The sequence below is a fragment of the Moschus berezovskii genome, chromosome 14, assembly GCF_049115385.1.
Source record: "Moschus berezovskii isolate FMDL1 chromosome 14, NW_MosBer_1.0, whole genome shotgun sequence".
Lineage (NCBI taxonomy): Eukaryota > Metazoa > Chordata > Mammalia > Artiodactyla > Moschidae > Moschus > Moschus berezovskii.
In genome coordinates this window covers 4,267,470-4,339,558 of record NC_142473.1, presented here as the reverse complement: position 1 = coordinate 4,339,558, position 72,089 = coordinate 4,267,470, and the positions used below count along the sequence as shown (strand labels likewise).

The 72,089-nt window shown below is 40.3% G+C and overlaps 1 protein-coding gene and 3 pseudogenes across 1 annotated transcript; 3 read left to right on the top strand and 1 right to left on the bottom strand.

Moving 5' to 3' along the window:
- The first annotated feature begins 25,312 nt into the window (after positions 1-25,312).
- On the top strand, positions 25,313-26,296 carry LOC129554911 (olfactory receptor 4C15-like; annotated as a pseudogene).
- Positions 26,297-35,820: 9,524 nt separating this feature from the next.
- LOC129553531 (olfactory receptor 4C11-like) lies at positions 35,821-36,735 on the top strand. The gene has a single exon (XM_055422360.2). It carries the CDS (start codon positions 35,821-35,823, stop codon positions 36,733-36,735), a length of 915 nt encoding a protein of 304 aa, XP_055278335.2.
- An 11,335-nt stretch (positions 36,736-48,070) lies between these two features.
- On the top strand, positions 48,071-50,108 carry LOC129554910 (olfactory receptor 4C11-like; annotated as a pseudogene).
- A 5,142-nt stretch (positions 50,109-55,250) lies between these two features.
- LOC129553530 (olfactory receptor 4C6-like) lies at positions 55,251-58,948 on the bottom strand (annotated as a pseudogene).
- Between the last annotated feature and the right edge of the window lie 13,141 nt (positions 58,949-72,089).

Here is a 72,089-nt window from a genome sequence, read left to right as displayed (position 1 = left end):
AAATCAACACACAGAAATCCCTTGCATTCCTATACACTAATAATGAGAAAATAGAAAGAGAAATTAAGGAAACTATTCCATTCACTGTTGCAATGAAAAGAATTAAATACTTAGGAATATATCTACCTAAGGAAACAAAAGACTTTTACATAGAAACGGATAAAACCCTAGTGAAAGTAATCAAAGAGGACACTAATAGATGGAGAAATATACTGTGTTCATGGATTGGAAGAATAAATATTGTGAAAATGAGTATACTACCCAAAGTAATTTATACATTCAATGCAATCCCTATCAAGCTACCAACAATATTTTTCACAGAGCTAGAACAAATAATCTCACAATTTGTATGAAAATACAAAAAACCTCAAATAGCCAAAGCAATCTTGAAGAAGAAGTATGGAACTTGAGGAATTAACCTGCCAGACTTCAGGCTCTACTACAAAGCCACAGTCATCAAGACAGTATGGTACTAGCATAAAGACAGAAATATAGATCAATGGAACAGAATAGAAAGCCCAGATATAAATCCATGCACCTATGGACACCTTATCTTCGACAAAGGAGGCAAGAATATAAAATGGAGAAAAGACAGTCTCTTTAACAAGTGGTGGTTGGAAAACTGGTCAGCCACTTGTAAAAGAATGAAACTAGAACACTTCCTAACACCATACACCAAAATAAACTCAAAATGGATTAGAGAGAGCTCAACGTAAGACCAGATTCTATAAAACTCCTAGAGGAGAAGATAGGCAAAACACCCTCTGACATAAATCAGAGCAGGATCCTCCATGACCCACCTCCCAGAATATTGGAAATAAAAGCAAAAATAAACAAATGGGACCTAATTAAAATCAAACGCTTCTGCACAGCAAAAGAAACTATAAACAAGGTGAAAAGACAGCCTTCAGAATGGGAGAAAATAATAGCAAATGAAACAACTGATAAAGGATTAATCTCCAAAATATATAAGCAGCTCCTGCAGCTCAATTCCAGAAAAATAAGTGACCCAATGAAAAAATGGGCCAAAGAACTAAACAGACGTTTCTCCAAAGAAGACATAAAGATGACTAACAAACACATGAAAAAATGCTCAACATCCCTCATAATCAGAGAAATACAAATCAAAACCAAAACGAGATACCATTTCACACCAGTCAGAATGGCGGCTATCCAAAAGTCTACATGCAATAAATGCTGGAGAGGGTGTGGAGAGAAGGGAACCCTCTTCCACTGTTGGTGGGAATGCAAACTAGTACAGCCACTATGGAGAACAGTGTGGAGATTCCTCAAAAAACTGGAAATAGAACTGCCATATGATCCAGCAATCGCACTCCTGGGCATACACACCGAGGAAACCAGAACTTAAAGAGACACATGTACTCCAATGTTCATTGCAGCACTGTTTATAATAGCCAGGACATGGAAGCAACCTAGATATCCATCTGCAGATGAATGGATAAGAAAGCTTCGGTACATATACACAATGGAGTATTTTTCAGCCATCAAAAAGAATGCATTTGAATCAGTTTTAATGAGGTCGATGAAATTGGAGCCAATTATACAGTGAAGTAAGCCAGAAAGAAAAAGATCAATACAGTATATTAACGCATATATATGGAATTTAGAAAGATGGTAACCTTAACCCTGTATCAGTTCAGTTCAGTTCAGTCTCTCAGTCGTGTCCGACTCTCCACGACCCCATGAATCACAGCACGCCAGGCCTCCCTGTCCATCACCAACTCCCGGAGTTCACTCAAACTCATGTCCAGAGTCGGTGATGCCATCCAGCCATCTCATTCTCTGTCGTCCCCTTCTCCTCCCGCCCCCAACATTTCCTAGCATCAGAGTCTTTTCCAGTGAGTCATCTCGTCGCATGAGGTGGCCAAAGTATTGGAGTTTCAGCTTTAGCATCAGTCCTTCCAATGAACACCCAGGATTGATCTCCTTTAGAATGGACTGGTTGGCTCTCCTTGCAGTCCAAGGGACTTCAAGAGTCTTCTCCAGCACCACAGTTCAAAAGCATCAATTCTTTGGCGATCAGCTTTCTTCACAGTCCAACTCTCACATCCATACATGACCACTGGAAAAACCATAGCCTTGACTAGACGGACCTTTGTTGGCAAAGTAATATCTCTGCTTTTTAATATACTATCAAGGTTGTTCACAACTTTCCTTCCAAGGAGTAAGCGTCTTTTAATTGCATGGCTGCAATCAGAATCCGCAGTGATTTTGGAGCCCCAAAAAATAAAGTCTGACACTGTTTCCACTCTTTTTCCATCTATTTGCCATGAAGTGATGCGACCAGATGCCATGATCGTTGTTTTCTGAATGTTGAGCTTCAAGCCAGCTATCGGGGACCAGCCTCGATATGGCCCAGGGTATCCTCGGGATGAACGGCGTCGGCGTCAGAGAGAGAGAGAAAGAGAGAGATAGGGGCTGATGATTCCTTGGTTTACGCTGGAAACCGATAAAACCCCAGCACGGGGTTTGCTGTTTACGTAGGCCACAGGCGCCCTCTCGAATCACTGGAGGCACCCCACCAGGGCACCCCCTCAAGTGGATCTTAGAAGCCCAGGCAGATAAGTAAACTCAGAGGGCCCAGCGCTCCAAGGATCTCAACCAGAAAAAGGAGAATAGAGCAAAGGATGGAAAAAGAGAAAGAACGACATGGGGAGATCAAGCTTCAGTGAGCAAGGCCCAAAACTTTATTTTCCAGTGCTGCTTTTATACCCTAAGTTGTGCACATAAAAAATAGAGGAAGAGAGGTATAGACTCACGTCAAAATCACGCAGGGTCAGCAGTCTTGACCCTTATCAGGATAAGGGCTCATTTTTGTATGTCTCGTGATATACAAAAATTTTGGGTGGTTTACATCATCTTCTGGCCAGGGGGCCTGCTAACAGTTTATGGTCTCTCCTATCAAAGGTTAGTTAGCTAGAAAAAGTCTTATATTCTTTTAAGATGATTTTCCTAAAGTCAGGTGCTAGACACATGACAAAGTTACATTCCTATAAGGCACAGGTGTAGTGAGCTGCAAGAAAGGAATTTATTAACTTAAGATCTGATGTGGTTAAATCAAAGGCTACTACTTATATTCTCTATATGTGATTAATATATTTCCAAGGATACAATAGATAGAGGAAACTTTGCAGCAAGCATTGATTCAACAATGAAAACTTTTTTAGTACTATTCTAATGATTTTAACTTCTTCAACAAATTCCTGTACTTTAGAATATGAGGCTTTCTGTCCTTGCATGGCTGGGAGGCTGTAAACAGTCACATTCGTAGTTGTAAGAGCCCGGACAAACTTGTCATGCAAGTTAGAAAGCTATCAGAGGGGCTTGGATTGGAACACTCCTATTAAGCCGAGGAGAACTTTTTAACTACAGCTGTGAATTAATGTTTTCAGAGAAAGGTGGTTGGGGGGGAGCCCCCATAAGTATTAGAGGACTTGGTAAGAGGCTTAAGATAGTAAGGCAGTCATACTCCGGTTTTCTTTGGGGTAGACGCTCAGGTAAGTCCAGGGGGTTCCTCGAGTCCTGATTAGCCTTTGTCCATCAGGCCTCTTCCCCAATTGACGTTTGCCACGGGTAGGATTTCCCTCACTGGCTCCCGGCAGCCAACCTTTTCACTCTCCTCTTTCACTTTCATCAAGAGGCTTTTGAGTTCCTCTTCACTTTCTGCCATAAGGATAGTGTCATCTGCATATCTGAGGTTATTGATATTTCTCAAGGCAATCTTGATTCCAGCTTGTGTTTCTTCCAGCCCAGCGATCCTCATGATGTATTCTGCATATAAGTTAAATAAGCAAGGTGACAATATACAGCCTTGACGTACTCTTTCCTATTTGGAAACAGTCTGTTGTTCCATGTATAGTTCTGACTGTTGCTTCCTGACCTGCATACAGGTTTCTCAAGAGGCAGGTCAGGTGGTCTGGTATTCCCATCTATTTCAGAATGTTCCACAGTTTATTGTGGTCCACACAGTCAAAGGCTTTGGCATAGTCAATGAAGCAGAAATAGATGTTTTTCTGGAACTCTCTTGCTTTCTCCATGATCCAGCGGATGTTGGAAATTTGATCTCTGGTGCCTCTGCCTTTTGTAAAACCTGCTTGAATTTCTGGGAGTTCACGGTTCACATATTGCTGAAACCTGGCTTGGAGAATTTTGAGCATGACTTTACTAGCGTATGAGATGAGTGCAATTGTGCGGTAGTTTGAGCATTCTTTGGCATTGCCTTTCTTTGGGATTGGAATGAAGACTGACCTCTTCCAGTCCTGTGGCCACTGCTGAGTTTTCCAAATCTGCTGGCATATTGAGTGCAGCACTTTCACAGCATCATCTTTCAAGATTTGAAATAACTCAACTGGAATTCCATCACCTCCACTAGCTTTGTTCGTACTGATGCTCTCTAAGGCCCACTTGACTTCACATTCCAAGATGTCTGGCTCTAGGTCAGTGATCACGTTATCGTGACTATCTTGGTCGTGAAGATCTTTCTTGTACAGTCTTCTGTGTATTCTTGCCACCTCTTCTTAATATCTTCTGCTTCTGTTAGGTCCATACCATTTCTGTCCTTTATCGAGCCCATCTTTGCATGAAATGTTCCCTTGGAATCTCTAATTTTCTTGAAGAGGTCTCTTGTTTTTCCTATTCTGTTGTTTTCCTCTATTTCTTTGCATTGCTCATTGAGGAAGGCTTTCTTATCTCTCCTTGCCCTGTATATGAGACTGCAAAAGAGACATAGGTATATAGAACAGTCTTTGGCACTCTGTGGGATTGGGTGAAGGTGGGATGATTGGGGAGAACGGCATTGTAGCATGTATATTATCATAAGTGACCAGTCCAGGTTCGACGCATGATACAGGATGCTTGGGGCTGGTGCACGGGGATGACTTGGAGGGAGGATATGGGGAAGAGGAAGGTAGGAGAGGGGTTTAAGAAAGGGAACACATGTACACCCAGGGCGGATTCATGTCAATGTATGGCAAAACCAACCAATATATTAATGTATGGTAATTTGCCTCCAATAAAATAAATTAAATAAAACAAAAAAACAAAGCTGTGTAATTCATTCCTGGGGCACAATGAACTATCCTTGAATGTTGACTTCTATATCTGTTTTTACCCTGATCATCTAAAACTATACTGTCAGAGGACTTCCAGCAAGAAATGGCAAGCAGTGTGTTTCAGAAAACACACAAATACTTGACGAAACTTCCAGTTATAGAGAAGGGAAAAATGCACCAGTGTGTTTTCCCATCAGGTTTGAGGCTGCAAGTATTCCAGATTCGTTTGGAGAAAATGGTGCTTTCGTTTCAGACCCCGAGTTCTAGGTTCAGAAAAACATTTCTCCACAGGTTCAGAGCAGTTCAAAGGCACAACTGGATCATACTGCACCATTCCCTTAAAAAAAGAATTGAGGGAAGAATGTTGTGTTAGTGCTTCTGCAACACCTGTTGTTACCCCGAATGGGCAAAATTGCACTCTCAGAGGACTTTATAGCATTAATAATCAAGTGCCTGTGCTTTCAGACACCGCAGATACTTAAGCAAACCCATGGGCCTAAGGAAGAGAGAAATGAACATGCGTGCGTTTCAGGCGTCAGACTGCAAGCATCTGGCAGTCACATGAAGAAATGCTACTTCTGTGTTTAGGCTCCAAATCAGTTCAGTTCAGTTCAGTTCAGTTCAGTCGCTCAGTCGTGTCCGACTCTCCGCGACCCCATGAATCACAGCACGCCAGGCCTCCCTATCCATCACCAACTCCCGGAGTTCACTCAAACTCATGTCCACAGAGTCGGTGATGCCATCCAGCCATCTCATTCTCCGTCGTCCCCTTCTCCTCCCGCCCCCAACCTTTCCCAGCATCAGAGTCTTTTCCAGTGAGTCAACTCGTCGCATGAGGTGGCCAAAGTATTGCAGTTTCAGCTTTAGCATCAGTCTTTCCAATGAACACCCATGATCGATCTCCCTTAGAATGGACTGGTTGGATCTCCTTGCAGTCCAAGGGACTCTCAAGAGTCTTCTCCAACACCACAGTTCAAAAGCATCAATTCTTCGGTGATCAGCTTTCTTCACAGTCCAATTCTCACATCCATACATGACAACGGGAAAAACCATAGCCTTGACTAGATGGACCTTGGTTGGCAAAGTAATGTCTCTGCTTTTTAATATATTATCAAGGTTGGTCATAACTTTCCTTCCAAGGAGTAAGCGTCTTTTAATTTCATGGCTGCAATCTGCATCTGCAGTGATTTTTGAGCCCAAAAAAATAAAGTCTGACACTGTTTCCACTGTTTTTCCATCTATTTCCCATGAAGTGGTGGGACCAGATGCCATGATCTTCGTTTTCTGAATGTTGAGCTTCAAGCCAACATTTTCACTCTCCTCTTTCACTTTCAGCAAGGGGCTTTTGAGTTCCTCTTTACTTTCTGCCATAAGGGTAGTGTCATCTGCATATCTGAGATTATTGATATTTCTCCCGGCAATCTTGATTCCAGCTTGTGCTTCTTCCAGCCCAACGTTCCTCATACCATGCTTAAAAAAAAAAGCACCCTGTATTTAGAAATCTGTCTAAGACAATCAAGGGCAGACTGCACCATTCCAACAGTAAAGATTTAAGTGGGGAGTGCTCTGAGAGTTCAGTGGGAGTTCTGTGAGTGTTGGCTGTCATACTTGTTATTAGCCTTATTCGGTGAAACTGGACTTGGTGTTGCTTTCCCAGTTAAGAAGTGGCCAACAGCATGTTCCTTTCAGGAAACTAAAATAATGGACCAAAGAAGTTGTTATAATGCCCAGAAAAATGACCGAGTGTGTTTTCCTGACTGGTTTGAGGCTTCAACTCTTCTGCTTTCACAGGAGGAATATAATGATTTTGCCATATGGCCTGGAATTCCAGCTTTGAGATAACACGTTTCCCAGCACATTTAGAGTTGCAAAAAGACACTCCTAGTGCACAGACATTGTCCCGTTTTAGTAGCCAAGATATCTGTGGAGAGTGCTCTGTGAATGTGGATGGTCAAGCCTGGTTTTACTCTGATCAGTTGAAACGTACTGTCAGATGACCTTGCAGAAAGAAGTGCCAAGGCACGGGAGACGCCCGGCTCCGGCGGCGCAAGCGCGGGAGACGCCCGGCTCCGGCGCAACCGACCACGTGCAGAATCGTGGCTGAGATGAGCTACCCCGTGCCCAGGGTTAGGGCGGTGGCCGAGGGGAGCTGTACCACGTTCAGGAGGCGGTGACTGCTTGGGCACCGGAGGGCCGAGAGGAGCTGATCTACATTCAAAGCAGGAGGCGCGGCCTTGAGGAGATACCCCTCGTCCAAGGTAAGGTACAGCGGCTGCGCCTTGCTGGAGCAGCTGGGAAGAGATACTCCACGACCAAGTGGAATATAAGAATCCAGTGTTCTGGGGAGGAAGAAACAAGATGGCAGAGGGATAAGATGGCAAGACCACTTTCTCCCCCACAAATTCATCAAAAGAACATTTGAACGCGGAGTAAAGTCCACAAAACAACTTCTGAATACTGGCAGAGGACATCAGGCTCCCAGAAAAGCAGCCCATTGTCTTCTAAAGGAGAGAGAAGAAATCCAGCTCCACCCACCAGAACACCGACACATGCTTCCCTAACCAGGGAACCCAGACAAGTCACCCGTCCAACCCCACACACAGCGAAGAAACTACATAATAAAGAGAACTCCACAAACTGCAAGAAGAGGGAAAGGCTACCCCAAGCAAAGCAATATAAGCAAGATGAAGAGGCAGAGAAATACCCAGCAAATGAAGGAACAAGATAATTGCCCACCAACACAAACAAAAGAAGAAGATATAGGGAATTTACCTGATAAAGAATTTCAAATTTTGATGGTGAAAATGATTCAAAATCTTGAAAGCAAAATGGAGTTACAGATAAATAACCTGGAGAAAAGGATTGAGAAATGGAAGAAAGATTTAATAAGGACTTAGAAGAAATAAAAAAGAGTCAATATACAATGAATAATGCAATAGATGAGATCAGAAACACTCTGGAGGGAACAAACAGTAGAATAACAGAGGCAGAAGACAGGATAAGCGAACTAGAAGATAGAATTGTAGAAATAAATGAAACAGAGAGGAGAAAAAGAAAAACGAATTAAAAGAAATGAGGACAATATTAGAGACCTCTGGGACAATGTTAAACGCTCCAACATTCGAATCATAGGAGTCCCAGAAGAAGAAGACAAAAAGAAAGACCATGAGAGAATACTTGAGGAGATAATAGTTGAAAACTTCCCTAAAATAGGGAAAGAAATAATCACCCAAGTCCAAGAAACCCAGAGAGTCCCCAACAGGATAAACCCAAGGCGAAATACTCCAAGACACATATTAATCAAATTAACGAAGATCAAACACAAAGAACAAATATTAAAAGCAGCAAGGGAAAAGCAGCAAATAACACATAAGGGGATTCCCATAAGGATAACAGCTGATCTTTCAACAGAAACTCTTCAGGCCAGAAGGGAGTGGCAAGACATACTTAAAGTGATGAAAGAAAATACCCTACAGCCCAGATTACTATACCCAGCAAGGATCTCATTCAAATATGAAGGAGAAATCAAAAGCTTTACAGACAAGCAAAAGCTGAGGGAATTCAGCATTACCAAATCAGCTCTCCAACAAATGCTAAAGGATCTTCTATAGACAGGATACACAGAAAGAGTGTATAAACTTGAACCCAAAGCAATAAAGAAAATGGCTACGGGATCGTACTTATCAATAATTACCTTAAACGTAAATGGGTTGAAATTTTCAAAAAGGCTAGGAAACAATTCTCAAAGCCATCAATAGTTCAGTGTTGAGTTCATGAATAGTTTTTAAAGTTTGGGACAAACTGTAGTATTTGCTATTTGAAGTACTATTTGTAATTGACATATTACGATGTAACATTGGTCTTCATTTCCATCTTAAAACGCCTAAAAATGCCTAACAGGTTTTTAGATTTGTGAATTTTAGTTGAAATGTATTTTATGATGTTACTAAACCTGCAGAAATATTGAAATATTTCAGAGAACTTATTCACTGTACATTTAATTTATTTTATTTATAAAAGTTATGAACTGTAAAAAAAATATATATATATATTTTTCCATAAACACATAAAAAAAAAAAAAAAAAGAAAGAAGTGCCAGGCAGCCTGATTCAGGAGAAGTGAAGTTGCTCAGTTCCCTCTTTGCAGTTCCTTTGATGGTAGCCAACCAGGCTCCTCTGTCTGCATTTTGCAGGCAAGAGTACTGGAATGGGCTGCCATTTCCTTCTCCAGGGGAACTTCCTGACATGGGGATCAAACCCAGGTCCCCTGAATTGCAGACAGAAGCTTTATCCTCTAAGCCACCAGGGAGGCCCATCTGATTCCTTGAAAAGTCAGCTACTTAAAGAAGCAGTTCTAGGATTGAAGAGTAGAATGAGCTTATGACTGTTTCCAACAAGTTGCATGCTGTAACTCTACAGATTTCACAGGGCAAATGACTGATTTTTGACATCATACCCCAATTCCATGTTCACAAAACACATCTCCCTGTAGTTTCAAAGCTCTGTAAATTCATTCCTAGGACTAAAGCTATGATCTGTGTATGCTGACTTCGAGATCTGTTTTTACCCTGTTCAGCTAAAAGTGTACTGTCAGAGGACTTCCCAGAAAGAAAGAGAAAGGGCCATTTTTCTCTCAGAAAAGAGAAATTATCGGGGACCTGCCTCGATATGGACCCAGGGTATCCTCGGGATGAACAGCATTGGCGTCAGAAAGAGAGAGAGAGAGACAGGGGCTGATAATTCTTTGGTTTACGCAGGAAACCAATAAAACCCCAGCACGGGGTTTGCTCTGTTTACGTAGGCCGCAGGCGCCCTCTCGAATCACTGGAGGCACCCCACCAGGGCACCCCCTCGAGTGGGTCTTAGAAGCCCAGGCAGATAAGTAAACGCAGAGGGCCCAGCGCTCCAAGGATCTCAACCAGAAAAAGGTGAATAGAGCAAAGGATGGAAAAAGAGAAAGAACGACACGGGGAGACCAAGCTTCAGTGAGCAAGGCCCAAAACTTTATTTTCCAGTGTTGCTTTTATACCCTAAGTTGTGCACATGAAAAATAGAGAAAGGGAGGTATAGAGTCACGCCAGAATCACGCGGGGTCAGAAATCTTGACCCTTATCAGGATCAGGGCTTATTTTGGTATGTCTCATGATATACAAAAGTTTTAGGTGGTTTACAAAATCTTCTGGCCAGGGGGCCTGCTAACAGTTTATGGCCCTCTCTCCTAACAAAGGTTAGCTAGCTAGAAAAAGGCTTATATTCTTTCAAGGTGATTTTCCTAAAGTCAGGCGCTATTCTCCAAAGACACATGACAAGGTTACATTCCTATAAGGCAAGGGTGTAGTGAGCTACAAGAAAGGAATTTATTAACTTAAGATCTGATATGGTTAAATCAAAGGCTACTACTTATTTTCTCTATATGTGATTAATATATTTCCAAGGATACAATAGAAAATATGGAAACTTTGCAGCAAGCATTGACTCAACAATGAAATCTTTTTTAGTACTATTCTAATGATTTTAACTTCTTCAACAAATTCCTGTATTTTAGAATATGAGGCTTTCTGTCCTTGAATGGCTGGGAGGCTGTAGTCACATTCGTAGTTGTAAGAGCCTGGACAAACTTGTCATGCAAGTTAGAAAGCTATCAGAGGGGCTTGGATTGGAACACTCCTATTAAGCCGAGGAGAACTTTTTAACTACAACTCTGAATTAATATTTTCAGAGAAAGGTGGTTGGGGGGGAGCCCCCATAAGTATTAGAGGACTTGTTAAGAGGCATAAGATGGTAAGGCAGTCAGACTCCGGTTTTCTTTGGGGTAGATGCTCAGGTAAGTTCAGGGGGTTCCTCGAGTCCTGATTAGCCTTTGTCCATCAGGCCTCTTCCCCAATTGATGTTTGCCACGGGTAGGATTTCCCTCGCTGGCTCCCAGCAAGAAATACTTGAAACTTGTCATAGAGAAGGGAAAAATGCATCAGTGTATTTCCCGTCAGGTTGGAGACTGCAAGTATTCTGGATTCGTTAGGCGAAAATGCTGCTTTCTCTTCAGGCACCGAGTTCTATGTTCAGAAAAATGTTTCCCCACAGGTTCTGAGCTGTGCAAAGGCACACCTAGCTCACACTGCACCATTCCCTTAAAAAAGAATTCAGAGAAGAATGTTCCGTGAGGGCTTCTCTTGTACTTGTTGTTACCCCAATGGGTGAAATTACACTGTCAGATGACTTTGTAGTATTAATAAGCAAGGACCTGTGCTTTCAGAAAATGCAGATGCTTAAGTGAAGCTGTGGGCTTAAGGGAAAGAGAAATGAACTCATGTGCATTTATTTCAGGTGTAGAGTGCAACCATCAGCAGTCACATGAAGACATGCTGCTTCTGCCTTTAGCCTCCAAATTCCATGCGAACAAAAACATATGTCCCTGTAGTCAGAAAGCTGTCTAAGAAGCCCCAAAGGCAAATAGCACCATTCCGTGGGTAGAGTTCAGTGGGGAGTGCTCTGAGAATTCAGTGGGGAGTGTTCTGTGAGTGTTGGCTGCTATACTTGTTGTTAGCCTAATTTGGTAAAAGTGGACTGAGTCTTGCCTCCCCAGTAAGAAGTGGCCAACAGCACTTTCAGAAAACTCAAAGAGTGCACCAAAGCTGTTGTCATAATGCACAGAAAAATGACCCAGTGTATTTTCCTGGCTGGTTTGAGTATGCAAGTCTACCGATTTGACAGGAGGAATATACTGATTTTTACATATTGACTCGAATGCCAGCTTCAAGATAACACATTTCCCTGCACATTTAGAACTGCATAAAGACACTTCTAGTGTCTCACAGACATAGTCTCACTTGAGAAGCCAAGATATCTGTGGAGAGTGCTGTGTGAATCTGGACGGGCAAGCCTGATTAGGTGAAACGTACTGTACTGACCTCGCAGAAAGAAGTGCCAAGCAGCCTGATTCAGGAGAAGTCATGTATGACTCTTTGTGATTCCTCTCACTGTGGCCATCCAGGTGCCTTTGTCCATGGCATTTTGCAGGCAAGAGTACTGGAGTGGGCTGCCTTTTCCTTCTCCACGGGAACTTCCCAACATGGGATCGAACCCAGATCTCCTGCACAGCAGGCAGAAGCTTTACCCTCTGAGCCACCAGGGAGGACCACATGATTTTTTGAAAATTCAACTACTTAAAGAAGTGGCTCTAAGATTGAAGAGTAGAATGAGCCTGTGTGTGTTTCCGACAGGTTGCATGGTGCAGCTCTATAGGTTTCACAGGGTAAATGACTGATTTTGGACATCATACTTCAATTCCAGGTTCACAAAACACGTCTCCCTGTAGTTTCAAAGCTCTGTAAATTCATTCCTAGGACTTAAGTTATGATCCATGTATGATGACATCTACATCTGTTTTTACCCTGTTTGGCTAAAGGTGTACTGTTAGAGGACTTCCCAGCAAGAAATGGCAAGCAGCGTGTTTCTCTCAGAAAACACAAATACTTGATGAAACTTGTTGTCATAAAGAAGGGGAAATGCACCAGTGTGTTTGCCATCAGGTTGGAGACTGCAAGTATTCCAGATTCGTTACGCGAAAATGATACTTTCTCTTCAGATACCGAGTTCTAGGTTTAGAAAAACGTTTTTCCACAGGTTCAGAGCTGTGCAAAGGCACTCCTAGATCACACTACACCATTCCCTTAGAAAAGAATTCAGGAAAGAATGTTTCATGAGGGCTTCTGCCGGACCTGTTTTTACCCCAAGTGGGCGAAATTACACTGTCAGGTGACTTTGTAGCATTAATAAGCAAGGGCCTGTGCTTTAGAAAATGCAGATATTTAAGCTTCGTTGTGGGCATAGGAAAGAGAGAAATGAGCTCATGTGCATTTATTTCAGGCATCAGAGTGCAAACCCCTGGCAGTCAAAAGGAAGAAATGCCTTTAGCACTCTCTTTTCTTGCCTTTCATTCATTGAAGGAATGTATGTTTCCCAGCATTCTGTTTGCTAAGAGCAACCCAATATTTGCAAATTTTTGCCTGGAGGTAATTTTTAAGTAAAAATTTCCCCTCATGGTTGTCATAGTAAGGAAGAATAGTGTAATTACAGGGAAAATAAACGAAAAAAAAAAAAAAACCCATTTCATCAACGTTTCTCTGTAGGAAGGACTGAGTGATCCTAGGTCTGTCTGGAAAATTCTTGGATACTACAGGGAAACATACTGAGTGTGAAACTGGATATTGGACCTTGTTGGCAAAATTAGCATTGTCTCTCTGTTGGCCCTAAAAAGGTTTGGACTGGCAGCTGCCTGATAATCCATCCAATTGATGTTTTCCTACTTATGACATCAATAGGTTTGGTCAAACCTTTCCGATTTCTGATGCGAGTAGGCAGCTTGAAACTCCTTGGGGCAGGATCATTTCCATTAGAATGTCAACTAATCTAGGTAACAACAGTATGGCACTCAGTACTCTTAGACAATTTCCCAAGCCTATTTCCTCATGGGCAGACCCAATATGGGAGAAGGAAATGGCAAACCACTCCAGTGTTCTTGCCTGGAGAATCCCAGGGACGGGGGAGCCTGGTGGGCTGCCATCTATGGGGTCACACAGAGTCGGACACGACTGAAGTGACTTAGCAGCAGACCCAATATGAGTTAGGAATGTGTTCACAAGGTTCGGAAAGTGCAAGGAAACATACTGGCTATGACTCTGGAAATTAGGGCATCTGTACAAACCTGGAGTTTTCATATCTTAGAATCTAGACTTCCTGATAAATAGATGCCTGAAAAACACTCTTTTTTTTGTGCCTTTCATTCACTGAAGGAGCATAACTTTGCCATCATTCTGTGTGCTGAGAGTAATACACTGTTTGAAAATGCTTGCTTGGAGGTAATTGTTTCAGCAACAATTTCCCCTGACTGTGTTACCATGGGAAGGCACCCACAGTCACAGGGAAAAGCAAACAAACATCCAAACTTCTGTTCCATCAAGTTTTCTCTGTAGGAGAAATATAGTGATCCTAGGTCTGTTTGGAAAATTCTTGGGTACTGCAGGGACACAAACTGAGTGTGAACCTGGATCTTGGACTTTGTTGGCAAAATTAGCATTTTCTCTCAGTTGGTCCTAGAAAAGTGTGGCCTAGCAACTTCCTGAAAATCTCACCAATTGCTCTTTTCTTACTTGTGACAATATCTTTGGTCAAACCTTTGGGATTTCTGAAGCAAGCGGGCGGCTTGTAATTCCTTGCTGCTGGATCATTTCTAGTGGCATGTCAACTCATTTGGTAACAACACTAGATGACACTCAGCACTCTCAGACACACTCCTATAGCCTGTTTCCTCATGGGCAGTCACAGTGTGACCTAGGAGTGGGTTCATAAGGCTCGGAAAATGCAGGGAAACATCCTGGCTGTGACTCTGGAAATTAGAGCCTCTGTGGAAACACGGCATTCTCACATCTCAGAATCTAGACAGTTGCTGAAAGATATACACTTGAAAAACACTCTGCTTACTGCCATTCATTCAACAAAGGAACATAGGTTTTTCAGCATTGTGTTTGCTGAGAGTAACCCATTACTTGAAAATTTTCATCCAAAGTGAGTATGAGAGTCAGGCCAAAGTGAGAACAAGAATCAAGCCTTAGTGAGGATCACAGTCAATATGTAGTGAGGACCAGAATCAGTGCCCAGTGAGGTCCAGAGTCAGCCTCTAGTGAGGACGAGTGTCAGGATGCAGAGTGCTTTGCCTTACACTTTGTGCAGGACTCCTCTGCTTCTCACAGGGCCCGTGTTGGTTCCTCACGGGGACCTGCCCCACTCTGATCCTCAGTTTGGCCTGACTCTGGTCCTCACTGCATGTTGACACTGTTCTTTACTGGGCCCTGATATGGTATTAACTATGATTTGACTCTGGTCCACACTATGGATGCTTCTCTTCCTCAATAGGGCCTGACCTTCATGCTCCCTTAGGCCCTGTGAGGATGAGACTGAAACCCTAGTGAGGACCAGAATCAGGACATAGTGAGGACCATATTCAGGCTAGGCGATGTTCAACGTCAGGACCCAGTAAGGCGAGTCAGGTTGTAGTGAGCCAAAGAGTCAGGGCACAGGGAGGACCAGAGTCAAGCCCAGTGAAACAAAATGTCATGCCGAGTTGAGGCAGAGTGTCAGGCTATAGAGAGGACCAGAGTCAGGGCCTACAGAGGACCAGGTTCAGGATGTAGAAAGGACCAGAGTCAAGCCGTAGAGCTGACCAGGAGCAGAGCCCAGTGAGAAGAGAATCAGTGCCTGGTGAGACCCAGACTCAGGGTGTACTGAGGTGAGACTCATGTCCTAGTGAGCATGAGAGTCAGGCCCTACTGAGAATGAGCGTTCATGCCATAGTGAGGACAAGAGTCAGACTGTAATGAAGACCAAAATCAGAGCCCAGTGCAGAGCAGTGTCAGCCTCCAGTGAGGACAAGATTCGTGACCCAATGAGGCAGTCAGGAGGTAGTGACCCAAAGTATCAGGCCATAGAGTACAGATTCAGTGAGGAAGAGTCAGGCAAAAGTGAGGATGAGAGTCTAGTGCTACTGAAGATGAGAGTCAGGCTCTATTAGAAACGAGGATCAAGCCCTAGTGATGATGAGGATCATGCTGCAGTGAGGACAGAATCAGTCAGTGTGAGGACTGGAATCGGGCCCTAATGAGGACCACAGTCAAAGTGAGGCAATGTGCCAGGCCTTAGAGATGACCAAGTCAGGCCATAGAGAAGACCAGAGTGAGGGGCCACTTTGGACCAGGGTCAGGTAGTGAGGACCAGATTCAGCGCTGAGTGAGCAGCAGTGTCAGTGTCCTGTGAGGATAAGATTTATGAGAGAGTGAGGCAAAGAGTCATCTCGTGGTGACTCAAAGTCTCAGGCCTTAGAGGACACAGTCAGGCCGTGGTGAGGATGAGAGTCAGGCCAAACTGACAACGAGAGTCAGGCCCTAGTGAGGATCAGAGTCAAGATGCAGCGAGGATCAGAATCAGGGCCCAGTGAGGATGAGACTCAGGACACATTGAGGTCCAGGGTCAGATATAGTTACGACAAGTGTCAGGATGTAGGCAAGACAACAGTTATGTCCTAGTAGGATGAGACTCAGACAGTAATGAGGACCTGAATCAGGACATAATGAGGGCCATATTAAGGCTGCAGTGATGTCCAGCATCACTGCCCACTGAGCACCAGTGTCAATACCCAATGAGGCAAAGAGTCAGGGTGCTGTGAAAACCAAAGTTAGACCCAGTGACTTTGGTCTGACTTAGCCCTGAATCAGGGCTAAGGAACAAGAATCAGAGTGTAGTGAAGAAAAGTGTCAGGCAGTACAGGGGACAGAATTAAGCCCTAAAGAGGGTCAGAGTCAGTCAGGCAATGGTGAGGCAAAGAGTTGGGCTGTCAGAAGACCAGAGTCAGACTGTATAGAGGACCAGTTTCAGGATGTAGAAAGGACCAGATTCAAGTCATAGAGTGGACCAGGATCAGGTCCAGTGAGGAACAGAATCGGTGCCTAGAGAGGAAGAGTTAGGGTATAGAGGATGAGAATCAGGTCCTACTGAAACAAGAATCTTGATGTGGTCAGGACCAGAGTTAGGCTGCAGTGAGGACCCAAGTCAAAGCCCAGTGAGGAACAGTGTCAGTATCCAGGGAGGACAGGTTTCAAGGCCCAGTGAAGCAATGAGTTAGGAAGTGGTGACACAAAGTGTCAGGCCATAGAGGACAGAGTCAGGCCCTGTTGAGGAAGAGAGTCAGGACAAAGTGAGGAAGAGTGTCAGGCCCTAGTGAGGACTAAGGTCAGGCAGTACTGAGGACCAGAGCCAAGCTGTAGTGAAGACTAGCGTCAGAGCCCAGTGAGGAACAGAATCAGGTCCCAGCGAGGCAAAGTATCAAGCTATAGACAGGACTAGATTGAGACCATAATGAGGACGAGAATCAGACCACAGTGAGGACCAAAGTCACGTAGTAGCGAAGAAGAGAGTGAGGCTGTAGAGAGGACCAATGTGAGGACTTGGTGAGGACCAGAGTGAGGCCAGAGAGAACCCGTGTGAAGCCAGAGTGAGGATGAAGTAAGTCCCTAGTGAGGGTGAGAGTCAGGCTAGTAGACACGACCTTTGGCCTTAGTGATGATGAGAATGATGCTGTATATGAGGCAGGGTCAGTCTGTATGAAGACCAGAATCAGGGCCTAATGAGGACCAGAGTAAGGCCCTGTGAGGCAACATATCAGGTCGCAGACAGGTACAGGGTCAGACCATAGAGGGTACCAGAGTCAGGTCTCAGTGAGTACCAGAGTCAGGGCCCAGGGAAGAAAAGTGTCAGTCTCCAGTGAGTACGAGATTCATGAACCAGTGAGTCAAAGAGTTAGGTCATAGAGGACAGAGTAAGGCCATGGTGAGGATAAAAGTCAGGCCCTTCTGAAGACAAGAGTCAGGCCCAAATGAGGATGAGAGTCAGGCCTTAGTGAGGACCATAGTGAAGCCAGAGTGAGGATGTAGTGAGGACATGTCTGAGGCCATAGTGAAGACGAAAGTCAAGCCCTTGTAGACACAAATGACAGGCCCTAGTGATGATGAGGATCATGCTTTAGTGAGGACAGAGTCAGTCTGTAGTGAGGACCTGATCAGGGCCTAGAGAAGACCAGAGTTAGGACCTGTGAGGCAAAGTATCAGGTCATCAAAAGACCAGAATCAGTCTGTAGACAGGGCCAGAGTCAGGTCAAAGCGAGAAGCAGAGTAAAGCCATAGTGGGGACCACAGTCTTGGCCCAGTGAAATATAGACTAGGACACAGTGAGGACCAGAGTCAGGTTGCAGTGAAAATGATAGTCAGGTCCTGGAGAGGATGAGAGTCATGCTGCAGTGCGGAGCAAAGTCAGGTCAAAGTGAAGACCCGATTCTGGACCATTCAGGACCACACTCACGGCCTGTTGATAACCAGAGGTAGGCACCATTAAGACAAAAATCAGCGTGTAGTGAAGAAAAGTGTCAGGCAGTAGAAGGGACAGAGTTAAGCCCTAAAGAGGGTCAGAGTCAGTCCGTAGTGAGGGCACAACAGCTGTAGAGAGGACTTTAGTCAGGGCCCAGTGAGGACCAGACTAGGGGCCCAATGAGAACCTGATTCACAGCCCAGTGAGGACCAGAGTCAGGGTCCAGTGAGGACCTGATTCAGGGCCCAGTGAAGACCAGAGTCAAGGCCCAGTGAGGACCAGACTCAGGGCCCAGTGAGGACCAGGCTCAGGATCCAGTAAGAACCTGATTCAGGGCCCAGTGAAGACCAGAGTCAGGGCCCAGTGAGAACCAGACTCAAGGCCCAGTGAGAACCTGATTCACGGCCCAGTGAGGATCAATTTTGGGGTCCAGTGAGAAGCTGATTCATGACCCAGTGAGGACCAGAGTCAGGCCCAGTGAGAACCTGATTCAGGGTCCAGTGAAGACCAGGCTCAGGGCCCAGTGAGAACCTGATTCAGGACCCAGTGTGGGCCAGAGTCAGGCCCAGTGAGAACCTGATTCAGGGCCCAGTGAAGACCAGAGTCAGGCCCAGTGAGGCAGTGTCAGGTCACTGGAGGCAGGCCACATTAACGATGAGAGTCATGCCACAGTTAGGACAAGAGTGAGGTCTCAGTGAGGACCAGAATCAGGGCATTGTGAGTACAAGAATCAGGCCCAGGTGAGCATCAAAGTCAGGACTTAGTGAACAAGAGAGTATCACCAGAGTCAGGACAAGAGACAGGTTGTAGTGAGGACCAGATCAAGCAGCAGAAAGGACCAGAATCAGGGCAAAGTGAGGACCACTGTTAGGTGCCAGTGAGGACTAGAATCAGGCCGTGGTGAGGCAAACAGCCAAACAGTTGCGAGGCAAAGAGTCAGTCTGTAGAGTGAACCAGATTGAGGCCCTAGTGAAGACAAGAGCTTGGCCCTAGTTATGACCAGACTCAGGACGTAGTTTGAACATTCTTTGGCATTGCCCTTTTGGGGATTAGGAGAAGGCAATGGCAGTCCACTCCAGTACTCTTGCCTGGAAAATCCCATGGATGGAGGAGCCTGGTAGGGTGCAATCCATGGGGTCACTAGAATGAAAAGTGACCTTTTCCAGTCCTGTGGCTACTGTTGAGTTTTCCAAATTTGCTGTCATATGCAGTGCAGCACTTTAATAGCATCATCTTTTAGGATTTGGAATACCTCAACTGGAATTCCATCACTTTCACTAGCTTTGCTTGTAGATGAAGGGTTGTTGCTGAATGAAAAGACTCCGGCATTCTTGGCCTCTGGAGGAAAAGAATTCAGTCCCGGGCCAGAGACGAGGCTTGATCACTCAGAGCTTTTGTGTAATAAAGTTTTATTAAAGTATAAAGGAGGTAGAGAAAGCTTCTGTCATAGACATCAGAAGCGGGCAGAAAGAGTATCCCCCTGCTAGTCTTCAGCTGGATGTTATTTAGTCACTAGCAGTCTGTTAATGAAATAAAGGAATGTCTTAAAACTCAGAATGGCACCAGGCCCCTCACCCATCAGATGAATTTTGGGATTATCTTGACACCAGATGATTTATCCCTGGCCGTAAAACAGTTGACTTGAATCTTGTAGAAGGGCAGATTGCCATACAAATAGTTTCATTTACATAGATTAGGGGAACAATATCTGAGTATAACATACTGGTTTGTCAAGTAGATTTTGAGCCATTAGGCAAACCCACTTGAATACAGAGTCTGGGGTAAATGCATAGTACATTAACATAGCTTAAGGCAAACATTTCCATAAGAAAAATGCATTGGTTAACTCAAGATTTGAGAATAGTTAACTTCAGGTGAAACCAGGTATCATTATGGCAACATGGTAATTTAAGAGAAACTTCCTTTTAAATTTGTATAGAGAAAAAAAATATTGCTAGTTTGTTTCCTCCTGCCGCCTACTGGTCATCCACTTGTAAAAGAATGAAACTAGATCACTTCCTAACACCATACACCAAAATAAACTCAAAATGGATTAAAGATCTAAATGTAAGACCAGAAACTATAAAACTCCTAGAGGAGAACATAGGCAAAACACCCTCTGACATAAATCAGAGCAGGATCCTCCATGACCCACCTCCCAGAATATTGGAAATAAAAGCAAAAATAAACAAATGGGACCTAGTTAAAATCAAAAGCTTCTGCACAGCAAAGGAAACTATAAGCAAGGTGAAAAGACAGCCTTCAGAATGGGAGAAATTAATAGCAAATGAAACAACTGACAAAGAATTAATCTCCAAAATACACAAGCAGCTTCTGCAGCTCAATTCCAGAAAAGTAAACGACCCAATCAAACAATGGGCCAAAGAACTAAACAGACATTTCTCCAAAGAAGACATAAAGATGGCTAACAAACACATGAAAAAATGCTCAACATCCCTCATAATCAGAGAGATGCAAATCAAAACCACAACGAGATACCATTTCACACCAGTCAGAATGGCTGCTATCCAAAAGTCTACATGCAATAAATGCTGGAGAGGGTGTGGAGAGAAGGGAACCCTCTTCCACTGTTGGTGGGAATGCAAACTAGTACAGCCACTATGGAGAACAGTGTGGAGAATCCTCAAAAAACTGAAAATAGAACTGCCATATGATCCAGCAATCGCACTCCTGGGCATACACACCGAGGAAACCAGAACTTAAAGAGACACATGTACTCCAATGTTCACTGCAGCACTGTTTATAACAGCCAGGACATGGAAGCAACCTAGATGTCCATCTGCAGATGAATGGATAAGAAAGCTTTGGTACATATACACAATGGAGTATTTTTCAGCCATCAAAAAGAATGCATTTGAGTCAGTTCTAATGAGGTGGGTGAAATTGGAGCCTATTATACAGAGTAAAGTCAGCCTGAAAGAAAAACATCAATACAGCATACTAATACATATATATGGAATTTAGAAGGATGGTAAGCTTAACCCTGTATACGAGACAGCAAAAGAGACATAGGTGTATAGAACAGTCTTTGGGACTCTGTGGGAGAGGGTGAAGGTGGGATGATTTGAGAGAATGGCATTGTAGCATGTATATTATCATATGTGAAATGAATCACCAGTCCAAGTTCGACGCATGATACAGGATGCTTGGGGCTGGTGCACGAGGATGACCTGGACGGAGGATATGGGGAAGAGGGAGGTGGGAGGGGGGTTCAAGAAGGGAAACACATGTATACCCGGGGCAGATTCGTGTTAATGCATGGCAAAACCAACCAATATATTAATGTAAAGTAATTTGCCTCCAAAAAAAAAAAATAGTCTGACGCTTGCAGGCTATTTCCTCCATTTGGAGACCCCTGGCCTTCCTGCCTGTTACCCTCTCAAGAATTACTTATTAGATTAATACAGAGCCTTGCTCTTTCTCTCCACTGTTTGTATTATTTGATTTTCTTTGTACAATGACACTACCTGAAAAAGATTTGTACTCCTGAGGATCTGGGCTTCCTAGATGACGCTAATAGTAAAGAACCTTCCTGCCAGTCCAGGAGACAGAAGAGATGTAGGTTTGATCCCTGGGTCGGGAAGATCCCCTGCAGAAGGGCATGGCAATCCATTCCAATATTCTTGCCTGGAGAATCCCATGGACAGAGGGGCCTGGCAGGCTACAGTCCATAAGGCCACAAAGAATCGGACACAACTGAAGCAATTTAGCATAAACACACGCACACATGAGGGTCTGAAGACTATAAAATTGTATTCAGTTCAGTTCAGTTCAGTTCAGTCGCTAAGTCATGTCCGACTCTTTGCGACCCAATGAATCACAGCACGCCAGGCCTCCCTGTCCATCACCAACTCCCGGAGTTCACTCAAACTCATGTCCACAGAGTCGGTGATGCCATCCAGCCATCTCATTCTCTGTCATCCCCTTCTCCTCCCTCCCCCAATCCCTCCCAGCATCAAAGTCTTTTCCAGTGAGTCAACTCTTCGCATGAGGTGGCCAAAGTATTGGAGTTTCAGCTTTAGCATCAGTCCTTCCAATGAACACCCAGGATTGATCTCCTTTAGAATGGACTGGTTGGATCTCCTTGCAGTCCAAGGGACTCTCAAGAGTCTTCTCCAACACCACAGTTCAAAAGCATCAATTCTTCGGCGATCAGCTTTCTTCACAGTCCAATTCTCACATCCATACATGACCACGGGAAAAACCATAGCCTTGACTAGACAGACCTTTGTTGGTAAAGTAATGTCTCTGCTTTTTAATATGCTATCTAGGTTGGTCATAACTTTCCTTCCAAGGAGCAAGCGTCTTTTAATTTCATGGCTGCAATTAGCATCCGCAGTGATTTTGGAGCCCAAAAAAATAAAGTCTGACACTGTTTCCACTGTTTCCCCATCTATTTCCCATGAAGTGATGGGACCAGATGCCATGATCTTTGTTTTCTGAATGTTGAGCTTCAAGCCAACCTTTTCACTCTCCTCTTTCGCTTTCATCAAGAGGCTTTTGAGTTCCTCTTCACTTTCTGCCATAAGGGTGGTGTTATCTGCACATATGTGGTTATTGATATTTCTCCCAGCAATCTTGATTCTAGCTTGTGCTTCTTCCAGCCCAGCGTTCCTCATGATGTACTCTGCACATAAGTTGAATAAGCAGGGTGACAACATACAACCTTGATGTAATCCTTTTCCTATTTGGAACCAGTCTGTTGTTCCATGTCCAGTTGCTTCCTGACCTGTATATAGGATTCTCAAAATTGTATTCAGGGATTATTAAAGACTTAAACTGTTGCAAATTTAAATGATACCGTATCTTTGTTATGGTACCCAAAAAACTATTTTATATTTGTGAATATGTAAAAGGATGAGTAAAGATATTTGTAAGCCTAGATCATGGTAAAGCATAAATTAGGAGTAAAAGGATTGTCATTTCTGCTGTGTGAAAGGCTCTGGGAGCTTGTTCGCACTTATGGCACTTTTCTCCAGTGTATCTAACTGCATTAATGGTTTTATCAATATCAATATTGCCTTATCTGACTCTTCCAAGAACCTGATCAGTAGGTATTGTTATTATACACAATTACAGAATAGAATCTGAGCTCTTGAGAATTTTCAGTAACTTTTCTCATCACATAATGTAACTTAATACAAGAGCTTTGATTTGAACTAAGCCTCTACGAATCTAGACCTGACATCTTTATTTCATTTCATTGTCTCTGCATATATTGATAGTTTTTACTCTTTAATATATAGTCATTAAATTATCCAATGATCTTATAAGGTTTGTTTCATGTTCTTGTTTGCTTGATGACATAGTCGAATATGGAGTTCAGAGTCCAGGCTCTGTTTAGGAATGTCTAGTACCCTGGAAACAACTTGTTTTAAAGTAAGTAAAAAGACGTGGTGTATATACATCTGTTTACTTGCTAGTCTTATTCATATTTTCAATCATCTTTGTTAGCAGTTAGTGTCATTCATAAAAATCAACTCATTTTTAATTCTTTCAGAAAGCCCAATTATTCTATTACTTCCCTATTTAACAAGCATAGATAGTGCATACATGTAAACACACACACACACACACACACACACTCACTTGCCACTTGACTAATGAATTTCTCATATGTACAAGGAAGGACACAATCATGTTTCCTTGGTTGTTTAGCAGTAAAGAATCCACCTGCCAATGCAGGTTCACTCCCTGCATTGGGAAGATCCCCTGAAGAAGAAAATGACAACCCACTCCAGGGTTCTTACTGGGAAATCCTATGAACAGAGAAGCTTGACAGGCTACAGTCCATGGGGCCACAAAGAGTCAGACACAACTGAGCGACTACACAACAAAGGACAGTCATTCTTCAAAGCTGTGTCTTGCTCTAAGAAATGAAGTCAAAAATTTAATGGAAAAGCTTCCTGTGGGTAAGCTGTTTGGCTTTTTAAGTTAGAGAAGAGTCACTAAAATCAGTAAGGGCATTTTATCATAAGTAACAATTTCACATTTTCCAATTTGACCCTCATTATAATTGTATGAAATGGGTAGGGACATTATATGTAAATCTCCCTACATTATAGTAAGTCATATACATTTGAAACAGACACACACTCGTGAGCACTGCTTGATCTGATTGGGCCACTTTGAATAAATACTTAGCGATGAATAAAGCCTCAGGCTCTGGCTATAGTCAGCATTCTGTTTCTAGCCCTTACCCATGTGGTTACTGTCAGTTTGTATCTGTAAATAATCCAGCCATTACCTTCTACATCATTGGCTCTGTGTCCTTCATCAAGAAGCATCAGTCAAACATGAACACATGAATCAGGTTATAACCTCTACAGTGAATGGAGACTCTAGAGAAGCCCCTCCTGCTCTGAAGCTCTTGCTAGAAAAATTTTTGCTTCTTTCCCTGTAGAGTCAGTCACTTCCATGCTGGAGTCAGAAGTTCTGGGTTAAAATTCCAGAGCCAGCATCTGTCATTTCTTTAATTTTATCTCTTTAAGCATGGGCTTCCTACCAGTAAAACTGGGTAACAAGATCTAACGTGGACTATTTCCTAGCCACTTAACTCTGAACAACCGCTTCCTTGCATTATTTAACTTAGTCATCATAACAGTACATATTAGTAGGTATTACTTATTTTTGACAGCTTCTTTTATTTTTAAATAATGAGTGAAAAGAAAGCCAACTTAACACATGGATATTTATTAGGAATTAGTCTACAGCAAGGTATGTTCCCAATGATCTTTCTTTATTTTTTTAAGAATGAATTAGTTGATTTTAAAGCCTCAGTTTTTTCCAGATTTTAAAGAAATGACTAGGAGTATAGCCATGACCCAAGCACTTCTTCACGTTTATCTTATTTCTCTTTCTATCTGTAGATAAGGAAGTCACCTGATCACGGATGGCATGCAACCCCCGATTCTCCCACCCATGCACATGGCAGGCATGGCCAATAAACTGCTCTTTTCCTTTGCTCAGAACATGGATGTGACTTCAGAATTCTTCTCACAATTCACTCCAAGAAACCATTACTATTGACATATGACCAGAGTTGTCAGTTGAGATAACAACTATTTCTTATCCCCACCCCGGGTAGATCCCTACCCTTCTCTTAAGTTGCAGCGCTATCTTAAAACATTTAACAATTTATCTAAACTTCAATTCTTCCTGGTATCAACAAATTTCTAGCTTTGTGTTCTCAATGAAAAGGCAAGCACAAGAACATAAGTCAGTTTTTCACATGGATGCATCAATTTGTTGATGATTATGATGACTCCCAAAGGCGGTTTGAGACACATTCGTCTTTCTTCTAATTGTAGATTCTACATGCTCATTGAGGTACCTTTCACCTTTTCCCTGGAAATTATGCAAAAACCAAAGCTTTGTAACTGAGTTTGTCCTTCTGGGGCTTTCACAGAATCCAACCATGCAGAAAGTAATATTTGTTGTGCTTTTGTTCATTTACATTGCAACTGTTGGGGGAAACTTGCTAATTATGGTAACCATCAGTAGCAGCCCAGCACTCTGGGCTCCCCCATGTACTTCTTCCTGGCTTTTCTGTCCTTTCTGGATGTGTACTTCTCTTCCATCATTGTACCAAAGATGATTATGGACTGTCTCCTTTGGAGGAAAACCATTTCCTTCAAAGGCTGCATGACCCAGCTCTTTGATGAACATTTCTTTGCTGGGGTGAAGGTGATTGTCCTCAGTGCCATGGCCTATGACTGCTATGTGGCCATCTGCAAGCCCTTGCACAATTCTTCTATCATGAACTGCAGACTCTGTGTCCTTCTGATGGTGGTAGCCTGGACAGGGAGCTTCCTTAATTCCATGATACAGATTCTCTTTACTTTCCAGCTGCCTTTCTGTGGCCCCAACGTCATCGATCACTTCATGTATGGCTTGTACCCACTGCTGGAGCATGCCTGCACTGACACTCACATCTGTGGGCTTTTGGCACTCACCAACAGTGGGTTTATCTGCATCCTAATCTTCTCCTTTTTGCTTGTCTCCTATGGAGTCATCCTGCTGTCTCTGAGAACCCATAAACCTGAAGGGCAGCAGAAAGCCCTCTCTACCTGTGGATCTCACATTGCTGTTGTGGTTTTGTTCTTTATCCCATGCATATTTATGTATGTACGGCCTCCATATTCTTTCTCCTTTGTCAAAATGATAGTCATATTTTACACCATCGTAACTTCCTTTTTCAATCCTTTGATTTATACTTTCAGGAACAAAGAACTGAAAAGTGCCATGAGGAAAGTGTGGAATAGGATAATGGTGGTTTCTAACGAAAAATAAAACATTTAAAGTTGAATACAAAATTCAAATTTTCTAATCAGACAAAAATTTTATATGAATGAGCATTGTTTGACAGGGTTTGACTGTGTGGATCACAATAAACTATGGAAAATTCTGAAAGACATGGTAATACCAGACCACCTGACTTGTCTCTTGAGAAACCTGTATGCAGGTCAGGAAACAACAGTTAGAACTGGACATGGAACAACAGACTGGTTCCAAATAGGAAAAGGATTACGTCAAGGCTGTATATTGTCACCCTGATTATTTACTTATATGCAGAGTACATCATGAAAAATGCTGGGCTGGAGGAAGCACAAGTTAGAATCAAGATTGCTGGGAGAAATATCAATAACCACAGACATGCAGATGACACCACTTTTATGGCAGAAAGTGAAAAAGAACTAAAGGGCCTCTTGATGAAAGTGAAAGAGGAGAGTGGAAAAAGTTGGCTTAAAGCTCACCATTCAGAAAACCAAGACCATGGCATCTGGTCCCGTCACTTCATGGCAAATAGATGGGGAAACAGTAGAAAGAGTGGCTGACTTTATTTTTCCGGGTTCCAAAATCACTGCAGATGGTGATTGCAGCCATGAAATTAGAAAACGCTTACTCCTTGGAAGGAAGGTTATGGCCAACCTAGATAGCATATTAAAAAGCAGAGACATTACTTTGCCAACAAAGTCCGTCTACTCAAGGCTATGGTTTTTCCAGTAGTCACCTATGGATGTGAGAGTTGGACTATAAAGAAAGCTGAGCACTGAAGAATTGATGCTTTTGAACTGTGATATTGGAGAAGACTCCTGAGAGTCCCTTGGACTGCAAGGAGATCCAACCAGTCCATCCTAAAGGAGATTGGTCCTGGGTGTTCATTGGAAGGACTGATGTTGAAGCTGAAACTCCAATACTTTGGCCACCTGATGCAAAGAGCTGACTCATTTGAAAAGACCCTGATGCTGGGAAAGATTGAGGGAAGGAGAAGGGGACGACCTAGGATGAGATGGTTGGATGGCATCACCGACTCGAGGGACATGGGTTTGGGTGGACTCTGGGAGTTGGTGATGGACAGGGAGGCCTGGCGTGCTGTGATTCAAAGGGTCACAAACAGTCGGACATGACTGAATGACTGAACTGAATTGAACTGTAAGTAATGCAATATTATAAAAAATAGCATAAGTTCTAGAAAATAATTTAGTTTTCATTCTTAGGTCACTTATGAACTCTGATTTGGCAATTCAGTATCCTGAAATGAAAATTAAGAAAACTTGAATTTTATGCTTACTTAGAATCTAAAAGTAAAAAAGAATGAAAAAAATTACTCTCACTTTTTTCTACTCATTTGATATTTGGGAAATATTTCTGGAGGGAAGACAAAATTGTCTTAGAGATTAGGTTTTACATATATATATATATATATATATATATATATATATATCTCAATGAACTTTTTGCCCAACCTAATGTATCTGTTGTACAACTGAAAATAACAAAACACTGTAAATCAACTCTATTTAAAAAATAAACAAACAATAGAAAGAAAAATATTAACATATTAATGTTTCAGATTTGCCATGAACTGTAATTATTGCTGACATTAGCCCTTTGATATTGATAATAACTATAATTCACACTTTGAAAGTGAAAGTGATGTTGCTCAGTCATGTCCAACTCTTTTGTGACCCCATGGACTGTTGCCTACCAGGCACCTCTGTCCATTGTCTTTTCCATGCAAATGTACTGAGGTGGCTTGCCATTTCCTTCTCCAGGGGATCTTCCCGACCCAGCGATTGTACCCTTCTCTCCTGCATTGCAGGCAGATGCTTTACCATCTGAGCCACCAGGGAAACCAGTTCACAAGTTGATATAACACAAACAAGAGTAGTTAACCACACATATTTCATCTATGGGCTTTCAACTGCCTTCAAAGACTTCCATGCCTCTAGAAGAAATGGATTTAAGGAAAGTTCATGTGGAAGAGAACAGAATTACCTCAAATCAAGTCATATGAGTTGAAGTTTAACCAATTGTCCCCAAGGCTTGATTTTGTCCTTGGACTGTTTGAGCTAGGTAGCTCATTGCAAATCACTTGGGACTGGTTTGGAAGAGATAGTTTCCTTGGGGCTCCTGAGGCTTAAACCTACCTTAAGTATTTGCAAACTCTTGTGTGAATTTCTATAAATATCCAGTACAGTAAAAATAAAACACTTAGCCTCATGATTTTTCACACATACAAAAAAAGATAGAGAGAGACAGTGGAAGGAAGCTGGCCGCAGAGGCATTTATGTCTCAGAGTGTAGGAATAGTTTACTCCAATTAAGTTTCCAAGAACCAAATTAAGAAATTCACTCCATTTTCAGAGCACTCTCTCTGCTCCAATACAGACCTTGCTGTTCTGTCTGACCCAATGTTTCCAGGGAAGAGCTGTGTGAATTATGGCTACATGAAGAGTTCCCTTTCTCCATAAACTCTTTACATCCCATCGTCACTTGTGATAGAAGGCAACGATAAATCTCAGTGAAGTATAGTTTGTGTGTTTTATTCAAGCTTCACATAATTCACCTTCTAAGTAAATGGAAGTTGAAAATTTGAAAAATACACTCTGTTGGAAGTCATCTGTTTGGTTGTAAGAAAAGAGGTAAGTTTCTCAGTCTGTCTGAAATATTTTTTTCTGTGCTGTGCTTAGTGTCTCAGTCATGTTTGACTCTTTGTGACCCCATGGACTATAGCCTGCCAGGCTCCTCTGTCAATGAGATTCTCCAGGCGACAATACTGGAGGGTGTTGCACTCTTCCAAGGGATCTTCCCAACCCAGGGATTGAACCCAGGTCTCCTGTATTGCAGGCGGATTCTTCACCATCTGAGCCCTAAACACTGATCTCTTGGAATCTATACTCAGTGTGTCTTCTAATAAATGACAGAGATCCTGAGGAGTGTTTCTACCAATGAAGAATTATGGTGGTTCAGGCTTCCTAGGCCTTCCCTGGACTCAGCACACGGCTGAACTACCTCTCAAAGGCACCTCTGCTCACAGAGGATGCAACATACGGAATGAAGGCCAGCTTGGCAGAAGTTTCTGTCTTGGGGAGCTCCTGGTTCAAAGTCTATCATCAGTGCTGATGCTTCTGGGACAGAGTATGAAATTGGGCTCCCCTTTCTACACTCCTGGGTTTTCAGGATCCTTGACAATCCTTGTGACGACACACAACAACAGTCTCTCTTTAATTGGGGTAAGTGATGGTTGTTCAGGAAGAAAGAAGCTGAACTGTGGGATGAAATCTCAGATAAAACGACTTTCTCTAAGATGTTTGCTCTCCTTCCCACTCTGTCTTTCTATATCCCCTCTCCGACTCTTCTTTCCCTGGTTCCTGCTCACTCTCTCCTGTTCTGACTACATTAGTCTGCTTCTTTCCTTCTCTTCACTATTATCCAGTTAGACCTTTATATTTTTTGCTTTAATATTAGCCTCAGCATGCAGTTTATTGCACTTGGCTTTGGAGTCAGGACAGAAATTTAAGATATCAATTGCTATCCTTCTCTCATGACTCATGATTTCTCTTTTCTAAGATGCAATCTATGTGATGATTAGAATTAGATATTTTATATGAGATGAGGGTGAATGCTGAGAGAGAGGCTATGTAGTAACATCCCTTTCTAGTTCTAGCCTAAGTGCCTTAATTAAAACACTCTGTATCACAGGTCATGCTTTGTAACTAGATGTGGATGAATCACATGGCCAATCCAGTTACCTTGCAAAAAAATGTGTATGTCAAATGAAATAGCACAAGTAAAAGCTTGTTTGAATGATAAGATTATGGAAAAAGAATAATATTTAATCCTGAATTGCCTTATTCAATCGTATATATGGAACATAGGAGATAGAGGCAGATGGTTATTTAACTTAGGAAAAACGGAAAAATTTTATCACCAAATATATTTGAATCGGTTAACAGTTTAGTAAGTAAAATTATTATTATTATTATTAATTTTTTATTTTTTAAAAATTTATTTTATTGGAGGCAAATTACCTTACATTAATATATTGGTTGGTTTTGCCATACATTGACACGAATCCACCCCGGGTGTACATGTGTTCCCTTTCTTGAATCCCCCTCCCACCTCCCTCTTCCCCATATCCTCCTTCCAGGTCATCCCCGTGCACCAGCCCCAAGCATCCTGTATCATGCGTCGAACCTGGACTGGTGATTCATTTCACATATGATAATATACATGCTACAATGCCGTTCTCCCCAATCATCCCACCTTCACCCTCTCCCACAGAGTCCCAAAGACTGTTCTCCTGTGTTTCCTTTGCAGTCTCGTATACAGGGTTAAGGTTACCATCTTTCTAAATTCCATATATATGCGTTAGTATACTGTATTGATGTTTTTCTTTCTGGCTTATTTCACTCTGTATCAGTTCAGTTCAGTTCAGTTCAGTCGCTCAGTCGTGTCCGACTCTCCGCGACCCCATGAATCACAGCACGCCAGGCCTCCCTGTCCATCACCAACTCGGCTCCAATTTCATCCACCTCATTAAAACTGATTCAAATGCATTCTTTTTGATGGCTGAAAAATACTCCATTGTGTATATGTACCAAAGCTTTCTTATCCATTCATCTGCAGATGGACATCTAGGTTGCTTCCATGTCCTGGCTGTTATAAACAGTGCTGCAGTGAACATTGGAGTACATGTGTCTCTTTCGATTCTGGTTTCCTTGGTGTGTTTGCCCAGGAGTGCGATTGCTGGATCATATGGCAGTTCTATTTCCAGTTTTTTGAGGATTCTCCACACTGTTCTCCATAGTGGCTGTACTAGTTTGCATTCCCACCAACAGTGGAAGAGGGTTCCCTTCTCTCCACACCCTCTCCAGCATTTATTGCATGTAGACTTTTGGATAGCAGCCATTCTGACTGGTGTGAAATGGTATCTCGTTGTGGTTTTGATTTGCATCTCTCTGATTATGAGGGATGTTGAGCATTTTTTCATGTGTTTGTTAGCCATCTTTATGTCTTTGGAGAAATGTCTATTTAGTTCTTTGGCCCATTTTTTGATTGGGTCACTTTTTTTCTGGAATTGAGCTGCAGGAGCTGCTTGTGTATTTTGGAGATTAATCCTTTATCAGTTGTTTCATTTGCTATTATTTTCTCCCATTCTGAAGGCTGTCTTTTCACCTTGTTTATAGTTTCCTTTGCTGTACAGAAGCTTTTGATTTTAACTAGGTCCCATTTCTTTATTTTTGCTTTTATTTCCAGTATTCTGGGAGGTGGGTCATGGAGGATCCTGCTGTGATTTATGTCGGAGAGTGTTTGCCTATGTTCTCCTCTAGGAGTTTTATAGAATCTAGTCTTACATTTAGCTCTCTAATCCATTTTGAGTTTATTTTGGTGTATGGTGTTAGGAAGTGTTCTAGTTTCATTCTTTTACAAGTGGCTGACCAGTTTTCCCAGCACCACTTGTTAAAGAGACTGTCTTTTTTCCATTTTATATTCTTGCCTCCTTTGTCGAAGATAAGGTGTCCATAGATGTGTGGATTTATCTCTGGGCTTTCTATTCTGTTCCATTGATCTATATTTCTGTCTTTATGCTGGTACCATACTGTGTTGATGACTGTGGCTTTGTAGTAGAGCCTGAAGTCCGGCAGGTTAATTCTTCAAGTTCCATTCTTCTTCTTCAAGATTGCTTTGGCTATTCGAGGTTTTTTGTTTTTCCATACAAATTGTGAGATTATTTGTTCTAGTTCTGTGAAAAATATCAGTAGCTTGATAAGGATTGCATTGAATGTATAAATTACTTTGGGTAGTGTACTCATTTTCACAATATTTATTCTTCCAATCCACAAACATGGTATATTTCTCCATCTATTAGTGTCCTCTTTGATTACTTTCACTAGTGTTTTATCGTTTTCTATGTACAAGTCTTTTGTTTCCTTAGGTAGATATATTCCTAAGTATTTAATTCTTTTCGTAACAGTTTAGTAAGTAAAATTAAAATGTAAGGGTCAAGGAAGGAAAAAAACCTTCTACTATCATGATGCCCTCCCCAATCAAAGAGCCTAGGTGGTCCAGAAAAGTTTGGAGATAATGGCTGAATTCAATAATAAAATTCTCAGGTAGTATTGATTTAAACTAATGCATACATCTTTCAATGATGCTTTCCTGTTTTTATGTCCCCAAACCTTCTCTTTGCTTAATTAAAATAAAATAGAATTAGTTGAATTGGATGTCATGGTTGTCTGTTATCTACCCAAAATTTGTCTCTTAAAACATTTGGATTTAATGAGAGTGCAGTTTCTAATGATGGGAGCATCTATTTTTCCTGAAGCAATGCATGCTTCCTTTCTAAATATATTTAATCACTCTCCTAATCCTAACTCCTTCTCTTCTCACAGCAAAGGGCTCCCTCTCTTTTATTTTTATCCCCTACTGGAAACCTAATGTATTAAAATTAAATAATCATTGATTTATTTTCTTTTTTTAATAATGAGCAGAGACAATTGCAACTTCCAATCAGAGTTTGTAATTATTGTGATATTTCTAATTTCTCATAGTAAGCTAATATTATTTTAGCTCAACTGCAAGGAAAACCTAATTGTATTTAGATGTGTAACTTTACTAGAGTTAAATAGTTTGATTTACTGATACTGATATATTTATCTTACTTAGGGAAACCCTTTATAAACTTTTTGAATATTTAATTTTCAGAGAACTTTGTTGGAAATTGCAGTTTTACTTATTTCCCATGTTTAAACCTTTAACGACCAATCAACTTATTTTCCAGGATCTTTCTGATATGGAGTTAAAATTCACTTGGTATTATTGCAGAGTTGTGTGCAGCTTTTTAATGATTAAGAATCTTACATAGAGAAATGGTATCCCTCCAATGTCGTTGTGAGGAGGTTGAGGACGTCTTTCTATGCTCTATAAGTTGACTCCAGATATGAGTAGGTTCTCAGTACACATTTGATGACTGAGTTGATGGTGTTATTGAATCACTAAATAATTGATGATTAATCAGAAAGAGGAAGTGTACGTAAAAATTCACATTAAAAGGTGTTTCATTTGACATTAAAATTTAAAGGCATGATTGACTAAAACGGAAACAGGAGTTTAAAATTGATAGAGTTTATTGCATAATGCTGAAAAAAAAAGTGCTCAAAACTTAAAGATACCAAAAATTAAAAAGACATAGCATATAAAATTAAAAAAAAAAGAAATATAAGAAATTAAAATATACAAAAATGTTATACTCTATTGCTAATCAAAATATATATTTCATGATTTTAATTGTGTTAACTAAGCAAATATAATAATGCCTCAAGTTTTTTTTTTTATTTATAATTTGTGCCATATTGTTATAGTTTTTGAAGCAATGGAAAATGACCTAATTTGTACATAAAAATGTTTCACATGTGTGTGTATATATACATACATATATATATAGATATATATCTATATATAGATATATATATGAAAACCCAGCAGAATGTGTAAGGAACTGACTTTTACTTCTGGTTTATGGGCTCACCTGGTGTCTCAGATGGGAAAGAATCTGCCTGCAATGCAGGAGACCTGGGTTTGATCCTTGGGTCAGAAAGATACCCTGGAGAAGGAAATGGCAGCCCACTTGCCTGGAGAATCCCTTGGACAGAGGAGCCTTGTTGGGTTCATGGAGTCACAGAGTCTGGCAGGACTGAGTGACTAACACCACCATGGGATTGGTTAAGCATGAATTTTTGAAGGGCACTTTTCTCACCCTGTAACACATTGCAAGCTTTGGAAATTTTATTATGCAGATATACCCATAAAATAATTAATTTTCTATTAAATAGTGAAGCAACCAAATCCAAAGATTATTTGAGAATAGTGTCAATAATTATGGGCTTCCCTGGTGGCTCAGTGGTATAATATGCTTGCAGTGCAGGAGATGTGGGCTTGATTCCTGGGTCAGAAAGATCCCCAGAGAAGGAAATGGCCACCCATTCCAGTATTCTTGCCTGGAAAATCTCATGGACAGAAGTGCCTGGTGGGTTACAGTCCATGTGACTTAAAATAGTGATATTTATATTAGCAATCCCCTGGGCATACAGTTGATTAAACTATTAAAATAAGCAAAGCTATACGAGAAGAGTTTATCAAAAATATTTTAATTAAGATGAAAATTTGGAAAAACAAAAAATAAATGGTAGAATTTATATTTGAAGATTTTGATATGTTAATTTTGGGCTCCCCTGGTGGCTCAGCTGGTAAAGAATCTGTCTGCAATGAAGGAGACCTGGATTTGATGTCTGGGTTGGGAAGATCCCCTGGAGGAAGGAATGGCAGCACACTGCAATATTCTTGCCTGGAGAATACCATGGACAGAGGAGCCTGGTGGAGTCCATGGTGTCACAAAGAGTCAAGCATGACTGAGTGACTAACATCATGTTTATTTATAATTGCTAAGTAGATAATTACCCTATGAATACAGTTTAGCTAACATAGAAAAGGCTTTTAAATTAAAAAAGGAAAATCAGAAAATATAATGATTGAAATTATATAGATATATGTATATAAGGAAAAAGTAAAGGAGAGCAAGGAGATGTATTTTTATGTTGAATTTCTGAAATACATTTTTAAACTTACATTTTAAAGAGATAAAAATTGAAAGAATGCAATCTTCTAGATGACAGTGGTAGCAGAATCAGATATGAAGGAGGATAGTACATGGATTACAGAAATACAGAAAGTGAAATAACAGGTTGAGTCCACAGAATATGAAATTTACCAGCATGCATCTACCATATATAACGGTTTATATCAAATATATAGCAATTTTCCAAAATGTTGCTAGCCTCAATGGTTTTCTCAAATATCTCATGTGCACTAACTGGCAATGAATATAAAGTTATAGCTTCAATGAACCTAAAAATGGAGAAATAAGCTTTCTTCTTAAGTATAACCCAAGAAAGATACTGAAGAGATAAGGAATAATGGCTACAAACTGTTGTTTAAATCAAGAAATATATTCATACAGGAGAGAATCTCCAAATATATTATTTCTAAATTATATAAGGATATTATTATTAGTAATTGATGTGCAGACACATTATATGCACATATGTGTGTCATATACATGTGCTAAATAATGTATCTGTTAGATTCTCTGTCGTATAAAGAAAGGGCGTCAAGACATTAAAATGATCTGATCAAGATCATATAGCAAATTCACTGGTTTTCAGACCATGGCCAGGTGCACAGTCACTTGAGAACTTCCCCCCTCAAAAAAAATCAGCAACCCAGAGGAAGACCTTGAATCAATGCCAATGTTTAAAGCATGTCAACATTAAAAAAAAAAAAAAATTTCCTGAGTGAGTACAGTGTATGAAAACTTTGAGAAACACCAAGTTATATGTTTGATGAAATTAGAACTCTAAAAATTGTAATTCTGCATCCAAACACACGGCAATTGCCAAATCACCATTTCTCCAACCTTTTTTTGCAGATGAACTACTTCTCAGCTGTGCCTGTCCTATATTCACCATAACCATGGAGGTGAACAGTAGTGTGAACGAGTTCATTCTGCTTGGGTTAACACAGAATCTACTAAAGGAGAAAGTAGTATGTGTTATCTTCTTATTTCTATACCTTGGTACTCTGTTGGCAAACTTCCTAATTTTGATAACCATACAATATAGCCAGACACTTCAGAGCCCCATGTACTTCTTTCTTTTCTACTTATCCTTTGCTGATGCCTGTTTTTCAACAACCACTGCCCCTAGGTTGATTGCAGATTCTGTATCTGAGAAGAAAGCCATCTCCTTCAATGACTGCATGACCCAGATCTTTGCATTTCACTTCTTTGGGTGCATGGAGATCTTGGTACTTGTCCTCATGTCCTTTGATTGCTATGTGGCCATTTGCAAGCCCCTGCGGTACACAGCAATCATGAGCCAGCGTGTCTGTGGCACACTGGTGAAGCTGGCCTGGGTGGGAGCCTGTATCCATTCTTCAGCACAGATTCTCTTGGCTTTGAAATTACTGTTCTGTGGCCCCAATGTTATTGATCACTATTTCTGCGATATGCAACCTTTGTTGAAACTTGCCTGTGTGGATGCTTATGTCATGAACCTACTCATAGTGTTTAACAGTGGGGCCATATGCATGGTGAGTTTCCTGTTGCTGCTTATCTCCTATGTTTTCATCTTACGTTCTCTGAGTAACTGTAGCACAGAAGGAAGAAGGAAAGCCCTTTCCACATGCACCTCCCACATTACTGTTGTTGTCTTATTCTTTGTACCATGTATATACATATATGCTCGCCCTCTAACTGTATTTCCAGTGGACAAGATGGTGGCTGTGTTTTACACTATTGTGACACCCTTTCTCAATCCTCTGATTTACACTCTGAGGAATGCAGAAGTCAAACAGGCCAAGAGAAAGTTATGGTGCAACAAAGTCTGACTCGAGATGGCAAAGCAGAAGATGCCAGCTGCCAATTCTGTCAGAGTTTAGGTATAATTGGATTGATGGAAAAGAGAAAATGTTCTCATTCTATTGTGGATAGTATAGGTGTGTTCCAGTGGGGAATTTAGGGGAATAGGCAGAATGAGCACCCAGTAATATCTGTATTGTTTTAACCAATGTCTCAGAGAGAGAACCTGAAGATCCATCATCTTTGTGGGGGCACAAGCCCATTCCTCACGTCTGCTGTCTGCTTTGATGTTTCTGCTTGTGAGCTACATCCTGTTCTTTTTGTAGGTTTAACTTCTGGTTTTGTACAGTATTGTTTATCGTTGTTGTTGTTATATTTCTTATCCAAGTTTAATAGTTTGTCCCTGATTTCTATCATCCATTTTGTTGGTAAACCAGCTCTGGAACTACTGGGTCTATATCATATACTTTCTGGCTCAAGAGTCAATAGCATAATGTCACACCCAGAAACCTATGATCCCCAAGGAGCATAAATACCAACTAGTTAAGCCTCTATTTGGTGTGTGTCTCCCCTCTATAATACTCTTAAAAATTAGTTTTTCCTTTGCCTGACTATGTACAAGGAAATAACAACTCACTTCCTATTCAAATCAAATAATTTTAGTTATAACAAAGATATTCACTGTATTGAAACATAATTTCTCTATATGTACATTAATATGTTTATCATGTTGATTATTATTTTCATATTTCTTAGTTTCTTATATGTATATGTTTTTGTATTTTAAGTTCGTGGACACTTCCCTAATCTTTGGTTACTTCTGACTGGATGACCATTTTGTAAAGCTGTTAGAGTTATATTATAAAAACTAACATCTCATGGATGAGGTCATACATATGAAAAAAGGCAATAACTGACAAATAAAATAGAACTAATGTCATTATGTGTGTGTGTGTGCTCAGTCGCTCAGTCGTGTCTGACTGTTTTGAGACCCATGGACTGCACCCTGATAGGCTCTTCTGTCCATGTGATTCTCTAGGCAAGAATACTGGAGTGAGTTGTCATTTCCTTATCCATGAGATATTCCTGACTCAACAATGAAACTTGCATTTCTTCAGTTCAGTTCATTCTTGCATCTCCTGTATTGGCAGGCAGATTCTATGCCACCTGAGAAGCTCATATTTTTCATGCATCTCACTAAATTTGCATTCTTGTTTGAGTACTGTTAACTAATGAATATCAACAGTAAGAGCCAGTCCACAAGGGAACAGACATTGAGTCTACCTCTGAGAATAAACATAAACAAGACTATTATGCTATAGTTGAAACTCCAATATTTTGGCCACCTGATGGGAAGAACTGACTTGGAAAAGACCCTGATGCTGGGAAAGATTGAAGGCAGGAGGAGAAGGGGACAACAAAGGATGAGATGGTTGACTGGCATCACCTATTCGATGGACATGAATTTGAGCAAGCTCTTGGAGTTGGTGATGGACAGGAAAGCCTGGCATGCACCAGTCCATGGGGTCACAAAGAGTCGGACACGACTGAGCAACTGCACTGACTGATTTCCCTATAGATCTGAAAACTGGACTGTAAACTGTGGCAGATGAACTCATATGATGCCACTTTGAGATGTTTTTCATGAGCATGTCTCTTTGGGAATCTCAGCACTCATGGACATTTAGACTCTGACAATCAAAGTGTGGAAGATCTGATTATATTCTTTTCTGTAATAACTTTTTATGGTTAAAGATGGTAACTGGTTTTATTGCTGTGATCATTTCTAAGAATTTTTGCAAGCCTGTTTTCTGTCTCTCAATTATTCTTTCTCTGGATGTATTCATAGCTTATCCCCTCAATACTTTTGATTTATTATTAAAATGTATCTTCTCAATAATGACTTTTCAGACTACTTTATAAAATTACAACGCCCACCCAGTAACCTTCTGTATCTCCTGTTCTTCCATCTCTGGCTAATTTTTCTCCTTAGCACTTATCATTCTCTAAACTGTCATACAGTTTATTCATTTTATTTTCTGGTATAAATAATACAATATACTTTTATGATGGTAGGAATTTGTGTCTTAAAAAACTATTACATCTCCAGTGCCTAGAATAGCACCTAGCATAGTGTAAATGCTCAAGTACCTGTTGAGCTAATAAATAAATAATTGTATAGACATATATAAACCACCAGAGGCTAGAGAGTGGCATGGAAAGGATTGTCTGTCTTACTTCAGAAGGAACCATATTATAATACCAAATGATAAAGAGCAGAAGGAAAAATAAAGAATATAATTATGAAGAGAAGACACACAGAAAGCCATAATCTGGTCCTTTGACTAGAAGAACAAAATTAATAATGCCCTGTCATGTGGTGGTATTTACATGAGTCTATATATTTGTCATAAGTTATTTACTATATGTTTAAAGTGGTGCAGTCTATTGTATGTAAATCATACTTTAAGAAGTTCATTTAAATATAAAAATATACAAAAACATTTTTCTTTCCATTTTTCTCTTCTCCTTTCCTTTTTCTAGTGACTGATTTAAAAATGCTATAGAAATTATAGAAATTTTTATTATTGATTTTCATTGTCATTAGTTATAATTCACCAGTATCATCAGGATTTATATAATAATTAATATATCTAACAGTAACAATTTCTAGAATATGAAACTAGAATACATTAAGAAACTTGCTTAAAGCCACAGAAACATGTCATGAAGATAGAATTCAATTAGATCACACCTACACTCAGAGCTTCTTCTGTCAATAGGAAAGATTTGACTTAAAGGACAGAGTCTTTGGTAACTTTTTGGAGCCTAGCCTATACCTCCATGTGACTTTGAAAGTGTGTTTTTTCCTTGGAATAGGGTACGTGGGTGGAGCTCTTGGTAACTGAAACGGACATTATTAGGACAGAGTAGGAAGTGAGGAGGGCTCTGTGGGCAGAATCTTCCATTTGACAGTCTTGTCTGGGATTAATTAGCCTCATGGTTTGCTGTGATTCTGGATTAACTGAACTAAATGGCTCATTTAGCAAATCCTTCAGGGTTGGGTGGGAAGGGTGAAGACATTTTTCCTTCAAAGCCTCAGCAAAGAACTTTTAATGAGTAATAAATATCTGTTGGAGGAAGAAGAAATGTTTAATTCACATGCTCTACCAGGGAATGATTTGGGGTAATGGATATGGCCACTTGGAGATAGTTTTATCATAGAATAGTGAGAATATTTCCTATTTATTCTAGAAATTTCTAAGAGCAGAGTAAGAAACTTTCTGCCAGTATTACAGACCCTTTTGAAGAGTCTAAATCAGGCCTTTTAGGAAGAGTTGTTATCTATGGAGTATCTTCTCTCCCCATAGGTCATGCGACAGAAAGCAGAGTGGATCTATTTAGAGTACAATTTACATGTTGCAAATACTGAGCATGATTTGTCTTCAAAGTAAATCAGAATTGAAGGAGAAAGAGCTCATAGCTTTTTTTGTTTTCCCCACAAAGAAAAAAGTTAAGTTTTCAAGCCCAACTGAACAATTTCCTTTTTCTTGCCTCCCATTCAAGACTGGGTTTTAGGTCAGTTGCCTCTACCCAGTTCTGTCTCCTAAGAAACCTCAAGTTCAAGAAACACATTTCCCTTTTTTTTAAATTTTATTTTATTTTATTTTTTATTTTTTTGTAATTAATTTATTTTTTATTGGAGGCAAATTATTTTACAATATTATATTGGTTGGTTTTGCCATACATTGACATGAATTCGCCCCGGGTTTACATAAGTTCCCCCTCCTGAACCCCCCTCCCACCTCCCTCCTCCCTTTATCCTCCCTCTGGGTCATCCCCGCATGCCAGCCCTGAGCATCCTATAACATGCATTAACTCTGAACTAGTGATTTGTTTCACATATGACAACATACGTGTTTCAATGCCATTCTCCCAAATCATCCCACCCTCACCCTCTCCCACAGAGTCCCAAAAACTGATCTATACATCTGTGTCTCTATTGCTGTCTTGTATACAAGGTTATCATTGCCATCTTTCTAAATTCCATATATATGCGTTAGTATACTAAAAAAAAAAAAAAAAGAAACACATTTCCCTTGGAGATGAGAGGATTCTAATATTTGGGGAAGCCTCTTCTTTCATTGGTCTCTGCTTAATGCAACACTGGTCCAGGCCCAATTCTTATCCAAACTGGGGACATTGAAGGGAGCAGTGGCACAGTATTCTACACCTACACATTTCTTATTTACAAAGCATAGGGACAGGAAAAGGACACAGGCACAGATTAATGATATGCAGTGGATATGCACTGATACTGGTGATGTTGTGATACTTATTGTCCTAATTATTATACTAACATTTTCTGTCCAGGACACACCATCGTCCCTACTTACAGCCCTAAATTTCATTCTCTTTCTGGGATTAGAGTAAGGGATAATATAAGGACTGGAGAAGAGAAAGATAACTCTCTAGTGAAACCCTGGGATAAACTACTCTTTATCCCTAACATGGGTCTTCGCTCACCCTTGTCTTGTGAGGTTTGCCCTGTCTTATCCCCTGGTTCTTCTTCATTTTCTGGATGTTTCTCACAATCAGATTTTGCACTTTTCCTGCCACTGCTCTCTAATCTCTCTATCCCTTACTCCTCACTATTATTTTTCAGATATACATCTAAAATGCTGATCTCTTTGACCCATCCTGAAGTTTGCACCCATTTACTAGTCAGAACATGCACTGAACATGTCAGAGGTTTACTTCTTTGCCTGCTTATGATTTTCTGGCTTTATGCTGGCTCCTCCTGGGTGGCTGGAGACTGATATTTTACGTAACAGTGTGGAGCAGAGTGTTAGCAAGAATTGCCATGGAGCACAAATGCTTCAGTTCCAGTCCTGGTTCCTCTCTGACTATTCTCTGCTGAATCCTGCCTCCCAGCTTAACTTGAAGTAAACAAAATAGAATAATATGAACTTGTCTTGGTATGACAGTCTCTAGGCCCATCCATATCTCTGCAAATGGCACGGTTTTGATCCTTCTATGGCTGAGTAATATTCCATTGTGTATATGTGCCATATCTTCTTTATCTATTCCTCTGTTGATGGAGGCTGCTTCCGTGTCCTGACTGCAGTAAAAAGTGCCGCAATACACAAAATATTAAAACAAACCTGAAAGGATTGCACAATTCATAAACACACACACAACACATACACACACACCTACACACACATGTAAACATGCCCTCTAAAATGGATTGCCATTAGCAAGCACGTTATTTGACAGTGCCAGACTTGGCTGCTGCATGCAGAAGCACTGGTACTGAGTTAGAGGACTCTGAGAGCCACGGTGAGTATTTCAGTCATTGTTTTTGAAAACTATAGTAATCATTTTATTGCATTTGTGATGCATCATATCTTTAAAATGTTCGCTTTTCCTTTTCTTTCTTTTTCCATTTGGCCTTGTCTAATGGTATGCAGGATCTTAGTTCCCTGACTAGGGATTGAACTTGTGCCTCATGCACTGGGAGCATGGAGTCTTAACCACTAGACCGCCATTGGTAATACTGATGTTTATGAAATATCAGCCTGACTTTATGGTAAGTAGGACTTATTAATTCTTACAATCAAAACACACAGAGAGATCTCACTCAAAGTGTTACTTTCCATCCCCTAATTTTTTGTGTGAGACATTTTATTTAGAATTGAATGAAAATGAAATACCCTGTGAAAAGACTTACTGTGTTCTTTGTTTTAGAAATATAAAAATGATCATGTTTCAGGGCAGTGAACATATTCTCTATAATATTATAGTAATAGATACATATCATTGCACATTTATTCAAATCCATAGAATGTACACCACCAAGAGTGAGTCCTCTGGTAAACCATGAACTTCAGGTGATTGTCAGTGTAGCTCCATCAGTATAACAAACGCACCACTCTGGTAGGATAGTTGATAATGGGGTGGAGGTTATACATGTGTTAGGGCAGGGCTGTATGGGAAATCTCTGAACCTTTCTCTTAATTTTATTGTGAACCTAAAACCACTATAAAAAATAAAGCCTTAAAAATGATAACAGTGACAGCACAAGATCCTATTAAATATAACAAGATATATTTAATTTTGCTATTTTGCATGAGACTAATAAAAAATGAGCATTTAAGATCCTTCTCTAAGAAGTGAAAGTCGCTCAGTCATGTCTGACTCTTTGCAACCCATGGACTATACAGTCCATGGAATTCTCCAGGCCAGAATACTGGAGTGGGTAGCTATTCCCTTCTCCAGGGAAGGAAATAAGAAATCCAAAGTCACCAAAGAATCATACCTGGGGTCACTGAGGGTCCAGACTTTATTTCATTGGGACCACAGTGGGTCAACTTGTATGCTTCCCACTTAGTTTCTTAGTGTAGGGGATAGAAAGACATATCTCTCCTGGAAGTTGCATATCTTCAAGAAGGTAGGCATTTCATTGCAGATGAGCTTAAAGTCCAACTGGAATTTTTTTTTTTTAATGACAATTTTGTTAAACAACTTAGTTATTTCTGTTCTTGCTGCTGCTACTGCTGCTAAGTCACTTCAGTCGTGTCCGACTCTGTGTGACCCCAGAGATGGAAGCCCACCAGGCTCCCCCGTCCCTGGCATTCTCCAGGCAAGAACACTGGAGTGGGTTGCCATTTCCTTCTCCAATGTGTGAAAGTGAAAAGTGAAAGTGAAGTCGCTCAGCCGTGTCCGACCCTTAGCGACCCCACGGACTGCAGCCTACCAGACTCCTCCATATCGGGGTCCAGCCTCGATATGGCCCAGGGTATCCTCAGGATGAACGGCGTAGGCATCAGAGAGAGAGAGAAAGAGAGAGACAGGGGCTGATGATTCCTTGGTTTACGCTGGAAACCAATAAAACCCCAGCATGGGGTTTGCTCTGTTTACGTAGGCCGCAGGCGCCCTCTCTAATCGCTGGAAGCACCCCACCAGGGCACCCCCTCGAGTGGGTCTTAGAAGCCCAGGCAGATAAGTAAACTCAGAGGGCCCAGCGCTCCAAGGATCTCAACCAGAAAAAGGAGAATAGAGAAAAGGATGGAAAAAGAGAAAGAACGACACGGGGACACCAAGCTTCAGTGAGCAAGGCCCAAAACTTTATTTTCCAGTGTTGCTTTTATACCCTAAGTTATGTGCATAAGAAACAGAGAAAGGGAGGTATAGAGTCACGCCAAATCGCGTGGGTCAGCAGTCTTGACCCTTATCAGGATCAGGGCTTATTTTTGTGTGTCTCGTGATAAAAGTTTTTAGGTGGTTTACATTATCTTCTGGCCAGGGGGCCTGCTAACAGTTTTATGGCCCTCTTCTCCTGACAATAGGTTAGTTAGCAAGTAAAAGACTTTTCTTTTAAGGTGACTTTCCTAAAGTTAGGTGCATAACAAAGTTACATTCCTATAAGGCACCCGTATAGTGAGCTGCAAGAAAGGAACTTATTAACTTAAGATCTGATGTGGTTAAATCAAAGGCTACTACTTATATTCTCTATATGTGATTAATATATTTCCAAGGATACAATAGATAGAGGAAACTTTGCAGCAAGCATTGATTCAACAATGAAATCTTTTTTAGTACTACTCTAATGATTTTAACTTCTTCAACAGATTCCTGTATTTTAGAATATGAGGCTTTCTGTCCTTGCATGGCTTGGAGGCTATAAACAGTCACATTCGTAGTTGTAAGAGCCCGGACAAACTTTTCATGCAAGTTAGAAAGCTATTAGAGGGACTTGGATTGGAACACTCCTATTAAGCCGAGGAGAACTTTTGAACTACAGCTCTGAATTAATGTTTTCAGAGAAAGGTGGTTGGGGGGAAGCCCCTGTAAGTATTAGAGGACTTGGTAAGAGGCGTAAGATAGTAAAGCAGTCAGACTCCAGTTTTCTTTGGGGTAGATGCTCAGGTAAGTCCAGGGGGTTCCTCGAGTCCTGATTAGCCTTTGTCCATCAGGCCTCTTCCCCAGTTGACCTTTGCCATGGGTAGGATTTCCCTCGCTGGCTCCCGGCATCTCCATCCATGGGATTTTCTAGGCAATAGTACTGGAGTGGCTTGCCATTGCCTTCTCCGTTCTTGGGTAACGAATAAGTCAAGATAAAAGCTGCTCACATTTTTTAGGCCTCTACATTTTATATATCCCTACAAAAAAATATTCAAACAATACACTCTTGTTTTCATGGCCTCTGACTAGGTAGAAAACCTAGTTTTCGAAGCTTTTCTACTATGCTTTTGTTGTTGTTCAGTCGCTATGTCATGTCTGACTCTTTGCCACTCCATGGTCTTCAGCATATCAGGCTTCTCTTCCCTCCATGATCTCCTGGAGTTTGTTCAAATTCATGTCCATTAAGTCTGTGATGATATCTAACCACCTTGTCCTCTGCCACACCCTTCTCCTTTTGCCTTCAATATTTCCCAGCATCAGAATAATCCACCTAAACTAGAAGTTTCAGTTTGATTTTCTTTTTATTTGCTTGATAAAGCATTTGCTCTCCATTTGGAGAAGGAAATGGCACCCCACTGCAATACTCTTGCCTGGAACATCCCGTGGATGGAAGAGCCTGGTAGGCTGCAGTCTATGGGGTCATGAAGAGTTGGACACGACTGAGCAACTTCACTTTCACTTTCATTCATTGGAGAAGGAAATGGCAACCAACTCCAGTGTTCTTGCCTGGAGAATCCCAGGGATGGGGAAACCTGGTGGGCTGCTGTCTATGTGGTCTCACAGAGTACGACTGAAGTTAACTTAGTAGCAGCAGTATCATGTCCATTAAAATATTGCTTTCCTCTCTTCTTCCAAAGCCCTCACTCCTCTGAGTTTTATTTCTGGATTCTAGACTTTTTCACATCCAAAGGACTGTGTTCCTTCTACTTTCCTCTTCTCATGGGCCCATATTTACTGAAGGTGTTATGTACTTTTATTTATATATTGAAATACATACTAAAATTTCTGAAAGCATCATTCCTAACTTCTGGTCACCATGAGAAAACTAGTGTGATACACAGTGCCAATGTGATTTCAGCTACTTAGAAAAGGAGCGTAAAGTTTAAAACAGTTGTGCAGTTGTTTTGTAGGTAAAAAAAAATTTGGAATTGTTATTTTTGGAAAATTAAAAATTCCTCTTGGAAAGTTCACACTCATAATCATAATGGAAGTAACCACTGCAATTGAAGGTACTGCATACGTGCATCTTCCATATATTTTGCACACATTGAATTATCCAACCTTCATAGCAACCCAGAAAGGTAGATTGCTTTATCATATATTTTCACAAATGGAGAAAATGAAATGCACAGAATCAAGGAATTTGTTAAATACACACCCTCATAGGCAGCAGATGGAGGGTGAATCTAGGCAGTGTGGCCTCAGATTCTATGTTAACTCACCTCTCAGACCTGATTTAAAACCTTTCTTCAGTTAAAGTTCATCTCTTTAAAAAATTCTGAATTTTTCACTGATCAATGTACTCTTTAGGAATTTATACTTTTCTTGCTGCAGATGGTTTCTACTCTTCTAACACCAATCGTATGATGACTTACATAATTAGTATTCTTATCTCCAAGTACCTTAAAACTCATATTAACCTTTTAGGAACAGTGAGGATGTTTTCCACATTCCTCACAATAACTCCAGATAATTTCAATTAAGTATTTAAAATGAAAGATAATTATGGAATTATGGAAGGTGAGTGGATACTGTATTACTATTTTAAAGTTTTTTCAAAATATAGACCACATTAAAATGGGAAAACTGAAAGCTTGGATTTTATAAAAAGGAACAAATTCACAGAAGAAGAAAAGAAGCAAAGTCATAAAAGTGGAAGTAGTAGAGACTGACTTACATAGTTCTTACTTACTGTGAGCCACATCCTTCTTCATTTTATCTGCATAGTAACCATGATTATGTCTAAAGTGATTTTCCCAAGATCTTGCAACTAGTAAATAGTGAATCTGGGATTTGAACTCAGACAAACTTTCTCCAGCAACTGTATTCTTTATCAAGAAATATCATTTTGCTAGATTAATATTAATTGTAAATAAATACCAAGACTACAAAATATAAGACAACAAAAGATAAAGGATACTCAGGACAATATATTTTCATAAAGATGTGGTAAAAAATAAAATGTGGCTTATAATATAATTTAATATACATATAATAAAAATACATTTTTGCTAACCAAGTGAAACAATAAAATAAGCTTTTTTTGCTTTGTTTGTATGTGCATTAATTTTTCTGCAATATTCTAAAACTTTATATATCATTATATCATTAAGTCAATAATTAAACTATGGAAATTATAGTAATATGTGAAAATTGTTATAATAATTATAAGTGAAAGTCAGAAACTACAATGGTGATTTCAGTCAAACTATATATGATATTAACATATATCTGAAATAGAAAAATTATATTACTGCAGGATTTTTTCCTAAACAATATTTTTAGGAAAGTATTCTGAAAAATTTAGAGTAAAGAGAGACATGTGTAAGTAAGATCATATATTAGATTATACACATATTGGAAATTTTACAAGTCAAATCCATAGGCAGAAAGGCTCAGTACTTTAATGAGGTAAGTTCAGGAGTATAGTCAAGAGGGTAAATAGTGGTTTCCCAAATTATATAAACTTTAGTGTATTATCCACACATTTGTTATATTATGACCATCAGTGAAGCTGACATCTTGAACACAAGAGGCATAGGTAAAAATTGTCAAAGCATATTTCAACCAAGATTCCAATGGAATCAGGTATAATAGACACAAAAATGAACCAAACTAAGAATGGGTTCTTCAGCAGGGACTCTAACAATATTAGCACTTAATATGGAAATAGTGCTATTTAGATTTTAGAGACCATAAAAAAGATATATAATGCCTGGAATATACATGTGTATATTGACGTTTATGTGGATACAAAATCATCTTTAAATTTTTAGGAAAACTCAGAATAAGATATGGCAAGTATTTGTACTCCATTTCTTTTGAAGGCTAAATTTCAAGGTGTTAAAGTCATTTGCTCAAGGAAAGTACTAGTTCTGGAGTTCGCAATCTTGGTTGGAATAAAAAATCTTAAAGGTCATTCACTCTATATTCTCAAAATGCAAAAACTTTGATCCAAGGCAGCTAACTTCTGAATCAATAGATAGATCTGGGAGAGATTAGGACATGAACAGATTTCCAGAGATTCATATCAGATGAAGGCATTTGGAATAAACAGAGCATGAAACAGAAACTAGGACTTGAGAATTCAGTCCACTTATCTTCCCGAGATGTCTATTCTTTTCTTATGTCTGCAGATTAAACCTTTGTTACTACATCTTATCTGAAGGCATTATCATGTCAGTGAATAAGAGTGTGACTGAATTCATTCTCTTTGGCTTGACACAGGATGCGGGAAAGCAGAAACTGATATTTGGAGTCTTCTTAGAGTTCCAGAAAAACATCTATTTCTGCTTCATTGACTATGCCAAAGCCTTTGGCTGTGTGGATCACAATAAACTGTGGAAAATTCTGAAAGAGATGGGAATACCAGACCACCTGACTTGCCTCTTGAGAAACCTGTAGGCAGGTCAGAAAACAACAGTCAGAACTGGACATGGAACAACAGACTGGTTCCAAATAGGAAAAGGAGTACGTCAAGGCTGTACATTGTCACCTTGCTTATTTAACTTATATGCAGAGTACATCATGAGGAACGCTGGGCTGGAAGAAGCACAAGCTGGAATCAAGATTCCCGGGAGAAATATCAATAACCTCAGACATGCAGATGACACCACCCTTATGGCAGAAAGTGAAGAGGGACTCAAAAACCTCTTGATGAAAGTGAAAGAGGAGAGTGAAAAGATTGGCTTGAAGCTCAACATTCAGAAAACTAAGATCATGGCATCTGGTCCCATCACTTCATGGGAAATAGATGGAAAAACAGTGGAAACAGTGTCAGACTTTATTTTTCTGGGCTCCAAAATCACTGCAGATGCTGAGTGCAGCCATGAAATTAAAAGATGCTTGCTCCTTGGAAGGAAAGTTATGACGAACCTAGATAGCATATTAAAAAGCAGAGACATTACTTTGCCAACCAAGGTCCATCTAGTCAAGGCTATGATTTTTCCCGTGGTCATGTATGGATGTGAGAGTTGGACTGTGAAGAAAGCTGATCGCCGGAGAATTGATGCTTTTGAACTGTGGTGTTGGAGAAGACTCTTGAGAGTCCCTTGGACTGCAAGGAGATCCAACCAGTCCATTCTAAAGGAGATCAATCCTGGGTGTTCATTGGAAGGACTGATGCTAAAGCTGAAACTGCAATACTTTGGCCACCTCATGCGATGAGTTGACTCACTGGAAAATACTCTGATGTTCGGAAAGGTTGGGGGAGGGAGGAGACGGGGACGACCGAGAATGAGGTGGCTGGATGGCATCACGGACTCTGCGGACATGAGTTTGAGTGAACTCTGGGAGTTGGTGATAGACAGGGAGGCCTGGCGTGCTGTGATTCATGGGGTCGCGGAGAGTCGGACACGACTGAGCGACTGAACTGAACTGAACTGAACTGATCCTATACCTTGCAACACTGTTGGGGAACTTTCTTATTGTAGTGTCTATTAAGACAAGCAGGACACTTGGGAGTCCCATGTATTTCTTCCCATTCTATCTGTCCTTTGCTGATGCCTGCTTCTCTACAACCACAGCCCCCAGGTTAATTGTGGATGCCGTTTCTCAGGAGAAAACCATTTCCTACAATGAGTGCATGACCTGGGTCTTTGCAGCCCATTTCTTTGGATGCATGGAGATCTTTGTGCACATCCTCATGGCCTTTGATCGCTAAATAACCATCTGTAAATCCTTGCAATATACAACCCTCATGAACTGGCACTTCTGTGGTGTATTTGTGATTCTAGCCTGGGTGGGGTCTTGTATTCACTCTTAAGCACAGATTTTCCTGGCTTTGAGGTTGCCCTTCTGTGGCCCCAATGTGACTGACCACCATTTCTGTGACTTGCAGCCCTTGTTGAAACTTGCCTACATGGACACGTCTGTGATAAATTTGCTTGTTGTTTCTAACAGTGGGGCCATATGCATGGTGGGTTTCATAATCCTGTTTATCTCCTATGTTGTCATCTTGTACTCACTGAGAAATCACAGTGCAGAAGGAATGAGAAAAGCCCTTTCTACGTGCACTTCCTACTTCATTGTGGTTGTCATAATTTTTGGCCCATGTATATTCATATACACATGCCCACCAACCACATTTCCAACAGACAAGATGGTGGCTGTATTTTATACAATCGGGACACCCTTGCTTAACCCACTGATCTATACACTATGGAATGAAGAAGTTAAAAATGCCATGAAAATGTTATGGTGTAGCAAAGCATGACTTCAGTTGATAAGTGTATATACAGGAATCCTTGTGTATGTTTCCTTAATGATTTAGTTCTGCTTTATGGACAGAAGAAATAGTGTATTTTTGTCCAGAAGCAAGAATAAAGAAATACATGGATATAAAGACAGAGATACACAGCATCCTTATTCTGAGAGGCTTACATTAGAAAATAAAACCTATAACAATTTTGAACAACCTCTGATGACTCTTACTTTAATTCTGTCAACATCAGACAATATTCACATGATAATTTAGTTTCCTGTACAAATATTTCTTCAGAGAGAAGTGGACTGACAGAATATGTGTGTGTGTGCACATTGATTCTTTTTCTAGATTTTGTTCTAGTTCTTATGAAGGTGGTCGTAAGAGCTTATCCATAAGGGACTGGAACTTTACAGAATCACGGTTTCTGTCTTGACAACCTAACAATTAGAGAAGATTCTCTGAGGAAATGTTACTCTGAAAATCAGTGCTGAATCCACCTCACTATTGTATCTACACTGATGACCCTCAAACTCCTATAAAAGCTGGAACTATCAGTGAAAACCTAGACTATCACTGAAAAACATCTTAAAATATTGAGAATAGTTAAGAAGATGAAGGGTCTTATATTTGGCTTAATATGAAATAACAGCCAGTCATTCAGTTGTCCTTCAGAGTCTTTCACATTGTTCTTCACAAAGGAGAGGGAAGAGGAAATAAGAGTTTGGCTGCATGAATGTGCAGAAGGGAGGTAAAGGGAAGGAGAGAGGACAGAAAACGGTGCTTTATAAAGAGAGGGCAAGTGAAATGAAGTGGTCATTTTATCCAAGTAGGAGAGAAGAAGCTTCACCTTGCTTATACTTTGAGAATCACCTCTGGGAATATAAACATTTGCAGGCAATAATGAAGTTTCAGGCTATTCCCATGTCATTAAGTTTTCTGTTATATTTATTTGTGTACAGGAAAGAAGCATTTTTGTTCTTTTGCTTCCCCATAACATCTGAAAACTCAAGTTTCAGGATTTTGGGAAGAACCTGAAGTTGAAAGCTTAATGCTTCTCAAAATTGGGTCTTTTATTTTATATGAGGTTATTAAAAAATGTGTATTTGAAGATAGCTTAATATATAAATAATGTTCACTCACCACTCCCACTACTACAACCACTAAATAATCTCACGATAAAGTACTGTCATGCTATTTTAGAACCTGAGTTTATAATTCCAATTCAAATTGGCACCAAGAGTATTATTTTGTGATATTTAAGTATCATTTAATACTCAAGTACTTAAGTATTGCTTTAAGGGAAGCATTTCTGTCAAGTGAAGACAAAATGTTATTATGTTGCACCGAAGATCCCCAACAGCTCTAATATAAAAAGTAGTGACAGGAAAAGAAAAATATTTAAGACCAAAAATGATATTTGTTAGAGCTTTTAATATCATAGTCACAAGCTGTAAACTTGTTATATATTCCCTCCAAATAAACACTCCCCATTTTTCTAATTTTATCTCTAAATTTCTGCTTTTAAAGCATTTCTATTTGATCCTATGCTGTGCTGTGCTTAGTTGTTCAGTCATATCTGACTGTTTGTGACCCCATGGACTCCCGGCTCCTCTGTCCATGGGTACTTTTTAAGCAAGAATACTGGAGTGGGTTGCCATGCCCTCCTCCAGGGGACCTTCCCAACCTAAGGATTGAAGCCAGGTCTCCTGCACTGCAGGCTGATTCTTTACCAGCTGAGCCACTAGGGAAGCCCAAGAATACTGGAGTAGGTAGCTTATCCCTTCTCCAGGGGATCATCCCAACCCAGGAATTGAACTGGGGTCTCCTGCATTGCAGGCAGATTCCTTACCAACTGAGCTACCAGGGAAGCCCAAGGAAATACTGAAGTGGGTAGCCTATTCCTTCTCCAGGGGATCGTCCCAACCCAGGAATTGAACTGGGGTCTCCTGCATTGCAGGCAGATTCCTTACCAGCTGAGCGACCAGGGACGCCCCTGGTCTTATAAGGATTACATTAAGTGTTACTGGTTCTTAAGTTGTTATTGTTCAATTGCTCAGTCCTGTCAGACTCTTTGTAACCCCATGTCAGGCTTCCTTGTCCTTTACTATCTCCCAGAGTTCACTCTAACTCCTATCCATTGAGTTGATGATGCCATTCAACCATCTCATCCGTCACCCCCTTCTCCTCCTGCCCTCAATTTTTCCCAGCATCAGGGTCTTTTTCCAATGAGTCAGCTTCTTGCATCAGGTGGTCAAAGTATTGGAGCTTCAGCTTCAGCCTCAGTCCTTCCAATGAATAGTCAGGACTGATTTCCTTTAGGATGGACTGGTTTGATCTCTTTGCTGTCCCAGGAATGCTCAAGAGTTTTCTCCAACACCACAGTTCAAAAGCATCAAGTTTCCAGCACTCAATCTTTATGGTCCAACTCTCACATCCATAGATGACTACAAGATAAATCATAGCTTTGACTACACATACCTTTGTCGTCAAAGTGACATCTCTGATTTTTAATATGCTCTCTAGATTTGCCATAGCTTTCCTTCCAGGGAACAAGTATCTTTCAATTTCATGGCTGCAGTCACCATCTGCAGTGATTTTGGAGCCCAGGAAAACAAAGTCTGTCACTGTTTCCATTTTCTCTCCATCTATTTTCCATTAAGTGATGGGACCAGATGCCATGATCTTTTTCTCAATGTTGAGTTCTAAGAGAGCTTTTTCACTCTCCTTTTTCACTTTCAACAAGAGACTCTTTAGTTCCTCTTTACTTCTTCTATTAGGGCGGTGTCATCTTAAGTAAACAAGACATAATCCAAATATAACTTTCATTTTTTTTCGTGTTGTTTATTCAGATTTAATATACTGGGGAAATTATTTACCCATGCTTGAATAAAACCTCAGAGGTATCAGCATTACATACATGACCTGATTCCCTCATACATTTTTGATCTTGCTTCTGGCCTCTCTCTGCCTGGATCACTATGTTTCATTCACTCTGTTATTTTGCATTTCCTCAAAAACACAATGATATTTCTTGAATTAGAGTTTTCTCTGTCTAGAATCTTCATCTCACTAATCCTTACAAGACTGTTTCCTTCTGACCATGTTTGTAAATACTCAGCTCATTGGTATTAAAATATTAATATAGCTCATAACTTTTTTCTAAGGTAATATCAACAGAATTCTAATCAGTTTAAAAGACACATGCTAAAAGAATCCTTTTCTGACTGCCCAATATGAAGCACCTTCCATGAAATAATCACAGCCTTCCATTTCCGTTAACTCTATTATAACGTTCACTTTCTGCCTTCTTGTTTCAGTCACTGTTAATTTTAGTGTTTGTTTATTTTTATGCCTCAACTGTCTGAATAAAGCCATTTGAAAAATACAGGCTCTTGTGTTTTATATTCATCCAACAGATAGTTATTGAAAAACGAATCCATGGGAAGGAAAAAGAAAAACCCCTTCTGGGCTTCCTTAGTATCTCAGTGGTAAAGAATCCACCTCCCAATGCAGGAGATGCGGGTTCCTGATCTGCGAAGGTCACAGAGTAACCAAGCCCGGGTACCACAACTATTGAGTTTGTGCTCTAGAGTCTGTGAACCGAATCTATTGAGGCCCACAAGCTCTAGGCCCCATGCTCTACAACAAAAGAAGTCACCACAGTGGGAAGCCCACACACAGGAACTAGAGAGTAATCCCTGCTTGCCACTACTAGAGAAAAACCCATGAGGTGATGAAAACCCTGCATAGTCAAAAATAAAAATAAATAAAAAATTTTAAAAAATATCGCTTCCTGGAGACTTGTCCAGTCTAGACCGGCATGGAAAGTAATAAAAATCAGAGGATAATTATACAAAATAAACTTACTTTTGGTCATTGTTACTAAGAAAATGAAAACATTGACACAGAGAATAATGGTGAGAATATAAGAACCATTAAATAGAGTCACAGGGGAAGGCTCTTTAAAGTAATGACACTTCATTTAGTACCAGAAGTTGGAGAGAAGTAGTCTCCTATGTAGGATGAAGGCTTGTTTTGATAGAGAGAAAAGCAACATCTTTCATAAATTTAAGAAGTGAAGTGAAGTCACTCAGTGGTGTCAGACTCTTTGTGACCCCATGGACTGCAGACTACCATGCTCCTCTGTCCAAGGGATTTTCCAGGCCAGAGTACTGGAGTTGGTTGCCATTTTCTTCTCCAGAAGATCTTCCTGACTCACAGATCGAACCGAGGTCTCCCACATTGTAGGCAGACGCTTTACCTTCTGAGGTGCCAGGGAAGCCCTGAGGACAAATGACAAATCTCAGGATGTCTGATGCACACCGAGGGGTTGGGTGAGGCACTCAAGATGTGATTGGAGATTTAGAGGAAGATTAACCAGGAAATTCTAGTAAAAGGCAAGGAGATTCTAAATAGTAAACAATAAATAAAGTGGTTCATTAAGATTTTAAAACTGTGTACACTGCACTTTCAAAAGCCAGGGGGTCACTAAGAATGAGTCCTAGAAAAACATCTAAATTTGATACTAAACTTTGGTTATAAAAAGCTCACTTTTTCACAAACAATAATCCATCAGAAAACATTCCTATCTGGAAGTAGTTCTGCTGAGAGATGGCTATATTTTCTCATTACTTATAATGAAGTTTGTTCTGATAAAGATGTACTGATAACGATAGTTTGTTATCCAGCTTTGTGATAGAGCTATCAAAATCCATTTGGAATTATGTTAATGGAAATGAATTAAAGATAAAAATGATAAAAATAGGAATAATAGCAAGAAATTTGACAATTTTGTTGGAATGAACTTTTCCATCAATTCTCCTTTCTCATGTTATTTCTTTTAAAATAATTGCATTTATTTGCATTTTGATTTAAGCTATTGAGATATTTTCTGAGACATCATGTAATTATAATTAAAAAATAAATAGGAAAAGTGAAAAAATAGGAAGGCAATGTGAAGCTAAAGAAGAATAGAAAGCAGTAAGAGTATCATAATCCTTAAATTGTAAACACTATAAATCAAAAATCAGATTTATATTTTTAAGAAATCTCTCTGGTTGTTAGTGGAGAATGGATACTTTTATTACCCCCACATTTCTGAAAGGACAGAGTTCTTTTTAACAGAAACACATGACATTCTGAGCATGACAGTCACTTGCCAACCAAACTCCCCTGTTTCATCCACAGTTTTCTCATGGCGTTTTTCACCTCTGTATTGCTCAGGGTGTAGATCAAGGGTATGATGATGGAATCAGACAGGGCCATCACCTTGTCTATGGGCTAGGTGGCCTCAGGCCTGACATATGAAAACATAAAAGGCACAAAGAACATAACGACCACAGTGATGTGGGAGCCACAGGTGGAGAGGGCTTCACGCTGCCCTTCAGAGCTGCAGGACTTCAGGGAGTAGAGAATGACCACATACAAAGTGATGAGGATGAGGAAGATGGCCATACACATCACCCGACTGTTAAGGATGACTAAGAGGCCCAGGGTGCAGGTGTCCGTGCAGGCCAGTTTCAACAGTGGGAAGAAATCACACATAAAGTGGTCTGTTGTATTGGGACCACAGAAGGGTATTCGATACTTGAAGAGAAGCTGTACCATGGCATGGAGAAATCCCCCACCTAGGCTCCCCCCCAGCAACATGCAGCACATCCGAGGCCTCATGATGGTCGTGCAGTGAAGGGGCTTACAGATGGCCATGGAGCGGTCATAGGCCATCACGGTGAGGTTGAGGAGGATGCCCACTCCACCAAAGAAATGCTCAGAGAAGAGCTGGGCCATACAGCCTTCCAGGGAGATGGCAGTGCTCTCAGAGAGGGAGTCCACAATCAACTTGGGGGCAATGACGGAAGAGAAAGTGACATCCAAAAGGGACAAGGCGGTAAGGAAAAAATACATGGGTGATCTCAGACTCTGACTCATAACCATGGTTACCACAGTGAGGAGGTTGCCCAAAACAGTGGACACATACATGATTAGAAACACGGCAGAGAGTATTCTCCGCAGCTCTGGATACCTTGTAATTCCCCAAAGTATGAATTCCATCACACTGTTGTGATCTCCCACGTATCCGGTGCTGATAGGAGCTCCAGGTAAGAGTTAGGAGACCTGAAAAAGCAGCACATGAGTTATGACTAGTGATTATTTGACTTCAAGTATTTCCAGGATCTCAGGGAACTTATGGGTTTTTTTGTTTGTCTGTTTTGTTTTTTGTGTCTTTTTTTCCCCCCACTTATTCATTATCCAAAATTTGACTGTTAATAATCTGCTAAATAAAAAGCTTAAAAGAGAGCTGCTTCTTTAGTGCTAGGTTCTCCCCAGGCTTATTCCTTCTCTTTTTAAATGGTGTTTCCATGTGAAATGAATTTCTCCCTTTTACTGTTATTATTGATTATCAGCACCTGCCCACTCCAGGCACTAGAATAACACCATAAGTGACTATTTTACAGATGAAGGAACTGATTCTCACAGACTTGAGGTGACATAGCCAACGTAGTACAGCACGTGAGTGGGGAAGCCAGAATGTGGACCATATTTTCTGACTCCATAATCAGTGCTCTCAAATACCAATATTTCTCCTCTGGTCATTGCATTGTGATTTTATCATTTACCAATCACTGTGCTAAGTATTTTACAGTATACCATATAATCCTGCTTTATCTCCAAATAAATATTAAGTAACTTCTACTTTCTTTGATTTTTTCAAATGTTTTGATGATTCTTTAGTAATTCAGTGCTTTTCTTATAAATACTAAATTAATGAAATACATCTAAAACTATAATTTCTGAATAATATGTTGCTCATTAATGAAGATAACAAAACACAACGATCCAGCAAAGACTCAGGCCACAATATAATCCACTCAAACGTGAGTCAGTCCTAGTCATTCCTTTCAGTTTTCTCTGTTCCCTAAATGGAGTTAAGAATTCTAGAATGCAATAGGGACAATTCAATAATTAGTTTTTAGGTTCACTAACTATGCTGGTGTTCCATCCTAAAGGAAATCAGTCCTGGGTGTTCATTGGAAGGACTGATGCTGAAGCTGAAACTCCAACACTTTGGCCACCTCATGCGAAGAGTTGACTCACTGAAAAAGATTCTGATGCTGGGAGGGATTGGGGGCAGGAGGAGAAGGGGACAACAGAGGATGAGATGGCTGGATGGCATCACTGACTCGATGACATGAGTTTGAGTGAACTCCAGGAGTTGGTGATGGACAGGGAGGCCTGGTGTGCTGCGATTCATGGGGTCGCTAAGAGTTGGACACAACTGAGCGACTGAACTGAACTGAATTATGCTGCTGGGCAAGGTGCCAAGATACACATTGCCTCATTTAAACCTCATATAATACCATATGAACTATGTACCATTGCTATTCCCATTTTAAAGAAGATAAATCGAAATGTTGGAATGTTAACTCTCTTGCATATGATTATATAACCCACATGCCATGAAGCTGGCATTTTGATCACACAACTCAAATTCTTAACCACTGTTTCCACTACTTGAAAAGAGAACAGATTTATGTGGTATTTCAGGAGAGTTGTTACAACCTAAGGAAAAAAGTTACAATGAAAATATGCCTCCTATTATTGAGATTTTTCAGGGAAGCTGGTTGCCTTATTTTAGGAATTTTGCAAGCAGCGTAACTCCAAATGGACATTTGGTCTATAATTCTTGGCAAATGATAAAAGGTCACTCTGGTTGAACAACACCAGCTCTACCCCTTCCCATTACAGAAAATGCAAAGCATCCACAGGAGACTATGGAAGTGCCATTTTATACATTCCTTAATCTCATCCTCTCCCTCCCAGCCTAAGAGCTGAGACCTTTCTTGCGGGCATCCTTGTGAATTATAAGGAGCACTGGCTCAGGAGTCAGGAAATGACAAGTGTGTTTTTTTCCAGGTTGTGTCCCTAATCTAGCATATCACTTGAGCGTATTGCTGGCACATCTGACTGAGCCTCAGTCTCCTCATTTTCAGTGTAAGGATGGTCCACTCATGAGAGGTAATGGGAGGGAAACTGTACTCTTCGTATACAAACAGTCGCTCTTAATTGTGTTCATTGACTATGCCTCTTGGCAAGATTTTGCTAGAGAGGTGATTTGTTTCATGTTAAAAAAAAAAAAAAAAGCCCCTGCTCTAAATAATATCTAGTACCCCTTTTGTCCTATGACCAGAGCGACTCCTACCTGACATTCAGCTCCTGTCATCAGCACCCCTCCCTTCTTTATTCAGTGTTCCTGTTTCCTCACTTTATTGCACTGTCATCTCATCCACCTCCTGCCAGACTCAAATCATTTTCTTTTTCATACCTGCCTTTCTGTTTACAGGGAATATCACTGGGTCCAGACACATCAAATTTGTCAATAACTTGAAGTCATTGCCAGTCCATTTACTGCTTCGTACACAACCTCAGCTTCCTCAAGGCTCCATTTCTGCACTAGTACAATTAGTAAACAAGAAACCATAGATGCTGTATATGTATTGCTTATTACCTGAGGGAATTGTGCAAAGCTTCTGTTTTGATGTTTCTCAGTCATCACAAACAACCAAATGATGTAAGCATTTTAATTGTGTGGATTTTCTGAAGTAGCAACTGAATCTTAGAGAACCTGTGTTATCTTCCTTGTAGTTTCTTGGCAGACATTTGATTAATCCAAAGTCCTACTATTAACTCCTATAATTCCCAGCCCCTGTACTCACTTCCTGCATTACAGAGATGTTGTGAAGGCCCAAGGAGGTAATACACAGAGAAAAACTTTTTTCCTGATCACATCCTTATGTCTGTAAGTTCTAGGCTTGCTTACTGTCTTCGTCTGTTCCTTTTTTACCAACCATTATCAGGTGTCCTACCTGCTACGTTTCCCCAATGCCTGCCCTCACCTTCACCAGACTGAATATTTATTCCACTTACTCATAAAACATTTTTTAATATATTATTATTTCATAGGGCTTCCCTTGTAGCTTAGCTAGTAAAGAATTCACCTGCAATGCAGGAGACTCTAGTTTGATTTGGGTCCAGAAGTTCCCCTGGAGAAGGGATAGGCTACACACTCCAGTATTCTTAGGCTTCCCTGGTGGTTCAGACAGTAAAGAATCTGCCTGAAATGAAGGAGACCTGAGTTTGATCCCTGGGTTGGGAAGGTCCCTTAGAGGAAGAAATGACAACCCACTCCAGTGTTCTTGCCTGGAGAATCCCCATGAACAGAGGAGTCAGCAGGCTACAAATCCATGGGGTTGCAAAGAGCTGGACATGACTGAGAGACTAATCATATTTTACTTTGTATTATTCCTTCATGCTTATTTTGTATTTTTTCTTATGTCCATAGGGACATGTTTAAGGACTGTTACTTCTTTCACTTTCTGCAAGTTCTTAATAAATTAGGAAGATTGTGTTTGTATCAACATAATCCAAAGCATTTTATCAGCTGGAAGGAAGCTGCAGTGAGCCATGGGGCGCAGGGCATGCTGGTGCTAGCTCATCTCTTGGTTTGAGAGCAAATCTGCTGTCAGAGTCTGGCGATATTTCTCTGTCAACCAGGCACAACGATGCTGTGTCCTGACTGTCTACATTTGCATTCCTAGGCATGCTTCAGCCAAAACCAAGAATTAGAGAGTACCTTGACCTTCCTGTCTAGAGTTGCATCACACAACCCTTTACCTTCCTGATATTTCCTTTCACAGTGGGTCAGTAAGGAGGTAAAATGAAGACAAGGACAGTTTAAATTAATGCTCTTCTTTTTCTTTGCCAGTCTACTTCCATCACTTTTCCCTAATTGACAGCAAATATTTTGAAAGTTGGTCAGATGTGATTCATTTCTTTACATAAAGGGAGGGTTGATAAATTTAAAAATCATTAAAATAAGAATCATTGTGAAAGTAATACATGAAAGAAAATAAAATATCAAAGAAATTGTAAGCCTCAAAACTAGACCATGGCTAAGAGACAGGACGGGTAGTTCTGTTTCCAGCAGAGGGAACACCATGGACCAAGGCCCAAAGGTAGAGTGAAGAGACATCGTGTAAATAAAAGAGAGATGAAGGGTCTTGGTTCTCACACACAAGTTCAAGAGTTTATTTCTGCAACAGTTTTTAGCTATGTAACTATTTTTTTGTTGTTGTTTAGTCTCTAAGTCGTGTCAAGCCGTTTTGCAATCCCGCAGACTGTAGCCCCCCAGGCTCCTTTGTCCACGGAATTTCCCAGGCAAGAACACTGGAGTGGGTTGCCATCTCCTCATCCAGGGTATCTTCCTGACCGAAGGATTGAACCTGCTTGGCAGGCAGGTTCTTTACCACTGAGCCACCAGGGAAGCCCATATAACTATTTTAGTGATGTAATTTACTCTTTACCATGTACATTTGTACTTAGAAATGTTGAACTTGCATATTTATACATGCAACTGAACAATATAATTATACAATAGGTACACATATACATTGTACTTTACATTTTAAAGAGAAAAATTATCATTGATACCACTCCGTGTCAGTATAGGAAGATTTACCCTATTTCAATTTTCTGCTATTTTTAGAAAAGTGCAGTTAAATATTCTTGTGATTATATATAATGTATATGCTGTTTCTACAAGAAACATGTTTACAATGGAATTGCAGAATCAAAGTGTATAAACATTTTAAACTGAATATACTCATATATTCTTTTTACAAAATGTTTATTCTCAACAATATTATATCAGAAAGCTTTTTTATTTCTACCTTATATCCTATGAGAATACATTGTATGTTAGAAAACAATTCAAAAAAAACTTTCAACAAACATTTAAGCCAGTTTCATAGATAAATGACAGTGAGAAATACTTTGTCAGTTCATAAATACACCTGTTTCTAATAACTGTAATAATAATAATTCAGTTCAGTTCAGTTCAGTCGCTTAGTCATGTCAGACTCTTTGCGACCCCATGAACCACAGCACGCCAGGCTTCCCTGTCCTTCACCAACTCCCGGAGTTCACTCAAACCCATGTCCATCGAGTCGGTAATGCCATCCAGCCATCTCATGCTTTGTCATCCCCTTCTTTTTCCACCCCTAGTCCCTCCCAGCATCAGAGTCTTTTCCAGTGAGTCAACTCTTCACATGAAGTGGCCAAAGTATTGGAGTTTCAGCTTTAGCATCAGTCCTTCCAATGAACACCCAGGACTGATCTCCTTTAGAATGGACTGGTTGGATCTCCTTGAAGTCCAAGAGACTCTCAAGAGTCTTCCGCAGCACCACAGTTCAAAGCATCAATTCTTCGGCGATCAGCTTTCTTCACAGTCCAACTCTCACATCCATACATGACCACGGGAAAAACCATAGCCTTGACTAGACGGACCTTGGTTGGCAAAATAATGTCTCTGCTTTTTAATATGCTATTTAGTTTGGTCATAACTTTCCTTCCAAGGAGTAAGCGTCTTTTAATTTCATGGCTGCAATCGGCATCTGCAGTGATTTTGGAGCCCCCCAAAAAATAAAGTCTGACACTGTTTCCACTGTTTTTCCATCTATTTCCCATGAAGTGATGGGACCAGATGCCATGATCTTAGTTTTCTGAATGTTGAGCTTCAAGCCAACCTTTCCACTCTCCTCTTTCACTTTCATCAAGAGGCCTTTGAGTTCCTCTTCACTTTCTGCCATAAAGGTGGTGTCATCTGCATATCTGAGGTTATTGATATTTCTCCCAGCAATCTTGATTCCAGCTTGTGCTTCTTCAAGCCCAGCGTTCCTCATGATGTACTCTGCATATAAGTTAAATAAGCAAGGTGACAATATACAACCTTGACGTACTCCTTTTCCTATTTGGAACCAGTCTGTTGTTCCATGTCCAGTTCTAACTGTTGCTTCCTGACCTGCATACAGGTTTCTCAACAGGCAGGTAAGGTGGTCTGGTATTCCCATCTCTTTCAGAATTATCCACAGTTTATTGTGATCCACACAGTCAAAGGCTTTAGCATAGTCAATAAAGCAGAAATAGATGTTTTTCTGGAACTCTCTTGCTTTCTCCATGATCCAGCGGATGTTGGAAATTTGATCTCTGGTTCCTCTGTCTTTTCTAAAACCTGCTTGAACATCTGGAAGTTCACGGTTCATATATTGCTGAAGCCTGGCTTGGAGAATTTTGAGCATGACTTTACTAGCGTGTGAGATGAGTACAATTGTTCGGTAGTTTGAGCATTCTTTGTCATTGCCTTTCTTTGGGATTGGAATGAAGACTGACCTTTTCCAGCTGGCCCCGGCAGCGCAGACGCGAGAGACGCCGGCGCTGCACAACAGACCATGCACTGAAACGTGGCTGAGAGGAGCTACCCCACGCCCAAGTTCAGGGCGGTGGCCGAGAGGAGCTTTCCCACGTCCAAGAGGCGGTGGCTGCGCGGGCACAGGAGGGCCAAGAGGAGCTACTCCACATTCAAGGTCAGGAGGGGCGGCCTTGAGGAGATACCCCTCATCCAAGGTAAGGTACAGTGGCTGCACTTTGCTGGAGCAGCTGTGAAGAGATACTCCACAACCAAGGTAAGTGAAACCCAAATAAGACGGTAGGTATTGGGAGGGGGCCTTAGAGGGCAGACACACTGAAATCATAATCACAAAAATCTAGTTGATCTGATCATATGGACCACAACCCTATCTAACTCAATGAAACTAAGTCAGGCCGTGTGGGGCCACCCAACACGGATGGGTCATGGTGGACAGGTATGACGGAATGTGGTCCACTGGAGAAGGGAATGGCAAACCACTTCAGTATACTTGCCTTGTGAACCCCATGAACAGTATCAAAAGGCAAAATGATAGGATACTGAATGAGGAATTCCCTAGGTTGGTAGTTGCCCAGTATGCTGCTGGAGATCAGTGGAGAAATAACTCCAGAAAGAAAGAAGGAATGGAGCCAAAGCGAAAGAAATACCCAGTTGTGGATGTCACTGATGATAGAGGCAAGGTCCGATGCTGTAAAGAGCAATATTGCATAGGAAACTGGAATGTTAGGTCCATGAATCAAGGCAAATTAGAAGTGGTCAAACAGGAGATGGCAAGAGTGAACATCGACATTCTAGAAATCAGTGAACTAAAATGGACTGGAATGGGTGAATTTAACTCAGATGACCATTGTATCTACTACTGTGGGCAGGAATCCCTTAGAAGAAATGGAGTAGCCATCATGGTCAACAAAAGATTCCGAAATGCAGTACTTGGATGCAATCTTAAAAATGACAGAATGATTTCTGTTCGTTTCCAAGGCAAACCATTCAATATTACAGTAATCCAAGTCTATGCCCCAACCAGGAATGCTGGAGAAGCCGAAGTTGAACAATTCTATGAAGACCTACAAGACCTTTTAGAAATAACACCCAAAAAAGACGTCCTCTTCATTATAGGGGACTGGAATGCAAAAGTAGGAAGTCAAGAAACACCTGGAGTAACAGGCAAATTTGGCCTTGGATCATGAAATGAAGCAGGGCAAAGGCTAATAGAGTTTTGCCAAGAGAACGTACTGGTCATAGCAAACACCCTCTTCCAACAACACAAGAGAAGACTCTACACATGGACATCACCAGATGGTCAACACTGAAATCAGATTGATTATATTCTTTGCAGCCACAGATGGAGAAGCTCTATACAAGTTAGCAAAAACAAGACCAGGAGCTGACTGTGGCTCAGATCATGAACTCCTTATTGCCAAATTCAGACGTAAATTGAAGAAAAAGTAGGGAAAAAGCATTAGACCATTCAGATAAGACCCAAATCAAATCCCTTATGATTATACAGTGGAAGTAAGAAATAGATTTAAGGGTCTAGATCTGATAGATAATAATAATTAACATTTATTATTTATAGAGCTTGTCACTTCCTTGAGGTCTCAGACTTAGTGAATACTATGGCTTAAATTTAAATTCCAGAAAACCTGACACTGCGGCTTATCTTTTTTTTCTCAATTCTGTTTGATATATGGATATAAACCTTCTCCAGTGAACACTGGAGTACCTAGATGGTTCTGGTGCTTGCACTTGTTTTTTCAATTTTATATGTATTCAGTGCATTCACAGCTTATAGAACTATGTGAGTATTCAACTTAATTAGATTTATCACTTAAGGAATTCAAAACAGTCTCTTCATACAAATATCTTCCTAGCTTCTTTCTCTAGAGTGTAACTAACTCTAGTAGAAATTTTCAGAATGAAAGTGACAATAATGTTGTTATTTAAAAAATTAAAGTCTACAGTAGCTTATTTGTTTTTACTCAGGGTTCCCCTAAGTTGCCTCCATTAACATCACTAAACCACCAGCATTGCCATCACTACAGTATTCCTCTATGTAGATCTAATTACAGCTAAATGCAGTACTTATGTTTGGACATATAGAGAAATATTAAAATTAGTTTCATTCTTAAAGCCATTAATTCAACATATTATTGACTAAATATAATGCATTTTAAGAAAAAAAAGGTAGTACTGTTTTTTTTTTTCCCCTGAACAGAGAATAGAAGCCAAGAGTAAGAGAGAAAAGTCTTGGACTGTGGGAAAAAGAAGGAAACAAACAAACAAACAAACAAAAGAAATGGAAAGAGAGTGAGAGATACAGATGCAAAGTCACATGGAGACAGAGGTAAGAAATAGAAAGGGGCAGAGAAGGGAGGGAGAAGCAGAGAAATTGAAACTGGAGTAAAGGACATCAAGTAAATTCCTAGTAACTATTTCTCAGTACACTACACACTTCCTTTCTTGCTACCTATGAGTGCTGTTTTTTGAAATACACGTTTTAGTTTGTTTAGCAATTTTCATTTCTAAGAGAGATATTCATTTAATTTTTAAGTTTGCTCAAAAGGATACAAAAGCAGATCAAGCAAAATAACTTATTCTAACTCAAGTTAATACTGAAGTTCCTAAGCTGGAGAATAAATATTGATTGCATATAAAGAAAAGAGATATTGAGTGTGAATGATTTATGTACTCTACTTGTTCACTGTAATTCATTTAATTAATGATTGCCATATGTCGAAAGTAATTTCTATGCTATATTTCTGTGAAATAATTAAAACTCTACATATGACATACTTAAGTAATAAGGATGCTTCTTAGAGCTTACTTATAAGAGTTGGTCAAAAAAGGAAAATTCTATAAATAAAAATTATAAGGTCATTTGAGACCTAACCTAAGATCTTACCAACTCAAAGTTCATTCACAAGAGGTAACTTTAGGGAGTCCAAGAACCAAGAGAAATTATTCCAAGTTGATTTTTAAATTTTCTTTTTTCACAGTGAACAAAAGTTGTCTGGGATATAAATGAAGTAAATGTCATCCATTTATTACTTCTTGGTCAAATTTGCAGATTAGAATTTTTATTGCTTTCAAAGAGAGATTTAAAAAAGAAGTTAAGTATTTATGTTCTTAATGAAGAAATAAACTTTTTTGATTTTCCAGGCAAGAATACTGGAGCGGGTTGCCATTTCCTCCTCCACTTCTGGTTTACCAAAGGATTTACATTCTCTCTAATTATGGATGATTGCTAAAAGTCACCCAAGTACAGTGCTTACCAAATCCTTTAGATCCTTGTTTGCATCCCAGTTGAGTGTAGTCTGAGGTCAAAGTAGAAAAATTTTTCTTTTAGCTTAGAAATTATATTATGGATGTACTATTCACCTTGAACTTGGACTATAAGAGTTCAATGCCTATTTGAGCAACTGTGACATGGAACAGATTTACATCATTCTAGCTGACCCCGTGAAGCTGGTTCTACTCTGATGGTGGTGTTAATCCCTAATCCAGTGAATTTCCCCCTGAGCGACTTCACTTTCACTTTTCACTTTCATGCATTGGAGAAGGAAATGGCAACCCACTCTAGTGCTTCTGCCTTGAGAATCCCAGGGACGGGGGAGCCTGGTGGGCTGCCGTCTATGGGGTCGCACAGAGTCGGACACAACTGAAGCGACTTAGCAGCAGCACTTTAATAAAAGTTGTTTCCTGGGGCAAGAACATCACTGGGGCCAATCAGCAAGAAGCTGTGCAGGCAGAAATACAGATCATAGTATTAAATGTTCAATCATTTGTTCCTGCACTGTCATCTCAATTATAGAATGGACACTCATGATATCATCTAGCAGAGTCATATGCATCTTAGCATGCATTGCCCGCCCTCCTTTTGGAACCGGCTTGATATCCTTGAGCAGTTTCACAACAAAAGTGGAAAGCAAGTCTTGGTTCTTTAAAATAATTCCTAAGTATCAAGATTCTCTACTCTGAGATATTCAAACTGACTTACATTACCTCCTAGATTTCCAATAGATACTTCTCAATTTGCAGTTGCCATTTTTTTTCTGTTTATTTCTCAATCATAATTATTTTAACAACTCCTCCACTGAGCTCCAGATTTCTTGCAGACTCCCATTCATTAGCTTGATCTTTCAGGGGAGTTTGTAATTTCCTCAGTTCTTTCTTGCCACAGCAAAGATTTGAATTGACGGACTGACCAGTGTTACAGCTCTGTGTTACAGTTCAGTTTTATTTGACAAGCAAAGGAAAATACATCCTCGAGGAGAGGGGATGGGGCAACTCAAAAGACGTGAAGATAAGAGACGAGAATCCAGAGGCTCAAGTTTGGCTCCTCTTTTTATGGTTTTGCTCTTTCACCTGAGCCTGCCCTATGTAACCTGGGTTAGCTAGGAGGGCTGTTTGCTTCACCTGAGATTCTCACTCTGGTCCCTGGACCTTCCTTTGTTCAATTTTCACAGGCTTTTTCCTTTCTTTGTCTTTTAGCCATGGCTAGTTTGGACTCCTTTTTCCTATTCTAACTACCTAACAATATCTTTTAAATGTTTTCACATGCCCTGCTGTGTGTGTTAGTTGCTCAGTTGTGTCTGATTCTTTGAGACCCATGGACTGTAGGCTGCCAGGTTCCTCTGTTCATGGAATTCCCAAGGCAAGAATACTGGGGTGGGTTGCCATTTCCTTCTCCAGGGAATCTTCCTAACTCAGGGATCAAACCCGGGTCTCCTGCACTGGCAGGCAGAAGCAGGCAGATTCTTTACTATCTGAGCCACCGGGGAAGCCTCCAAAGCCAAATAACCATGGGCTGTAGCCTACCAGGCTCCTCTGTTTATGGAATTCTCCAGGCCATGATACTGGAGTGGGTAGCCATTCCCTCCTCCAGAGGATCTTCCCAAACAGGGATCAAACTCAGATCTCCTGCATTGCAGGTGGATTCCTTAATAACTGAGCCATGATTTGCTTTTATAAGCCCATAATTTGCTTTATTCAGTTCAGTTCAGTCACTCAGTCATGTCCGACTCTTTGAGACCATGGACTGCCGCACACCAGGCTTCCCTGTCCATCACCAACTCCCAGAGTTTACCCAAACTCATGTCCATTGAGTCAGTGATGCCATCTAACCATCTCATCATCTGTTGTCCCCCTCTCCTCATGCCTTCAATCTTTCGCAACATCAGGGTCTTTGCAAATGAGTCAGCTCTTTGCATCAGGTGGCCAAAATATTGGAGTTTAAGCTTCAACATCAGTCCTTCCAATGAACACCCAGAACTGATCTCCTTTAGGATGGACTGGTTGGATCTCTTTGTAGTCCAAGGGACTCTCAAGAGTTTTCTCCAACACCACAGTTCAAAAGTATCAGTTCTTATGCACTCAGCTTTCCTTATAGTCCAACTCTCACATCCATATATGAGTACTGGAAAAACCATAGCCTTGACAAGATGGACCTTTGTTGGCCAAGTAATGTCTTTGCTTTTTAATATGCTGTCTAGTTGGTCATAACTTTCCTTCCAAGGAGTAAGCGTCTTTTAATTTCACGGCTCTAGTCACCATCTGCGGTGATTTTGGAGCCCAAGAAAATAAAGTCTGCCACTGTTTCCACTATTTCTTCATTTATTTGCCATGAAGTGATGGGACCGGATGTCACGATCTTTGTTTTCTGAATGTTGAGCTTTAAGCCAACTTTTTCACTCTCCTCTTTCACTTTCAACAAGAAATGTGCTTTATGACCTGGTGTAAATTTGCTTTATACCCTGGTGTAAATGATATTTCTTCAATACTTCTCCAGTGCTGATCCTGACTTGCCCATGGTTATATCCTAAGGTCCCAAGTAGGAAATGACTATCAGATGATTCGCCAGGAATTTTACATTTTCATAGAAGAACATGATTGCCAAAATATATAAATGATTAAGTGCTTTGGTAACTTTGTGATGCTTTTGTAACTAGTTAGTCAAATTATTTTTAATAGCTGAAGCTATAATTGAAGTCAGATAATCAAATATTATCTATAGAAACTTATACACTGAAAAAGCTATATTTTAGCACCCAGGGCATTGAATTGAAGTTTAAAGGTATGAACTGAAATATTTTAATACCACTCCTGACCAGGTGTGCAACTTTGTACATAAAGCAAATTACTTATCTCTTGTTAGTCTTTTTTATGCACAAATTTCCAAGAATTAAATGTAGATGGACTCTGTAGTATCACCTTTAAATTCCTCAACAGTGCCTGTAAAGGGAAGAATCTAATTTACAGAGATCAAGATTTAGGGAGTGGGAGGAACAGGACTTTTAGCATTCCAAAGACTTTCAAAGTGAAGGTAAGTGGAATAGAGGTCTAGAGAACCAATGCAAAGTGTTAAGTACAAGTTTTTAAAACACAGACTAGAATTATTCACAAGAATCACTTTTTCATACAAAGAGTTATTTAAAGGCTTTTTTAAAAAGTAGTAAAGGGGAAAAAAAAGAAGGCAGAATAGGAATTCCTTGGTAACTGGAATTGTTTACATCCTTAGTGTTTAGCATTGAATTCTAAGACATTCGGCTAAAAATACAGTAACAAAGTGATCATTTTATCTAACACTCAATATTTCAAATTTATTAAGTAACCAATATTTTAAAAATGCATATGTTTTACAGCTATTTATGTACAACGGGCTGTTTTGAAAACATTTTGAAAAGTTTTGCAAATGTTTTCATGACTCTTTGAAGTCTAGTAGATTTGTTTTAGTTTATTTTCACTATATACGACTAAAGATCTGAGTCTACCAAATTTTTTAATTGTTTGGTTCTATACATTTTATAAAAAATTTAATTCTTCCCACAAATATTTATTGATTAGCTACTGTGTGCCACACATATTTTAGGTGCTTGAGCTAAAACAGTGAACAGAACAAGTAAAGATTCCTTCCCCTTAGTGAATTTAGATTCTAGAGATGGTGAGATAAATTGCTAATTACAGTTACAAACATGCAAGTGGATATTGGCAAATCCCCTGTAGAAGGAAATGGCAACCCACTCCTGTATTATTGCCTGAAAAATCCCATGGACAGTCCATAGGGTCGCAAAGAGTCAGACATGACTGAGTGACTAAACACACACAAAAACAAGTGGATATCATGTTTCATTATGCTTATATGTATTATAGAAAAATAAAAAATTGGGTATTGTAAGGAAGATCATTAGCGCTATGGGGTAGTCTGCAATTTTGAATGTGTGATCAAGATAGTCTTCATGAAGGACATATTAATTGAATAAAAATTGCAAGAGGATAAGAGAGTCAGCCATGAGGACAGCCACATGAAGTCATGTGTCTGGTGGGTTCAGGAAAGAGTATGCTGGCCAGTGAGGTGGGAGCTCAGGAAGTAGCAAGAGATATGGTCCCTTCACATGGTGCCTGATAGGTTGCATTAATGATTCATTGTTGATAACAGTGAAATTGAGAACCATTAGAGAACTCTGATCAGAGAAAAGTGCAGGACTTGACTTATCTGTGACAGGATCACTCTGACTGCTCAAAAGGGGCTGACTGGGGTGAAGTGGGGGCAGCAATTATAGAATTAGGGAGACAGGTTAGGGAGTGAATTTCAGTGATCTAGGTGAGAACCAAATGTGACTCACTCTGATTGGTGTTGATAAAGATAGCATAAAATATTGAGTTCTGGATATATTGTGAAAGTAGAACCAGCATAATTTTGTGTCAAACTGGATGTGAGTAGGAAGAGAAAATTGAAAAGTTACTTAAAGTTTTTGGCCTAAGATATTAAATTCATAAGAAGGGGCTTCCCTGGTGACTCAGATGATGAAGAATTTGCCTGCAATGGGAGAGACCTAGGTTTGATTCCTGGGTCTGGAAGATCCCCTGGAGAAGGAATGGCTACCTATTCCAGTATTCTTGCCTGGAGAACTCCATGGACAGAAGAGCCTGGTGGGCTACAGTCTATGGGTTCACAAAGAGTCGGACATGACTGAGAGACTAATGCTTTCATTCTCACATTGATAGAATGGAGTTACCATCAACTGAGAAGAGAAATCCTTCTCGAAGAGAATAGCATGGTGGTGAGGATGAGGTGGTGGTGAGTGGAACTGGAATCAGGAGTTCATTTTTTACATTTAAAATTTGAGATGATTATTAAACAACAAAATGGAGATTTGGACAGACAGGTACATATGTGAGACTCAAATTAGGGACCATGATCTGGGATGCTGGTATACATTTGTGAACATTCAGCAGTTAGATAACATTTAAAGCTGTTCAGTTCAGTTCAGTTCAGTTGCTCTGAACTGAACTGAACAGCTTTAAATGTTATCTAACTGCTGAATGGTCACAAATGGATACCAGCTGTAGGACTGGATGTATTTATTGAGGTAGTATACATTGACAGAGGGAAAAAGGGGACGTGGACTAAGCCTTAGGGTACTGCAAACTTACATAGGGAAGAAAGACAGAATCAACAAAGGAGAATGAAGAGTGACCTGTCAAGTAGGAGGAACATCAAGAAAGCCAAGTCAATTGAAAACCAATGAAATAAGTGTATCAAGAAAATAGCAATTAATTTGCAATGGATTTAGCAAGGTAAAAGTCATTTGCAATATTACCAAAGAAAGTTTGTTAAGGTAGAATGTTGGGGAAGCCTGCCTCATTTTGGCTTGAGATGGAGTGAGAGAAAATGAATAATATAGGAAACTCTCCTGACACATTTTGCTAGGAAGAGAAAGAAATTAATGGAAAAAAGTATTTTGAAAGAGAGTGGAGTTTTAAAAAATGATATTTTGAGATTAACAAAAATAGCAAGATGTTTCATGCCTATGAAAATGATCCTGCAAAGAACAAATGTTGCTAAGGTGGAGTGTTAGTCACTCAGTCATGTCTGACTCTTTGCAACCCCATATACTGTAGCCTGCCAGACTCCTCTGTCCATTGAATTCTCCAGGCAAGAATATCGGCATGGTTGCGAGAAGAGAATTATCAGACCATTGCTCTTACATGGCAGGAGGAAATGAGATCTGGTACACAAGTGGAGGTATTGGCTTGAGATAGGAGAACTGAGAGTTCACAGGGAGCTGAATTCTATAATAGGAAGGGAGGCTGATTATGTGGGTGCAGACAGGAGGTGAGCAGAAAGAGTGAAGTGAATTTGCAGAAATTATTTCTAATTGCATCAAGCTTTCCCTGAACTAAAAGGTTTAAAGTCATTGATTGGGACTCAAGAAAGGGAAGAAGGTTTTGGGGTTTTAAAGACAGGAGAAGATGGGACTATTGCTCCAGCATATATAGCCCTTTGTCACTGACGATCCTAATAGTCCTGTGAGCACTTTAGAACAGTGAGAGATGAGATGGAGACTGAAACTGCAGCGTGACAGTTTAGCAGCTTCGACTCATTTGACATACAGGTCAAGATTTTAAAGAGAGATTGGTCAGTGTGGTCTGAAATACTACTCACAGGATGAGCCGCAATTTAGTGAAAAATTCACGCAGTCTAGTCAAGGCTATGGTTTTTCCACTGGTCATGTATGGATGTGAGAGTTGGACTGTGAAGAAAGCTGATCACCGAAGAATTGATGCTCTTGAGCTGTGGTGTTGGAGAGGACTCTTGAGAGTCCCTTGGACTGCAAGGAGATCCAACCAGTCCATTCTGAAGAAGATCAATTCTGGGTGTTCATTGGAAGGACTGATGCTAAAGCTGAAACTCCAATACTTTGGCCACCTCATTTGACGAGTTGACT

Bases quoted from the DNA above. Each gene is read 5' to 3' on its own strand.
- LOC129553531 (XM_055422360.2), top strand. From the start codon at position 35,821: ATGGAGGTGAACAGTAGTGTGAACGAGTTCATTCTGCTTGGGTTAACA.